This window comes from Trematomus bernacchii, unplaced genomic scaffold (genome assembly GCF_902827165.1).
Source record: "Trematomus bernacchii unplaced genomic scaffold, fTreBer1.1, whole genome shotgun sequence".
Taxonomy (NCBI): Eukaryota; Metazoa; Chordata; class Actinopteri; order Perciformes; family Nototheniidae; genus Trematomus; species Trematomus bernacchii.
In genome coordinates, this window is record NW_022987593.1 from 15,592,090 (window position 1) to 15,664,178 (window position 72,089).

At 40.3% G+C, this 72,089-nt stretch overlaps 3 protein-coding genes and 1 pseudogene across 4 annotated transcripts in view; all 4 read left to right on the forward strand.

Annotated features, from left to right (window-relative positions):
• Positions 1-5,458: 5,458 nt before the first annotated feature.
• Positions 5,459-7,647, forward strand: LOC117481839 (annotated as a pseudogene).
• A 25,617-nt stretch (positions 7,648-33,264) lies between these two features.
• Positions 33,265-34,865, forward strand: LOC117481841 (nuclear factor 7, brain-like). 2 transcript variants are annotated; one of them, XM_034129737.1, is made up of 2 exons: positions 33,300-33,499; positions 33,574-34,863. In XM_034129737.1, the coding sequence occupies exons 1-2, from the start codon at positions 33,410-33,412 to the stop codon at positions 34,789-34,791; spliced, it is 1,308 nt and encodes a 435-aa protein (XP_033985628.1). In that variant the 5' UTR covers positions 33,300-33,409; the 3' UTR covers positions 34,792-34,863. The 2 variants fall into 2 exon arrangements, with proteins under 2 accessions (XP_033985627.1, XP_033985628.1); XM_034129736.1 differs by having other exon boundaries at positions 33,265-34,865.
• A 33,979-nt stretch (positions 34,866-68,844) lies between these two features.
• Positions 68,845-72,089, forward strand: part of LOC117481976 — a 16,046-nt gene continuing 12,801 nt past the window's right edge. Inside the window, exons 1-2 of the mRNA XM_034129922.1 lie at positions 68,845-68,857; positions 71,182-71,263. Coding sequence (XP_033985813.1) covers positions 68,845-68,857; positions 71,182-71,263 — 95 coding nt within the window. The remainder of the gene's footprint in view (positions 68,858-71,181; positions 71,264-72,089) is intronic.
• LOC117481840 (nuclear factor 7, brain-like) overlaps positions 71,197-72,089 on the forward strand; it is a 1,714-nt gene continuing 821 nt past the window's right edge. The window contains exon 1 of the mRNA XM_034129734.1: positions 71,197-72,089. This exon is cut by the window's right edge and continues 821 nt beyond it. Coding sequence (XP_033985625.1) covers positions 71,299-72,089 — 791 coding nt within the window. The 5' untranslated portion in view covers positions 71,197-71,298.

Genomic DNA, 72,089 nt, shown 5'->3' on the forward strand with positions numbered 1-72,089 from the left:
TCATACCGTAGCTTACAGGTGTGGAACATTACAGATAACATTTACTAAAGTACACATTTGAGGTACTTTTCTCTCATGCCGTTCTACGTAAAATAAAAATATTCTTTTTGATACATAGTTACAGTATGCAATTCAGATTTTGGCATATGATGAGCTGGTAAAATATGATGCTCTGTATCATAAATGAGATAAGAACAGTTTATCAGCCGAAATGATTAGTAGATTTAGAGAGAAATGGCCTCAAATTTGGATAATCTTGTAGTCATTTTTAGGAAAAAATGTTAAAAGAATGTCACGGTTCCAGCTTTTTAATTAAACATGTCCTGCTTTTATTAAAAAAATGTTTTATAAATGTTATGTAATCATTTTGGGCTTTGGACAAAACAAACATTGTGAAGGTGTTACTCTGGGTAATTATGATGGTATTTCTTATGTTTTTTTTAATCATTTTTTACAAACCAAACTATTTGTGGTTTAATGGAGAACATTTTTATATCTTGAGTAAATTAAAAAAAATTGATTAGTGTTTAATGCAGGCCTTTAAGTGATTTCTGCAGAGTGGTGATCACACTGGATCTGAAAGTATCATTACATGAGTCCTGCTCCTCCTTTGAAAAACAGAAAAGCTATTTAAGTATCAACTCCAAAACCAACGTTTGTCTGCACTTCCCATCAGTTAGAAGATGTGTGTGCTACCTCTAACATCCCCCCCCCCTCCTGCAGGAAGCTTCAGAGCCAGGCGGCGGCTGTGAGGGCGGAGCTGGTCAAAGTGTTCGGGGACGGGCTGCTCTTCGATGTGGAGATAGAACCTGAAGGTCCCGCCTCCAGCCAGCCGGCGCTCATCGCTCTGGGCGTCCTGCTGGCGCTGAGCATGCTGGGATTGATCGTTGCTGTGGCCTTCATCATCAGGTGAGAGAAGAGAGGTCGTCATTAAAGTATGTCGCTATCATCTTTACCCCGTGGAGAGAGAAATGACACAATGCAGGTTTAATACGAGTCATTTTTTTACGTTAAATGGGTTGATCTCAGAATTCTGACGATTTTCTATCTGCGGCAAATTATTAGATTGTTGAAAATATTCTCAATAAACTTACATTTATTTTATTTATCGCATGATGTCAAAGTTCTGCATACATTTTTCATCCATGCAGAAAATGTAGAAGTGTCACATTTTAAAATGACGACGTGTTTCCTCTCTCAGGTTCAAGAGGAGTCAGAAACACGAGCAGGATTCAGACAAGGAGAGCTTTGACATTGGGCGAAACGCTGAAGGTTACACGTGAGTGCTCCACAAACTCCTCATGGTCTTCCTCACTCTTCCTCACAGCGTCCTTCTGAAGACTTCTAATGAAATCTGTTTGTTACAGGAACAAGTCTCTGAACGGGGCGGAAGCATCTGAACAGGTACGAAGAAGACGCATTCAAAGTGTCACAATATAGATAGATTAATAAGTAGGAGAATTGTATCAACACATAAACTGGACAGGAAAAGTACAACATTTCCCTGTGAAATAAAGTAGAATGTATTGAAAATACTCAAGTTAACTAGCATGAATGTATATTTAAAGGTCACCTATTATGCAATATTCACTTGTTCCTGTCTCTTCAACATGTGTCCCCTCTTCTTCACGTCTCTTCTACATCAACTTGTGTCCCCTCTTCTTCATCAACATGTGTCCCCTCTTCTTCATGTCTCTTCTACATCAACATGTGTCCCCTCTTCTTCATGTCTCTTCTACATCAACATGTGTCCCCTCTTCTTCATGTCTCTTCTACATCAACATGTGTCCCCTCTTCCTCATGTCTCTTCTACATCAACATGTGTCCCCTCTTCTTCATGTCTCTTCTACATCAACATGTATCCCCTCTTCTTCATGTCTCTTCTACATCAACATGTGTCCCCTCTTCTTCATGTCTCTTCTACATCAACTTGTGTCCCCTCTTCTTCATCAACATGTGTCCCCTCTTCTTCATGTCTCTTCTACATCAACATGTGTCCCCTCTTCCTCATGTCTCTTCTACATCAACATGTGTCCCCTCTTCTTCATGTCTCTTCTACATCAACATGTATCCCCTCTTCTTCATGTCTCTTCTACATCAACATGTGTCCCCTCTTCTTCATGTCTCTTCTACATCAACTTGTGTCCCCTCTTCTTCATCAACATGTGTCCCCTCTTCTTCATGTCTCTTCTACATCAACATGTGTCCCCTCTTCCTCATGTCTCTTCTACATCAACATGTGTCCCCTCTTCTTCATGTCTCTTCTACATCAACATGTGTCCCCTCTTCTTCATGTCTCTTCTTCATCAACATGTGTCCCCTCTTCTTCATGTCTCTTCTTCATCAACATGTGTCCCCCTCTTCTTCATGTCTCTTCTACATCAACATGTGTCCCCTCTTCTTCATGTCTCTTCTACATCAACATGTGTCCCCTCTTCTTCATGTCTCTTCTACATCAACATGTGTCCCCTCTTCTTCATGTCTCTTCTACATCAACATGTGTCCCCTCTTCCTCATGTCTCTTCTACATCAACATGTGTCCCCTCTTCTTCATGTCTCTTCTACATCAACATGTGTCCCCTCTTCTTCATGTCTCTTCTTCATCAACATGTGTCCCCTCTTCTTCATGTCTCTTCTTCATCAACATGTGTCCCCTCTTCTTCATGTCTCTTCTACATCAACATGTGTCCCCTCTTCTTCATGTCTCTTCTACATCAACATGTGTCCCCTCTTCTTCATGTCTCTTCTACATCAACATGTGTCCCCTCTTCTTCATGTCTCTTCTACATCAACATGTGTCCCCTCTGTGTAAAGAGACTCTGAAAGTTTCAGGAATAAAGATTCTCTCTCTTTTTGTCCTGATCCATTTTATAAAAACCTGTCTGAAAATGAGCTGATCAGATTGTGGCCACTTTATGATGTCATAACGATGTTTTGGCTTGTGTATCCATTAGCCAATCAGCAACCAAGGTAACCCCCCCCCCCCCCCCCCCACCTTATCACCTGAATCTCCTCCTAGAGCACCATTGAGTTCTTTTGAACCAAATCTCTCTCAGAGGGACGTGGGGAGGGGCTCCTTATTTTCATCTAAAGTAACAGACAGAGAATCAGCACTTTGGAAACAGGGCTGAAACAGAGGGGATTATGGGATGCTGCAATGATCTGTTTGGTGTTTCAGCCAATCAGAGACAGGCTCTATATATGAGACCTATAATATATTGATGAAAAAAAGAGTATAGTAGGGGACCTTTAAAGTATTTGATTAAATGTCCTGTATTTGTTTCATTGACAGACGAGGGAACAGGAGAATGCAGCAGAGGACGGAGACAGTGTGAGGTTTAAAGCAAACGCACAGTGGAAGAACGAGGAGAGAGACGGAGAGGAAAGCAGAACGACTCTCTGATCTGAAAACAGCTGATTCACTCTGAACAGTCTGCAGAGCGACACCGACATCACGACTGATATTTAAATATATTTAAAGCAAGTCACTTTGTGTTAAAGATTAGAAACATTACAAGCCGTCTGCTTCCTAAATATTTAGACTTTTCGAGCAGTTTCAAATACACCTTGGTCCAAAGGCTGCTAATTGACGCTATAATTGATAAATGGATGTTTGAAACAGTGATCTCCATACTGAGCAAGTCCATGAAATGCTGCTGAAAGCTCTGGAAAAAGATAGTTAATTGATCATTTTTAGATCTTACATTTATTATTGTAATGACGGACTAGATTAAATGACAGTCAGATTTTTAAAGTGTCAAAAAGTGGCGCTCTCCAGACTCCAGACACACAAACATCACAGCAGCAGATTTGATTGAAATTGACTCGACGAGAATCAGATGCAGTCGTGTTCAGATTGAGTTTTTATTTTTAAACAAATCCTCTGATCAGCCTGAGCGATACGAAACAAATCATAAATAAGATGGTGCTTTATTCTGAGAAGACGATTTATTCTGAAAGCAGGTAAAATGTTCTCACCTCAATTCAGTTTGAAGTCAAGGGAAAATAATGAAATACTGGACAGAAAGTCTCATCAGGACGTCTGTGTTTCTGTACAGAGACTCTTTATCATCAGCCTGTCGATTCAATTTACTCGATTGTATTTTGTCGTTAAAACCAAACATGTTTATAATTTAACAAATATCTGATGTTCAAATGTCACTCTTTATTTCCAGACAAACATTTGATCTATCTTTGCACTTTATTCACAAAAATGTAAATAATATTTCTGGAGCTCTGTAGTAACACTGGACCATAAAACATCTGTATAATAAAACATATTTTAAATTGTATCATTTCAAATTGTCTGCTTTTTTTATGTTTTGATTCCAGACGTGTTTCTGCTTTTACATATTTTAATGTAACACAAATCTAGATGTAATGTAGGGAAAGTAATCAACTGAACATCAGCCATGAGTTTCTCTTAAAGGTCACCCATCATGCTATTTATTTATTATTTTATACACACACACACACACTTTTGTTAGCCCCGGGTCCTGTATGTAATGTCAATGTGTGTGTGTGTGTGTGTGTGTGTGGGGGGGGGGGGGGGGGTACAGTGGGTGGTCATTGAAAATGTGTTCTGATAAATGTTTTTCACAGAAAATGAGCCAAGGCCATTGAGTGTGAGATAATACAAATAATTGATCATATCATTTTTCTTAAGCTAAATAATGTAAACGGCTCCCACAGACCCGAACACCGTACAAGGGTTAAGTTTAGATTGAACACTGGTCAGATGATCAAACAGAGGAAACAAATGGGTTAAAAACATGTTTGAGTCAGAACTTGAAAGTTCATCTTTCCAATATATCTGCTGGTCATAAAAACAGATGACTGCATTTCTATCAATGATTAACTAGTAAAAGCGATTAGAGGGATTGAAAGTGAATTCTGACATTGTTGAAGAGAGCCTCGACACCAGTACACTGTGGGAGATCTCCAACAACACAGCTAGAGGACTGTAAGAGGCAAACCGAGGGGAAGTACAAGGTGAGCTGCTTCTTGAAGTTTCCTGAGCTGCCATGTGTGTTCAGAGACTTTCAGAGATCCTGTGTCTCTGAGCTGCAACCACAGCTTCTGTTCGAGCTGCCTGCAGACATCTGGGAACAAAGTAAGAACAAAAACTGTCCACTTCAAACTTTGATATATGAGCTTTTTCCTTTTTATCCTACGTTGTTTGTTTTTTTAACGTATTCAATCTTATGTGTTTATCTTCCAACAGATAGGCCTACCTGGACAAAGTCATCGTCCTGAAGTGAATACCAAAGTACATTTCCCTCTGAAAGACATCCTGACTCCATCTGCTGGTGAATAAATGACATAGCAGCCTTTCCTGATGTTGATAATTCACCCTGTGACGGAGGGCAGAGAAAACGAAAGAGGATTTTGACATTGTTGAACAGAGCTGAGACGCCATTACAGGGTGTGAGATCTCTGCTGCGAGACACGTTTGGAGTATATTTGGGGAGAAGTGGAGAGACATTGGAAGTTGGTGAGTCCTGCTATTGAAAATAACTTTAATATCAAATGGCTGAGAAAATCGTTCTTGTTGAAAGTTTCCTGAGCTGCCATGTGTGTTCAGAGACTTTCAGAGATCCCGTGTCTCTGGGCTGCAACCACAGCTTCTGTTCGAGCTGCCTGCAGAAATTCTGGGAACAAAGTAAGAACAAAAACTGTCCCATTTGTAAAAGAGAATCTTCTAAAGATTTGCTCGGAGTGAACTTTGCAATGAAGGAGCTGGCTGACTCCTTTGCTGAGAGACAGAAAGCTGGATCATCTGAGACAGAAAAAGGAGAGAAGAAGGTGGACGTGGTGTGTAGTAAACATCCAGAAGAGCCTAGATTGTTCTGTAAGGATGAAGAGAGAGCTGTGTGTCCTGTCTGTGAGTTTTCTCTCCACCAGAGTCACAAGGTGGTTCCTGTAGAACAAGCAGTCAGTGAGCTGAAGGACCTGCTGAAATCTGACTTAGAGTCTCTGCAGGACAAGAGGGACAAATACAAAGGAGTGGAGGACAACATACAAGGAAGTGATTCAATTGTCCGAGAAGCAGCTGCTGTCCACAGAGAGGCAGATCAGAGCAGAGTTCATCAAGCTCCATCAGTTCCTGAAAGAGGAAGAGGAGTCCAGACTGGCAGCTCTGAGGGAGGAAGAGGAGCTGAAGGGGAAGACTATCAGCAGAGAGATGAAGAGCATTCAGGAGCACATCTCCTCTCTGTCACACAGTATCTCTGCTGTTGAAGAAGAGCTGCAGAAACACAACGGGCCCTTCCTCAGCAGTTACAAAGCCACTCAGAGCAGAGCCAGAGTCCAGAGCTCACTGTCAGACCCACAGCTGCTCTCAGGAGCGCTGACAGATGTGACCAAACACCTGGGCAACCTGTCCTTCAGAGTCTGGGAGAAGATGAAGGACCAGGTCCACTTCAGTCCTGTCATTCTGGACCCAAACACTGCAAGCAGCTGGCTCTATCTGTCTGATGATCTGACCAGTGTGAGACATGGAGACAAAGATCAGCAGCTTCCTGATAATCCAGAGAGATGCACTAAGTATGCTGATGTTCTGGGCTCTGAGGGCTTCAGCTCAGGGAAACACAGCTGGGAGGTGGAGGTGGGAGATCATCCTGTCTGGAGTATAGGTTTGACTAAAGAGTCAGCTGACAGGAAGGGAGAGAGTCCTCCCTCACCAGAATATGGAATCTGGTGTTTAGCACATCGCAGTGGAAAATACACTGATGGTGCTGGTAAGAAAGTCAGAGTGAAGAAGAATCTCCAGAGGATCAGAGTCCAGCTGGCACTATGACAAGGGGAAGGTGTCCTTCTACGACCCTGAAGACATGACTCCCATCTGCACTCACGGAGACACTTTCACTGAGAAACTCTTCCCATTCTTCAGTATTGGAAAAGCTGGTGATGCTAAAACTGCTGATATCAAAATCTGTCAAAGTGAGATTCCTCTGTGATGCTCAGGAGTGTTAGTTCAGACTTTATTCTGACTTCGTCCGTCTAGATCCTTTTGAAATAATCAAGGTAAAAAAACAACAGATGATAATCAGAATTTAATTTGAGTCTGTAAGATTTTAAATGTTAAAAAGATTTGATCATGTTTTATTTACAGAGTTTTACACGTTTTACTCAAAGTCTCGGTGCAACAAAAGTAATTATTTGTTCATTTTTATAGTTTATCATTTTGTTATACTTTATTATAATGGGTTTATAGCTTTAAAGGTGGGGTATTCTTTTTGATATTTGTAGGTCTTTTGATGAATTATGTTTCGATATGGATATATTGTTTTACTCTCCACGGGCAAGTCATTTAATACTTCTATTTCATTCTTTCATTGTTACAATGTTTCTTTGGGACGTTTTCCGTACTGTATACATGGACAATAACATTTATTGTGATTGAAAATGTAAATGTTGTTATCAACCTGAAAGGAATCACAGCTGTAGAATGAAGTTTAGTATTTGTAATGCTGCTTCAGATATCTTATGATTCAATAACCAGCAGTTTGAAGCAGAAATGTGTCTCTGAACTTGATATTGGTTTCTTCAGGTGAATCTGTCATATGTGACAAATTACAAATATAAATGACAAAAGACAATTGTACAACAAACTATAATATAAATAAATAATTCTTAATGATTTAATCTCTTCTTATTTTTTGCATTGCATCCCTTCAAACATCTGTTTTAACCTCAACATGAATTGACAGCCAAACTCATGAAATCTACATTTCCTTTTGTGAAGTCATGTTGTTAACCTGCTGTAAACAAAGAAGCTCCCACCCTGATGAAGGAGAATCAGCAGAAAACATATGAGGGGTGTAAAGCATGGCATACTGGAGCTGTGCCTAGTGTTAATTTCGTCAGCTATTTTTTAATTTAGTTTTAGTCATAGTCCTGTGTTAAATTTCCTTTTTCGTTTTAGCCATATTTAGTCACCTTCATCCTGTTTTTATTTAGTCAAGTTTTAGTCGACTAAAAGTCTGAGCATTTTAGTCTTATTTTAGTCGACTAAAACAGTAACTATTTTAGTCAAGATTTAGTCGACTAAAAGTCTGAGCATTTTAGTCTTATTTTAGTCAAAGAAAACTAATTATTTTAGTCTATTTTTTGTCAATGAAAACTGTTGAGTCTTTTTTAGTCATCAGATTATATAGAACATTTCAGTCAAACTAGTCTAGCCAAAACCAATAATTTGTCATTTTAGTCAAATTTATTTCACAATAAGATTATATCTTGTCCTTATTTGATGAAAAACACAGGTTGAATGATTAAGAATGCAGCTTTGCAGAGAGTATCTGGTCAGGTTTGTGGTGTTTTTACCAGCTGTTTTATGGCCACATGGCTTCCCTTCTGATAAAACAATGCATTCGCTTTTTTTCTCCGGCTCATTGTAGCAAAAATGGGCCCAAATATCACATCGTTTCTTTCTCCCAAGCAGTGGTGGCTTTAGACTTTTTCGTTGTCAGTCTGAGACAGGATCGTAACATTTCCGTCATAATCCATTATTACCCGTCGAGTGCACAACTTATCACTCACTCGCGCTGACGGGGGGGTATTCGGTTAACGCGAGTGCGACCACTGCTCCCAAGCCGTGTTGTTGCCATTTTATTTTCTGTTAAATAAGGTTAGTTAGACCATGAGTTAGACCCGAGTCTTCCTGACAGTTCACAGTGTGCCGCTGCCCGGTGTAATTCAAATGTACCGCCGCGCGCGGCACAGACACACAGCTGCTGCCCAGCCGCAGCACCGGAAATGGAACTGCTGGGAGAAAAACTGACTATCAGAGATGTAACGTTATCTTTGATAATATTTCGTCTTCTCATTTTTCGTCAACGAAAGTAAAGAGAGATTTTGGCATAGTTTTTATTTAGTAAACTACATTTTCGTCTCGTCACTTTTCGTCAACGATATTGCATGATGATTTCGTTACAGTTATTGTTTACTGCCGTCGGTGCCGTCTCGTCATCGTCTCGTTTTCGTCATGGAAAAAAAGGTTGTTGACGAACATATTTCGTCATAGTTTTAGTCAACGAAATTAACACTAGCTGTGCCACGTGTTTGATTTGATGGAGTTGTTTTGATTCTCTCTTAGAAACAGTCAGGAGTCACATTTACCTTTCTCCAACTCCACTGCAGCATTATAACATATAACAAGTAGCTTCAACATTAAAAAGAGTAATGCATTACAATCATTTCCTGCTAAATACATATTTATTCACTTTGATACTCTGTCTTCATTTACTTCAAATCCCAATGATCCAGTTGTTGATCAGCTGTGTTATTTAAAGGTCACCTATCATGCTATTTTTAGGCTATAGCATAGGTCTCAGATATATAAAAAACATGTCTATGAAGTGTTTTGCTCAAAATACCAAACAGATCACCCATTCTAGCCATGCCTCATATCCCTCTATTTCACTTCCTGTTTGAAAAGTGCTGATTTGGGGTATAAAGCTTTAATAAAAAAAAAATTGATTTAAAACAAAAAAAGAGGGGCGGAGCTTATGCGGGACCCGGCAGCTACTGTCTAAACTAAATACTGCGGTGATGAAACGCCATATCATGGATTATCAAGGATTATTTCTGAAACAGTATGGAGCTCAAAGGCTTTCTCTCTTGCCGGTTATACCACAAGGTGAGTTCCTTTTTATTTCCTGCTTCTTCACACACATGCTCTCCAGTACAGGTTAGCTCTGAGTGTTAGAGATGCTAATGTAAACACCGACCATATTACGTCCAAAACAGTCGTGCATTGTTTCTGATAGCAACTTCCTGATAGGGCCGTGGGTGTAAAGCCAGCCTACATTTCCGATATTACGTCGTATCGGACGCAAATCTGGATCAGCTCCGTTTTTAGAGATTTGAGTACGGAGGAAAAGAGAGAGGGTTTTATTTTCTGAGGCTGCGTGAGTTCCCAGACACACCGGGGATACATATTTATGTATAAAAGACATGAAAAAGTGCATTTTGCATGATACAGTAGGTCCCCTTTAAAGTAAGATTTATTGCCGTTTTTTTTCACTTAATCTAGCTAGGTAAACATGGTTTATATAAAAAGTAAACTAGTATTTCCCCTTGAACTTTTTTGTTATAATTCACTTGCCTTAAACATTACAATTTACTTTTATAATTTAGTTTTTAATCAATTAACCTAGCTTGAAGACAGAAACTGTATATTTATATATACTGTGAGGTTCGACAAAGCATAATAGCATTTAATAAATATATTAAATTAAGTGGTAAACCTGTCATGAGCCCCCCCAGAGTGATATCAAATAAAGGTTTGGTACTTACATATCCACGTTCCAGACGTACATCTCCTCTGCAGAAACGTTGAAGCTGGTGAAAACATCTGGAAGCTGAAAACAATTTACTTCAATCTTTCATAAGAGGCCCTGTTCTGTCTGTTTGGGGCGTTCCTCTCCTGTAGTGTAATATAGGTTTTAGTGCATGTGAATGGTCTCAGAGGCTAACATCCCTGTGTTCCTCCAGAGGGAGTTTCTGTCCTGCCTGAAAAGCCTCCATTGGACTCCTTTGTTTACTTCTGTAACATAAGCCGCTTTCACACCAAGTACTTTGCCGTACTTAGTTCCCAGTACTTAGTTCCCAGTACTTAGTCCCGCCGAACTCTTTAGTCTCGTAAACTGTCTTAGTAAATCGCGTTAACACCGGAATAAGTCCCTGAGGGAGGATTAGGCAAATGAAGCCGCTGACGTCACTTCTTCTTCTTCTGCTTTGGGTTTACTGGCAGGCCGTAAACAACTTCACGGCGTATACTGCCACCCGAAGTCCCCGAGTAAATCGCCAGAAGCGCCGACACCTCCTCATCACTCCACCGATCCCACATTTAATTTTGTGTTGCCATAAGTTAGTCTCTCTGTTGGTGCGCTGGGCTAATGCTAATGCTAATAATGCTAATGCGAGCAAATAAAATGCCGGCTTCACAAAACTTTTTGGGAGTTTTACAGGGCGTGGTTTGCAATCCGCCCAGCCAATCAGAAATGGGAACCTTTTTCTCCCATGAAAGTACCTGCTCTCTGTCTGTCTGTCTGTCTGTCTGTCTGTACGCGTACACACACACACACACACACACACACACACACACACACACACACACACACACACACACACACACACACACACACACACACACACACACACACACACACACACACACACACACACACACACACGTGTGTGTACCTGATGAGCGTGGTCCAGCAGGAGCGTCCATCCAGGCAGCGAAGGTAACAGCTGTTCGTTGTTTTCTTGAACTGCTTCACGTCCTCCAGCTCTTCTTCTCTCATGTCGGCTCAGAGCCACGAACAGCTGCATCAGGTTGAACAGCTCCTCCACCGCCTGCAGGGGGCAGCACACACCTTAGTTTAGCATTTACAATATTGGGTATTTTAGATCGCAGTACTATGTACATTTTTTTTTAAGTACATTTTTCTGGTGTCAGTACTTTACTCCACTACTTATTTTTCTGACGACTTTGACTTCTTACATTTTGAACACAAATACCTGAACTTTCTACTTCTTACATTTCCCAAACAGGCTGGTTCCTTTAGTTTGAATGTGTGTTTGGTGGCGTGATCATTATTATTTAGAGTCATTGCGTGCCTATTGATTTGAACACGATCCGTGTATCCATCATTTCCTGGTCTTCTCTAAAGAAGAGGGACCAATGAAAACGTTGTCATGTTGCCGTTGTTCAGCATGGAAACATTCATTAGCTAACAATGACATTATTGTTCTATTAATATAAAGGGAGGTCAGGTACTCTTTAAAACAGCTGGTAGTATATCAGCATGTGAAGGACACTGTTCAGGAACTAGTTGATGCTCTGTATGTGATGACTACTTCCATTCTGGAGAGGATCAGAAATACATGGATCCTGAGATTGAAGCTCAAGCCGGGGACCAGTGATATGTTTTCTCCATGTTATTAACATGTGTCTCCTGCAGGTCTCTGGGTGCAGCTCTGGGCTTCACCGTGAACATCCTGGAGGTGTGGAGCTCTAACGGAGGATCGTCCAGAGCGAGCGCCTCCATCAGGACTCTGATCAGCTTCATCTCTGAGGACGGAGGGAAGGTGGTTCCCTCGGAGGACGTCACGCAGTAAGAGCTGCTGTTTAATGTTAGATATTGACGTTAACATGCAGAGATTTACTTACAAGTTATTACAAAGAAACCAGAATATATGTTAGCGGTGGAAAGTCACCAAGTACATTTACTAAAGGTACTTTTTCTTTCCATTGATTCAAGTGTAAATCTAATACAAATATTTGACTTCATTATGTTATTAATGACAGTTAATGACCTTGTATGGATTTTCCAAACAGTTATGATGAGGTTATAGAATATGATGTTACAATCAAACCATCCAACAGTTGAGCGAAGTACAGCTCTCCTGATAACTTCAATTCATCCATTGACAGAAAATGTATCTGCTATATTTTGATAATCATATCAAATATGTCCAGCTTCTTAAATGTGAAGATTTGCTGCTTTGAGAGTAGAAATAAACAATTCTAAAATTTGAAAATTGAAGTTGAAATACCAATTTACAGTAAACTAAATATAAAGCATGATATTATATACATTAAGTGTACATTAAATGTTTTGGTAAAACAAACATTGTGAAGGTGTTACTTTGGGCTCTGGGTAATTATGACGTTATTTCTCAATGTTTTCTATCTTTCTTTACAAACCAAAAATTCATGGTTAAATGGAGAAAATGGTGATTAAAATACAAAAATAATAAATAATGTTTACATCCTAAGTACATTTTTCTCATTTGATTAGCGTTTAATGCAGGCCTTAAGTAATTTCTGCAGAGTGGTGATCACACTGGATCTGAAAGTATCATTAAATGAGTCCTGTTCCTCCTTTGAAAAACAGAAAAGCTATTTAAGTATCAACTCCAAAACCAACGTTTGTCTGCACTTCCCATGAGTTAGAAGATGTGTGTGTTACCTCTAACATCCCCCCCCCCCCTCCTGCAGGAAGCTTCAGAGCCAGGCGGCGGCTGTGAGGGCGGAGCTGGTCAAAGTGTTCGGGGACGGGCTGCTCTTCGATGTGGAGATAGAACCTGAAGGTCCCGCCTCCAGCCAGCCGGCGCTCATCGCTCTGGGCGTCCTGCTGGCGCTGAGCATGCTGGGATTGATCGTTGCTGTGGCCTTCATCATCAGGTGAGACACGAGATGTCTTCAATAAAGCATGTCGCTATCATCTTTATCGTCTTTAAAGGCCTGCTTGTTCTCCCGTGCTTTCGCAGACCACGTGTAAGACGTATCAGTCTGTGTTTTCTAAGTTGGGGTTTTCTATTTTGTTGTGTTTTAAAATGTTTCTACATCATGTATGAGGGTTTTCAGTCCGTGGCTATAAGTATGGTTTCATTGTTTCGTGCTTTTACATTTGTTTCTTTTTGTCCTATCGGTTTAGTCTAAATGTATTTATGCTGCTTTTTTATATATGTATTGATGTACAGCACTTTGGTCAACTCTGTTGTTTTTAAATATATAAATAAAGTTGGGTTGGATTGGATTACACCCTGGAGAGAGAAATGACACAATGCAGGTTTAATATGAGTCTTTTTTAACGTTAGATGGGGTTGACCTCAGAATTCTGACGGTTTTCTATCTGAGGCAAATTATTAATTTGTTGAGGATATTCTAAATATACTGAACACATATAAACTGAGAGGGCTTAGATAGTTTTCCTGAAGAGCTATCGCATGATGTCAAAGTTCTGCACACATTTTTCATAAATGCATTATGCGTTTTCCTCTAGGAGCTCTTTATGTTCACACTGTTTGACTTTAATGTCCCTGGTGTTTGTCATTTATCACCAGAGAGGGCAACAGATCACACATCCTTTACTCAAGTAGAAGTACAGATACTTGTGTTTAAAAATACTCTGGTAAAAGTAGAAGTACTGACTAAACTTCTTTACTCAAGTAAAAGTAAAGAGGGCTTTGAAATGTACTTCAGTAAAAAGTACCCATAACTAGCAGCTGTTTTAAAGAGTACCTGACCTCCCTTTATATTAATAGAACAATAATGTCATTGTTAGCTAATGAATGTTTCCATGCTGAACAACGGCAACATGACAACGTTTTCATTGGTCCCTCTTCTTTAGAGAAGACCAGGAAATGATGGATACACGGATCGTGTTCAAATCAATAGGCACGCAATGACTCTAAATAATAATGATCACGCCACCAAACACACATTCAAACTAAAGGAACCAGCCTGTTTGGAAAATGTAAGAAGTAGAAAGTACAGGTATTTGTGTTAAACATGTAAGAAGTAGAAAGTACAGGTATTTGTGTTCAACATGTAAGAAGTAGAAAGTACAGGTATTTGTGTTAAACATGTAAGAAGTAGAAAGTACAGGTATTTGTGTTCAACATGTAAGAAGTAGAAAGTACAGGTATTTGGGTTCAAAATGTAAGAAGTAGAAAGTACAGGTATTTGGGTTCAAAATGTAAGAAGTAGAAAGTACAGGTATTTGTGTTAAACATGTAAGAAGTAGAAAGTACAGGTATTTGTGTTCAACATGTAAGAAGTAGAAAGTACAGGTATTTGTGTTCAACATGTAAGAAGTAGAAAGTACAGGTATTTGGGTTCAAAATGTAAGAAGTCAAAGTAAAAATAAGTAGTGGAGTAAAGTACTGATACCAGAAGAATGTACTTAAGTACATTAACGAAGTATTTGTACTCCACTACTTCCCACCTCTGGCAGTTCACTAAATAAATGTTTTACTGTCCCTACAAAAACAATAAAAGAGCTTCCCATTTCAGTGACCAACAATGCTCATTTACAATCAACACGTGTATCCTAATCCTTCTTATTTGAATGTCAACTCTTTGCCTAAAGTCAAACAAAGAGGTAATAACTCAGGCATGTTTAATGTTTAAATATCAGCGTCTCAATGCGTGAATGCTCCCAGGACTCTCCATGAATGAAGGTAGAAGTGTCACATTTTAAAATGACGACGTGTTTCCTCTCTCAGGTTCAAGAGGAGTCAGAAACACGAGCAGGATTCAGACAAGGAGAGTTTTGACATCGGGCGAAATGCTGAAGGTTACACGTGAGTCCTCCACAAACTCCTCATGGTCTTCCTCACTCTTCCTCACAGCGTCCGTCTGAAGACTTCTAATGAAATCTGTTTGTTACAGGAACAAGTCTCTGAACGGGGCGGAAGCGTCTGAACAGGTACGAAGAAGACTCATTCAAAGTGTCACAATATAAATACTGATAGTCAGCTTGTGATATCATATTTCAAAGTCTTTGACATTATCAAACACATCCATATTACCACGATATTGTAGGGTTCACTATTGGTGCTTCCATCAAATATTTACATACTGTAATTTTGATAAATAATCTGGAGACAAATAAAAATGTGATAATTAAATCAAACAGAAAACACTTGTGTCAACTATCACAATATTGATTTATTACCCAGCCCTGAAACAACACTACTACAAGTAAAATAAGTATTTAAGTATCACAGTATTAGTATTTAGCCTGTCAGTAATTTACTATTATTTAATATGTTTCTGGATTAATATTACTGCTTTTTAGATGTTTATGGTGGTGCTAATGTTAACTCCTTCATATGATGATGGGTCGTTTAATCTACACAACGCATCATACTCATTTATTGATATTGAAAATATAAAAGTATCATTTGTTTGTAGCTTCGTCCTAAGACAACTCATATCCTTTCCTCACTTTCCTAAGAAAAACCCCCCTGTTTCAGCTTTGTGATGATGCATTTTCCTGCTGATCCAAGAGGGGTTTTAAAGACTTTATTTAGATTAATAAGTAGGAGAATTGTATCAACACATAAACTGGACAGGAAAAGTACAACATTTCCCTGTGAAATAAAGTAGAATGAATTGAAAATACTCAAGTTAACTAGCATGAATGTATATTTAAAGGTCACCTATTATGCAAAATCCACTTCTTCACGTCTCTTCTACATCAACATGTGTCCCCTCTTCTTCATGTCTCTTCTACATCAACATGTGTCCCCTCTTCTTCAGTCTCTTCTACATCAACATGTGTCCCCTCTTCTTCATGTCTCTTCTTCATCAACATGTGTCCCCTCTTCTCCATGTCTCTTCTACATCAACATGTGTCCCCTCTTCTTCATGTCTCTTCTACATCAACATGTGTCCCCTCTTCTTCATGTCTCTTCTACATCAACATGTGTCCCCTCTTCTCCATGTCTCTTCTACATCAACATGTGTCCCATCTTCTTCATGTCTCTTCTACATCAACATGTGTCCCCTCTTCTTCATGTCTCTTCTACATCAACATGTGTCCCCTCTTCTTCATGTCTCTTCTACATCAACATGTGTCCCCTCTTCTCCATGTCTCTTCTACATCAACATGTGTCCCCTCTTCTTCATGTCTCTTCTACATCAACATGTGTCCCCTCTTCTTCATGTCTCTTCTACATCAACATGTGTCCCCTCTTCTTCATGTCTCTTCTACATCAACATGTGTCCCCTCTTCTTCATGTCTCTTCTACATCAACATGTGTCCCCTCTTCTTCATGTCTCTTCTACATCAACATGTGTCCCCTCTTCCTCATGTCTCTTCTACATCAACATGTGTCCCCTCTTCTTCATGTCTCTTCTACATCAACATGTGTCCCCTCTTCTCCATGTCTCTTCTACATCAACATGTGTCCCCTCTTCTTCATGTCTCTTCTACATCAACATGTGTCCCCTCTTCTTCATGTCTCTTCTACATCAACATGTGTCCCCTCTTCTTCATGTCTCTTCTACATCAACATGTGTCCCCTCTTCTTCATGTCTCTTCTACATCAACATGTGTCCCCTCTTCTTCATGTCTCTTCTACATCAACATGTGTCCCCTCTTCTTCATGTCTCTTCTACATCAACATGTGTCCCCTCTTCTCATGTCTCTTCTACATCAACATGTGTCCCCTCTTCTTCATGTCTCTTCTACATCAACATGTGTCCCCTCTTCTTCATGTCTCTTCTACATCAACATGTGTCCCCTCTTCTCCATGTCTCTTCTACATCAACATGTGTCCCCTCTTCTCATGTCTCTTCTACATCAACATGTGTCCCCTCTTCTTCATGTCTCTTCTACATCAACATGTGTCCCCTCTTCTCCATGTCTCTTCTACATCAACATGTGTCCCCTCTTCTCCATGTCTCTTCTACATCACCATGTGTCCCCTCTGTGTAAAGAGACTCTGAAAGTTTCAGGAACAAAGATTCTCTCTCTTTTTGTCCTGATCCATTTATATAAAAACCTGTCTGAAAATGAGCTGATCAGATTTTGGCCACTTTGTGATGTCATAACGATGTGTTGGCTTGTGTAACCATTAGCCAATCAGCAACCAAGGTAACCCCCCCCCCCCCCACCTTATCACCTGAATCTCCTCCTAGAGCACCATTGAGTTCTTTGTAACCAAATCTCTCTCAGAGGGGCGTGGGGAGGGGCTCCTTATTTTCATCTAAAGCAGGGGTCGGCAACCCCTGGCACGCGTGCCACCAATGGCACGCGGCACCGTAACCAGTGGCACACTAGAAATAAGTGGAATAAGTGTACAAAATATTTATTTTATTTTCGGATCCTGAACGAGACCGCCGCCAGAGCGCGTCTCCCCGTTACCTGCAGAAGGAAGCCATGCACGCAATGCAGCCCCACTCTTTAACTCCAGGCGACTTTCTGCCGCTTTCCTCCGTAATGCAGTGCTGATAGTTTCACCACAGAGGAAAGCACTTCACAAATTGCATTAAGGAGCTGTAAAAATGCCGCAGTTTTTGCGTGGCGATCAATATCGGCCGATACTCACTCTCTGCCGATCGATCGGTGCTCTCTAAAAAGGCCGATCGTGAGACGTAACATACATGACACTTTTCTCTGTGTGCGGCAAAACAAGCTCGCCAAAATGGCTTCACTAGTCTGGCAGTATTTTAAGGTGTCCGAAAAAGACAGTAATATAGCGGTATGCAACGTGTGTGTGAAGCAGAAATCCTGCAGCTCCGCCCGCTGTGACGGACCGGTGAGCGGAGCAGAACACACAAGAGTTAGACCTAACACACTTAGCTATTTTATCTACCTTTGGAACAAGCTAAACTAGTTATAAATATATTTATTCTTCACTGTCACTCATTACTGGATCAGTGAGCTGCATGAGATACTGACAGGCTGTCAGGAGAGAGAGAGGGGGGGGGAGAGGGGGAGAGAGGAAAAGAGAGCGCTTCCGCTCATTTCTCCCGTGTTATTATCCAAAGTTAATGTAAACTTGAATAATGTACTTCATTTGAATGTAACAATTAAGTTGGCTGTTGTTTGTGGAAGCTCCAGTGAATGAGCCCCATTAACTGAGTTAGAAACATCACTTTTCACGAGTGTTTTCGTCGAGCTCTTCAACCCCCCCCCGTTGATAATTCACGATCGTCGGCACGCTGATAACAATTTTTTTTTAGAATGGCACTCCGTATCAAAAAGGTTGCCGACCCCTGATCTAAAGTAACAGACAGAGAATCAGCACTTTGGAAACAGGGCTGAAACAGAGGGGATTATGGGATGCTGCAATGATCTGTTTGGTGTTTCAGCCAATCAGAGACAGGTTCTGTATATATCTGAGACCTATAATATATTGATGAAAAAAAGAGTATAGTAGGGGACCTTTAAAGTATTTGATTAAATGTCCTGTATTTGTTTCATTGACAGGCGAGGGAACAGGAGAATGCAGCAGAGGACGGAGACAGTGTGAGGTTTAAAGCAAACGCACAGTGGAAGAACGAGGAGAGAGACGGAGAGGAAAGCAGAACGACTCTCTGATCTGAAAACAGCTGATTCACTCTGAACAGTCTGCAGAGCGCCAACGACATCACGACTGATATTTAAATATATTTAAAGCAAGTCACTTTGTGTTAAAGATTAGAAACATTACAGGCCGTCTGCTTCCTAAATATTTAGACTTTTCGAGCAGTTTCAAATACACCTTGGTCCAAAGGCTGCTAATTGACGCTATAATTGATAAATGGATGTTTGAAACAGTGATCTCCATACTGAGCAAGTCCATGAAATGCTGCTGAAAGCTCTGGAAAAAGATAGTTAATTGATCATTTTTAGATCTTACATTTATTATTGTAATGACGGACCAGATTAAATGACAGTCAGCTTTTTAAGGTGTCAAAAATGTACCTGAAGTTCGTCCAGTGGCGCTCTCCAGACTCCAGACACACACAAACATCACAGCAGCAGATTTGATTGAAATTGACTCGACGAGAATCAGCTGCAGTCGTGTTCAGATTGAGTTTTCATTTTAAACAAATCCTCTGATCATTCTGAGCGATACGAAACAAATCATAAATAAGATGGTGCTTTATTCTGAGAAGACGATTTATTCTGAAAGCAGGTAAAATGTTCTCACCTCAATTCAGTTTGAAGTCGAGGGAAAATAATGAAATACTGGACAGAAAGTCTCATCAGGACGTCTGTGTTTCTGTACAGAGACTCTTTATCATCAGCCTGTCGATTCAATTTACTCGATTGTATTTTGTCGTTAAAACCAAACATGTTTATAATTTAACAAATATCTGATGTTCAAATGTCACTCTTTATTTCCAGACAAACATTTGATCTATCTTTGCACTTTATTCGCAAAAATGTAAATAATATTTCTGGAGCTCTGTAGTAACACTGGACCATAAAACATCTGTATAATAAAACATATTTTAAATTGTATCATTTCAAATGTTCTGCTTTTTTGCTGTTTTGATTCCAGACGTGTTGCTGCTTTTACATATTTTAATGTAACACAAATCTAGATGTAATGTAGGGAAAGTAATCAACTGAACATCAGCCATGAGTTTCTCTTAAAGGTCACCCATCATGCTATTTTTTTTTTTTTTTTTATTTTGCACACAAACACACACACACACACACACACACACACACACACACACACTTTTGTTAGCCAGTGTACCAGAACATCCTGTATGTAATGTCAATGTGTAGGGGGGGGGGGGGGGGTACAGTGGGTGGTCATTGAAAATGTGTTCTGATGTTCTTCACAGAAAATGAGCCAAGGCCATTGAGTGTGAGTTTGAAAACATAATTGATCATATCATTTTTCTTTAGCTAAATAATGTAAACTGGTCCCACAGACCCGAACACCGTACAAGGGTTAAGTTTAGATTGAACACTGGTCAGATGATCAAACAGAGGAAACAAATGGGTTAAAAACATGTTTGAGTCAGAACTTGAAAGTCTTGCAGATTCTAAAGTTCATCTTTCCAATATATCTGCTGGTCATAAAAACAGATTACTGCATTTCTATCAATGATTAACTAGTGAAAGAGATTAGAGCAGGGCTCTCCAACACGTCGATCGCGAGCTACCGGTAGCTCGCGGGCAGCTTTTCAGTAGCTCGCCGCTCGATTATCGATTATAGTGTAGTAAGGTTGCTTATTCATTTTTCGGCCGCGGCTGGACAATAACGTTTTTTTATTTTAGAATGTTTTCTGTCATACGAATATCAAATGGTCGGTGACGCAGAGATCAAGGAACAGACGTGACAGCAGCACAGCGACACCACACACGGAGCAGTCTGCTTTCTCCACCAGCACCAGTCCAGAACCAACAGCAGAATGACCCGCTCTGAATCAGGCCCTGTCGCTGCGGCTCAGAGACACACGCGGAGGGATTTGTGTTTTTTGAAAAGCACTCGTTATCGTCATGTCAGGTTTATGGTGGATTTAATCAAGTCTTGGATTGCAGAGTATGAATGTCCTCTTGCTATTTTCAGTTGATAAATACTTGTGTAAAGTTTGTGAAGGCAGGAGGAAAGCTTCCGCGATCACCGTCTCCTCTCCGTTCCTCCAAACCCCGCCCCCTCCCTGAAAATAATGAGTGACAGGCTGATAGTGACCCGATAGAAACTTTATTATTCACTTAATCACTGATTGAGATATGATGAAGCTAACTTAATCTCATACATTCATGGATGTGTAACAGTAAGAATGTAAGTGTGCACCCACATGCACTATCTTTGTTTGTATAATGCTGTTCTAAATACTCCTGTTGTCTGCTGTGTTCAGACTTAAGTCATGTGTGTGATGCCACATTCAGGACATTCAGTGTCTTATTTTTTAACAGTAGACCGTAGCTAGAAGCTGCAGCTAGACTGCAGAAGTATTAGTTTTTTGTTTTTGAGGATGGAACCATTTTCACATACAGATAAAGGGAGGCTAGACCTATACAATTGATTTATTATGGTTTATAATTTAATGTCAAGACGAAGAAGAAGAAGAAAAAGATGGCTGAACAACTGTTCAGTGTCAATCCTGTGGAGATCTCCAAAATAATGTTCAGCTTAAGTCTCAGCAAAACTCACAACATTTCTGGAGCCTTGTAGACCCAGAAAACTATAAGAACATTCACCAAGCAGCACTGAACATGTCTGCTTTATTTGGTTCTGTTTTACATACCTTTGTGAAGCAGCTTTTTCTGACATGAATGAAATCTAAATATAGAACAATACTGACTGATGAACATTTAAATGACTCTATTAGAGTGAACCTAAGTGGGTACACTCCAGCATACACCTGTATGGTGGACTCCATGCAGTGCCATTCATCTCACTAACAAAAGAGTGAAATGCTTGTAAGGTGGTGATTAAGGATATTTATGTGAATTCTCAGTGATGTACTTATTATGTGGGCCATAATAATATGTGAGAAATCTTCGTTTTCTTGGACTTTGATGTGAAGTTAAGATTTTTGATAAGCTTTAGGTATTGCAATTTCACACGTGTACAAAAGTATAGCTTAATTCAACTGATGAGGGCTATGTGAATAAATGTAAGCGATGTGATGCAAGTAGCTCTTTGCCACTTTCATTTTTTGAAAGTAGCTCTCAGATGAAGAAAGGTTGGAGACCCCTGGATTAGAGGGATTGAAAGTGAATGCTGACATTGTTGAAGAGAGCCTCGACACCAGTACACTGTGGGAGATTTGTCATTTCAAAATTCACTTTTATTGTCTGCGTGAAAGGCACAGTAGGCTATGAGCGAATACATATCAACATTCAAAAATTACAAAGTCGTACAATATATAGGCTACCATGTGCTACTGTCTAGGATTAAGTATGGTGAGACTTTTCAGCCCACGACCCCCAAAATAACAGTGCCAGAGACTGGCCCCCCCACTTTTGAGCCCTGCCCTACATTTTCGCAGCGGCGGATGCCGCGGAACACTGTACAAATCCCGTTTCAATAATTCCCCTCTACTCTAAAGTTGCATCTAAAACGCGATCTGATCTAGCTGTGTATATTTTGTTATTTTTGATTGTTATATTCAATCTCATTAGCTACATGCATTTTTTAAGCTTGTAAAGGGAAGATGACAGCTCTCACTCGCCACTCTGCTGTTCCACAGCGCCGCTTCCCCTCCCTCTGCTAAGGCGCGTTCACACCGGAGTACTTTGGAGTACTTTTCCCACAATAGTTCATCAGAACTACGATATATTTGCGTTCACACCAAAAAGCCCCAGGAACTAAAGTAGTTCAAATTAGTTCATCTGACCCGCTTTTCAGTCCCTGCTAGAGAGCAGGGACTGTTGTGGGAGAAAATAGTTCATACGTCTGATTGGCTGTGCGGAATGCAAACCACGCCCGTTTGACTCTGAATTTTTTTTTGTAAGCGGCCATTGTATTTGCTCGTTTCGGCCAGCGCACCCGAAGAGATTACTTTGGTGAAAGCAGTTATTATAGCAACACTAAATAAATCATCGGAGCGGTGGAGTGATGAGGATGTGTCGGCGCTTCTGGCGATTTACTCGGAGGACGCGAAGCGCCGCATTCAGAAGCTTCTACTGAATGCAGTTTCCGTGGCTCAGCAAAGTTAGCAGACCTGGCAAAGTCATGTCGGGACGACTACGAAGGTAAAATAAAATACATGCACTGCACTGTTTTAATCTGCACAATACTGGTCTTAGATGTACTTTTATTTGCTCAGTAGATCGAGCTAGCCATGCTAGAACTTGCTATCATATGTCCAAGCTGGCTAACAACATCTAGCTAGCTAGCTATTCTCAGCCGTGCCCGCTATGAACACGTTTTGACTTGTGAATAAGTGTGCAATGTTCTGTAATTTGCTTCACTAACTCATGGCACTAATCGTGTGTTTCAGGCGAGGTGTTTCTCTCAGGATTAGAAACTAGTTTTCCCCTCCGGGATAAAACGATAATATAACGTTAGCAATTAGCATGCCAGCTGGACATAATGCTACCTCTAACAATACATTGTAGTTGCTATAATTTCAAGTCATTTGCAACATTCATTCTACATGTTAATAGTAAAAGCTTAAACAGTTGATTACCTGCATGCCACAAAGACTGATGTTCTAATATTTTTGCACATTTAAGTAGAAATGTAATTGAAATTCTATTTTTTTATTTTTTTATTTATTGATTGTTATAATTGTACTCAGCCATGTTATGTTAGATGTCAATCCACTTACACTGTAACTACTCTGGCCTTGAAAGAAGGTTACACATCTAACTGATGTCCACTAATCCCTATAAAACAAAGTTCAAGCATACGTTAAGCACAAAACAATAAATAAGGGCACTTTGATATTTATTTTTTATTTGATATTATTTGATCCTATCTTATCTTCTACTTTACACCTGCATTTTGTACACTGTCCCTGCCTGCACCATGTTCAATGTTGAACAATGTTGTCTCGTTGTTGCGATTAAACTGATCTTGTATCTTGCATATTTCACCTTAGGAAAGTGGGCACGCGATGACAGCTTCCTTGACACCATCATGGCGATGGACTGCCGTGCCATGGTCAGCAAGGAGAATGAGAAGGAGATGCACGATGAACGGCTGCTGCATTCACACAAGGCCCAGGAATCCTAACTCCATAAATCCTACATTAGATAGTATTAATGTGATTTAATGAACGTACCATTGCTGTTCTTTGGGAGTGATAACGGTCATCATCCTCAGCTGTCCTACGGCGAAACATGTCCATAGCGTGTGCTTTTCGTCGTCCAATCCTTTTGTTAAGGCTTCTTAACCGCCTTCGCCTCCAACTCAGCATTTCTATTGCATTTGAATGGTCGATCTGTATTTGTATTTGTGACTGAGTTATTGGCTTAAATAACTCAGTTACGAAGCTGTATAACACGAGCACCAAAACGTCAACTCCATACCGTGTCTGAGGTCGGAAGGTAAACAGAAGCATACAGCGGAAGCGGAAGGTTTTTTTTCTTCTTCTTCTCTCGGTTTTTTGGCGAATTGCAACTTTAAGGTGCATACCGCCACCTACTGTACTCGCCGTGAAGTTGTTTGCGGCCTGCCAGTAAACCCAAAGCAGAAGAGGAAGAAGTGACGTCAGCGGCTCATTTGCCTAATCCACCCCCAGGAACTCATTTTGGTGTGAACGCGATCTGCTTTAGTTCATCAGAACTAAAGAGCTCTCATGAACTAAAGTTCTCATGAACTATTGTGGGAAAAGTACTTGGTGTGAACGCGCCTATAGATAACACGGCAGGGTCCGTTACAGTTTGTTTGTATCTGATTTCAAATAAACAAAGTCTTGGCTTTCAGAATATCAAACTTGTTTCGGCAAATTCAGATGATAAATACAACTTTGAAAGCTTGTAACGGCATAATTACAAGCGGAGAACGGAGTAACGTAACGTCACAGCAGGCATAACAACAGCCGGTGTTTCTCGTGAGTGTTTTCCCCGGGAAACAAACACAATACACACACAAACGCAAAAATACACAAACACACACACGTATACACACACACTCGCGGGCTTCCCCCAGACCAGTAATCCAAACGAAAATATCTTCCCTCCGTTACTACTTTGATCATTTGCTCCGCTTCCAGAGAAGAGGAAACTTTAAAGGCCTTTTTCTCAAAATGATGACTCTGTGACAGTCATTATATAATGTGACATATTTTGCTTAATATTTGGAAAAACAATCCTGATATCATTAGAAAGCTAGGAATCTCCTCTTTCCAACAGTGTATACAACTCAAAATGTGTCTTCGGGTCAGCGACTGATTTCGATGGAGCAGGTTTGCATTAGGTAAAATAAAGCAGGCAGACATAACAGGAAGAATATGTACATTTTAACCCAATCAAATAGGACATTGTCACACCATTCAAATGTATCCATGTAAATTACAACCAATAAAAAAGCTTAGATTTGTTTATTTGTTACGTTGTTTAGTTTATTTGTTACGTTGTTCTGTGTGTGTCAGCCGTTAACCAGATAGAAAGAATATATACACTTGCAAACAAGTCAGAAGAACCAACGCAGAAGAAAACTAAATAGGCCTACAGTCAATCTAAACTTACATTTAACAACTGGAAGGTCACATCCCTGACATCCACGTCTCCGGAGCTTGGACCTTCATCAATCATAGAAGAACCAGCGAAGCCAGATAAACCCAAAAGCAGCAGCTCTGCAGCCGCAGAGACTGTCAAAACCGCCGCCACCCCCACCGCCGTCGTTGAACCGAAAGAGGCTGGTTCCGACTGCATGGAGGTTTGTTGTCGGGACATTGAGGCGGGTAAAGCTGTACAGCTAACTATCGAAAAAAAGGAGACCGCTAGATTATTTGGGCAAAGAGAAAGGTAATTCAACGCAGAATGGTACAAAAACAGAGAGTGGTTAATTCTTTGCAAAACCGGGCCTTCTGTGAAATATGCAGATTTGCTGCTGTCAAACGGCTTGTAACTTTCTCAAAATGTGGAGATGATAGCTTTGTTAATACCGGAGTTAATAACTGGAAAAAGTGCCCAAGCCTCCATGAACAGTTGTCTCTGACTGTACGATGGGTATCAGCTGATTATGTTGTCCATGAAGACTTCATAGGAATGTATGACTGTCCTAAGACTGACGCAGAATCAATAACCCACTGATAAACTGCAATGTTAACAACCTCATGATAACCTCATATGTTTTTAACTTAGGATCATAGGCTACCTGTGTTTAGTCTAGAAAAAGGTAAATGTGTGCATTTTATTATAAAGTTGTGTATATTTACAGACTGTTGCAAAAACTAAGAAGCTTATAAACATCAGGTTTAAAACTAAAAGAGCTTTACAAAAAAGTAACACAATTAAAGATGTTTGGAGTTTTATTTGAGTTATTAATTTACATTTTTTGTCAAAGAGATGCTGATTTGAAACTGTTGTTACATACAGTCAGTGGCGTTTTTATATGTACAAAAGTGGTGGGGCACAAAAAACGTAGATGTCTATATATAAGCTTCTGCTGTGACGTGCAGTGAGGTTCATGGCTGGTGAGGCACTGGCACTGACTCTTCAGGTTTACAAATATTATATTTTGACCTAAACCAAAATATAATATTATTTTCAAAAGCTTTTTTTGTCTGATGCTTCGATTAATTTTTAACAGTTTTTAACAGCTCAACAAAAGGATACCCAAAAAATGTAATTTTATCATTTAAATATTGAATTGTTCTCTCTTAGTAAGATCCCATTTTCAATACAATTGCGGTCTTACCTTGACTTGAAGATGAAGTCCATTTGCCTATCCTTCTGGACAAAAATCTCCATTACTTTTTTGTAAAAGTCCTCCTTATCTTCTTGTAGTTTCAAAAGTCTATCATAAATCTAATCGATAGATTTATAATTCAAAAATTATAAAAGTAGGGTAGACATGTGGATATTATCCGGCTGAACAAAACGTGCATTTATCTAACAGGTATGTTTCCCACAGATCTTATTTCGAGCTATTTTCTAAAATCCTATGGAGAAACCTCATTGCTTTTTTGTCGAGGGAAGCCAAGCGCAGCTTACTTCCTGGTTTTAGGACGCGTCACTGCAGCTCTCTCGTCTCCTCTTCACACACCACACTTTTCGCAGCACACGTACTTACAGCCAATCAGCTCTGAATTATGTGAGATGACGTATGGTGGGGATGGCAGCTCAGTGCCCCTATGGTCATTCTTTTTTTGCCACACACATTAAATAGGAAAATACTCTGAGCATGCGCAGTGTAGTTTTTACAGTCACCATTCACTTAGACAGTGAGAGGGAGGGGCATGATCGGGTTTTGTCCCACATGGCTCAAAACGGCTCAATAGGCACACACTGTAGACACTAATTAGAAGAACACAGACTAAAACAGCAATGTACAGACGAATCAGATGATTAAACATGATCTTAAAATATATTTTATATATTGTTTTATTTATTTTTTGCATTTTTTGTAATCATTATTTGTAATACTTTCTGCTGACACTAGGTGGGGCTGTTTCCTGTTTCTGCCGGAGAGAGGGGAGTTTGTCCCAAAGCTTGCCGCTGTCTCCCTCCATCTGACAGGAGGGAGCCTCATGTGTCACTCCACGGAGTTCACTCCGTCACGGAGGGGGAGTGTGTAGGGCGTGGTTTGGGATTGGGCCATACACACGCACTTTTTTGGCCCCCCCACTTCTAAAATGAATCCGGCGCGCCTGCTGGCGACCCGACGGGGTAGTGATCTCCAGTGTGCTGGGCAGTGTGGCGGCGGAGGGAGCCGAGGGCACCACCGAGGCAAGCGATGACCGCAGCATCACCGTGGTGCAGATAGGGCAGAACGGGGAGTACCTTGGCACGGCCCGCCCCCCCCCGCACAGACTGAGGGGACTTGTTACACTGAGCCCATCATCGGGGAAGCTGCCGGACCGAGAGTTTGATCCTGCCTGCGGCGGCAGAAGGCGGTCTGCTCGGCCTGCCCTTGGCTCTGGGGTCCCTCCTTAAACAAATAAATAAAAACCTTTTAAATAAAACATTAATCTTAACAGATAAGATTTGATCATTTATTTTAAACTTCAGGCCGCATGGCCACAAACCCCATCTACAAACAGGCTCTGTCCTAATTACCTAATAAATGTTTTAAATAAATAAACATTCAAATGTGAAAGACTCCTTCAATGAATATTTAAAACTTACACAAAATCAGATTCTTGTAAAGATTAGAGTACATGCATTGTTCCATCTGTCAAGCTAAGATATACATATATCTTAGCTCTTAGCTTGACATGCTCATCCAGTTAGCATGTATGCTAATAGGACATGCTCGCTCAGTTAGCATACACATATACATTATTTATGTATTCCATTCCTTTAACTTGAATATTTAAAATACAAATTAGCAAAATAAACACAATTATACTGCTCTAAACAGCCAAATCGACAAACAACCGAGAACCTAAATAGTATGTAATTATAAATCCACAAGACGTTAATTACCTGTACTCGGTGCGCCATATTGTCTGTTGTCTGTTCTCTGTAAACCTCCATGTGTGATTAAATATCCTTGCGTCTGCGTCTCACGTGTTGGGCGAGCTCTCTTCTGACCATAATTGGAAGTACAACTTCCTACAGGTTCAACCTCCACCGGCTGCGGCTGCAGCTGGACCCTTCTTGAAATAGTGGGTATTTCTCAATCGCGAGTAAAGCTGCTGCAGAGCCACTATTTCAAGCATACTACGTCATCGAGTGCCGCCGAAGGACTGTTCTAATCTCCAGCATACTTGGAAATCTACCGAGCCCGGCGTACTCCGTTTGGAGAAATATCGAGGCTGCACATGAGTAGACTCCGCGGTCTTAAAATCCCCACAATGCTTTGCGCACGGACCAATTTCCCAAATCTGTGGCAGAAAATGTAAGGCGGGGCTTGGAAACGACTCGCTGGTATCTCGAGCTGAGCGCTCATTGGTGGTTTTTACCCCGTGCTGGTGATGAAACTCTCCATTGGCTCGGCAAAAGTTTGTTGTTCTGTGTCAGTTTTACGTCGCCACTTCCATTCACATTTTTCATCATTGTTCCACAATGTTTATCATCATTAAATTAATATCTATATATTTTATACAATACTTGCACTGCTTACCGTTGTCATACTTTATATATCTTAGCATATTCATAGACACTGTTAATACTGTTCTGCTCATAGGCTACTGTGTATATCTAGTGTATTCATACCCCTCACTGTTTTTTCATCATTCAATTCATTCTATATTTTATTCTGTAGATTGTGTACATTACTTTTCACTTTACTGCTTTATGCACTCCTGGTTAGAAGCTAAACTGCATTTCGTTGTCTCAGTACCTGTAATCTGTGCAATAACAATAAAGTTGAATCTAATCTTGAGCAGGAACAAATGTATTTACTTAGTACATATCTGACAATAACGATAAAACACATTTGTGCATTCTTTAGAAGAGAGAAACTTGCTCTGTCATACTGGGTCAGGCTACAAGGAAGTGGAGAGGAAAATATCACAAACAGAATACTACAGGATTGCTGGGAATATACAAAGTTCCAGGGGCGTGGGTTTGGCTGGACAAGTAAGGAGAGAACGAGGGCATGTGGAGTGGAGACTATAAAGTTTGCCAAAGCAAGCCCATTTAGCAATGTTCCCCCATGGCTTTCCCCAGAAGCTAATATAGATGTGAGTATCATAGAAAGGAAAAAAGAGTGGCAAATAAATGAAGTGGGAATTAAAACGAGTATGTACCTGAACGAAAAGTATTACAATTACCTCAAAATGTATACAGATGGATCTAAGAAGCAAGAATGCGTGGGGATAGGCGCAGGGTTCGAGTTATAAACTGAGCTCTATGGGGGTCTTTGAAACACACACACACACACACACACACACACACACACACACACACACACACACACACACACACACACACACACACGTTACTATTTACAAAAAATGTGCGAATGTATTTGGGAACCTATCCATGTGAACATATTTTGGGGGTGGACCTCAAATCCTCTAGGGGGGTCCGGGGGCACGCCCCCCCTGTAAGATATTTTTTTAATTTTGGAGTTAAATGCATCAATCTGGTGCATTTTGAGGGGAAAATAAAGAGACTAGATCTATGGAAATACCCATATGAAACAGATGCCACATCATGTAGACAGACAGTCACCCTGTGTGAGGCAAACCCACATTTGCGCAGCGTTGCGTTCACAATAGCCTACATTAAAAAAAAAAAATCGCCAGGCCATCGGGAAACCTCCCGGTCCTCCCGATGGCCAGTCCGGGCCTGCCAGCAGCCCTCTACTTGCTACAAACTTAATTATGAAAAGGTTCTGCTACGCACACACACATCATCTCTGCTCGCGCAGCACGCTCACAGGCATAGATTGTGCAATAATGTATTGTTCACCTTGGAGGTGCAGTGCATGCATATTGTCATTCAAGAGATGCGTAGTTCTTTTGGAAAACGTGTTTTTCTTTTAGCCCATTTACCTCGTTAACGTAAATAATACTCATTACATTGACACATGCATTATTTGTGATTAAAATAATGGTTGTGGGTAATGTATTAGCGACCCCCACAGATGTATGATTTCACTGCGTCCGTGGGAGCTCAGACCACTCCTTATGGGAGCTCAGCTCCCATTGGCTCCCACATAACTCGAACCCTGGATAGGCGTGTATATCCCAGAATTTAAAATATCAATCTCAAAACGAGTGTCGCATAACTTATTGCAGCAATTATTGGGCTACAATGGGTTGAAGAGGTCAGATAGGGTGGTGATATGCACAGACTCACTATCTGCTTTGGAAAGCACACAGTCGACAATAACTGTTAGAGAAGATTTATTTATTGAACTTAACCACTGCTTACTGAGACTTCAGAGGAGGGGAATAGATGTGCAGTTATGCTGGGTGCCTGCACATGAGGGGGTTCAAGGGAATGAGCATGCTGATAAGTTAGCAAAAGATGCGTTACAGAAGGAAATAGCAATACCAGTTTCACTTGGAAAAGGAGAAGGAAAAGCAATAATTAAGAAGAAGGGTATGGAAATATGGCAGAAAAGGTGGGAGGAAGATCAGAAAGGGAGGAGATACCACAAGTTACAGAAATCAGTCATAACAAAGATCTATACAGAAAGGAACAGACGGGAGGAGATCACCATCACTAGACTCAGACTGGATCATACAGGATTAAACGGCACAATGTTTATAATGGGAAAAAGCGAAGTTGAAGAATGCAGGGGGTGTGGAGTGAAAGAAAAATGTGGAACACATCATATTACACTGCAACATGTACAAAACAGAGAGGGAAAAACTAAGAGACAGGTTCAGAGAGGCAGGAAGGGAGTGGAGCCTGATGGGGATACTGGGAACAGAAGGTGAGGGGGTAAGAGCTACCAGGAAGGCCATTCTTAAAGGAAACCTATCATGCTATATTTAAATGATATATTGTAGGGCCATACCTATATAAAGGTATATTTATACGTTTCTGTTTTCAAAATACCAAACAGATCATGCATTTTAGCCATGCCTCATTTCGCTCTATGTGCTGTTTGCTATCTACGGGTCTGATTCTGCTGACCACGCCCCCCTGCAGGAGAGGGGAGACGTGCTCTGATCAGCTGCTGGGCTGTCAGAAGAGGGGGAGAAAAAGAGATCTCCGTCCTCGTGTTTTATTATATAGAGTCGTTATTCATTTGTTTTAAAGCTCAATAAATAACAAAGAAGACCTTTGACCGGCACTTTTCTAATTTTGTCCGGAAGATTTAAACTTTAACGGACATCTTGACCGGCGAAACAAACTGAAACTGAAACTCTGCCGTACGGTCCCCTCGTTCCTTGGAAGAGGCGGAGAGGTGGGTGTTTGTCATCTGCTGGTGGACTAACCGGAGAGAATTATGGCGCGTTTCCACTACAGCGCGGAGCACGGTTTAAGAGGGCTGTGACGTCAGCGGCCCGTTTTTGGTTGCGTTTCCATTTGGCCTAGTACCGGCCGGCGGGTCCTAATTCACAGTTTTTCTGGCCTCATAAAATCGTGGGTCTAGGGCCAGAGACAACGAGGCTGAGTCGGGCTGAGTATGCTAAACTAGAGAGAGAATCGCTGGCAAGGGGGCTACAACTACAACAAGATGGACATATTTGACCGTGATTTAATTGTAATACACGTTTCAAAATGATGCCGAAGTAACAACATACTGATACCGGTTAGTAAAAACCATGAATTAATGCTTTGTCAAGTCTGCAGACAGACGGCAGGCGAAAAACCTTTTAAAATGCGTGTTTTCTAAATGGAGATTGGCTAAGCTAACGCAGTATATGCTCCGACCGTCCACACTCACAACAACGGCCTATACAGACATAAATAAAGCAGCGACTGTATTCACCATGACATAGACAGTCTGTGGTTTGTACTTGTTTAACTTTTGTCTAGTTTCTGAACATATATGAGGAGCTGTGAGCTCTGAGTGCTAACAGCTAACGGCTGTGTTGTTTTTCTGGGGTTTTCATTGAAGATGACGTCACGGCTCCGCCTACACTGCGTTACTATAGATACTACCCCAGTTCCTAAACTGTAATGGAAATGCGCCATGAAGTGAGCCAGTCCTAACGAGGCCTAGCCATACCGAGCGAGGCCGAGCGAGGCCGTGTAGTGGAAATGCGCCATTACAGTGCTTGCCTCGACGGGGAGGGATTGCATTGAATTAAAGCAGCGGGAGCAAACGCTTGCCTCGGGGAGGGAGAAAGAAAGCCACAGCGGAGAATAAACAGAAGGGTAACCATGGTAACCAAGTCTTCTTCGCTGCTTTTGTGGCAGACTACAGCGCCACTTACAGGCCTGGCATATGTACTACAGCGTCTCCTCCTGATTGGTGGAGTTGGCCCAATAGCCGTAGCGCCACCGTCCTGACGTCAGGACAGTGTTCAAATCTGGATCAGTTTTTATCAGATCCGTTGCAGCCCCTTTTTTAGAGATTTGGGTATGGAGGAAAATAGAGAGGGTTGTGTTTTCTGACACTTGGTGAGTTCCCTGGAACACCGGGGACACATATTCATGTATAAAAGACGTACAAAAGTGCATTTTGCATGATAGGTCCCCTTTAAGTATTTGAGTGAAACTGGATTGATTGGAAGAATTTAAAACAACGTAAATACATCGTATAATTCCACAAGTGGTGATAGGATGATATGGTGATACACACTCTTGTACAGTAGGTGGCGGTATGCACCTTAAAGTTGTTTGCAATCCGCCAAAAACCGAGAGAAGAAGAAGAAGAAACCGACGCCGAGCTGTCCGACAGGCGAGCTTTTTGAGACCTCCCTCGGCTGCAATCGGCTATTCTCGTCTACTTTTGAGGCGAGCCGCAGCTCGTCTCAAACAAGCCTACGGCCTTTGACATTGTTGAACAGAGCTGAGACGCCCATTACAGGGTGTGAGAGCTCTGCTGCGAGACACGTTTGGAGTATATTTGGGGAGAAGTGGAGAGACATTGGAAGTTGGTGAGTCCTGCTATTGAAAATAACTTTAATATCAAATGGCTGAGAAAACCGTTCTTGTTGAAAGTTTCCTGAGCTGCCATGTGTGTTCAGAGACTTTCAGAGATCCCGTGTCTCTGGGCTGCAACCACAGCTTCTGTTCGAGCTGCCTGCAGACATTCTGGGAACAAAGTAAGAACAAAAAATGTCCCATTTGTAAAAGAAAATCTTCAAAAGAATTTCCCAGAGTGAACTTTGCAATGAAGGAGCTGGCTGACTCCTTTGTTGAGAGACAGAAAGCTGGATCATCTGAGACAGAAAAAGGAGAGAAGAAGGTGGAGGTGGTGTGTAGTAAACATAAAGAAGAGCCTAGATTGTTCTGTATGGATGAAGAGAGAGTTGTGTGTCCTGTCTGTGAGTTTTCTCTCCACCAGAGTCACAAGGTGGTTCCTGTAGAACAAGCAGTCAGTGAGCTAAAGGACCTGCTGAAATCTGACTTAGAGTCTCTGCAGGACAAGAGGGACAAATACAAAGGAGTGGAGAAAACATACAAGGAAGTGATTCAAGTGTCCGAGAAGCAGCTGCTGTCCACAGAGAGGCAGATCAGAGCAGAGTTCATCAAGCTCCATCAGTTCCTGAAAGAGGAAGAGGAGTCCAGACTGGCAACTCTGAGGGAGGAAGAGGAGCTGAAGGGGAAGACTATCAGCAGAGAGATGAAGAGCATTCAGGAGCACATCTCCTCTCTGTCACACAGTATCTCTGCTGTTGAAGAAGAGCTGCAGAAACACAACGGGCCCTTCCTCAGCAGTTACAAAGCCACTCAGAGCAGAGCCAGAGTCCAGAGCTCACTGTCAGACCCACAGCTGCTCTCAGGAGCGCTGACAGATGTGGCCAAACACCTGGGCAACCTGTCCTTCAGAGTCTGGGAGAAGATGAAGGACCAGGTCCACTTCAGTCCTGTCATTCTGGACCCAAACACTGCACACCGCCTGCTCTATCTGTCTGATGATCTGACCAGTGTGAGAAATGGAGACAAAGATCAGCAGCTTCCTGATAATCCAGAGAGATTCACTAAGTATGTTAATGTTCTGGGCTCTGAGGGCTTCAGCTCAGGGAAACACAGCTGGGAGGTGGAGGTGGGAGATCATCCTGTCTGGAATATAGGTTTGACTAAAGAGTCAGTTGACAGAAAGGGAGAGAGACCTGGCTCACCAAAATATGGAATCTGGTGTTTAGCACATCGCAGTGGAAAATACACTACTGATGGTAAGAAAGTCAGAGTGAAGAAGAATCTCCAGAGGATCAGAGTCCAGCTGGACTATGACAAGGGGGAGGTGTCCTTCTACGACCCTGAAGACATGACTCGCATCTGCACTCACAGAGACACTTTCACTGAGAAACTCTTCCCATATTTAAGTATTGGAGAAGCTGGTGATGCTAAAACTGCTGACATCAAAATCTGTCAAAGGGAGATTCCTCTGTGATGTTCAGGAGTGTTAGTTCAGACTTTATTCTGACTTCGTCTGTCTGGATCCTTTTGAAATAATCAAGGTAAAAGATCAACAGATGATAATCAGAATTTAATTTGAGTCTGTAAGATTTTAAATGTTAAAAATATTTGATCATGTTTTATTTACAGAGTTTTACACGTTTTACTCAAAGTCTCAGTGCAACAAAACTAATTATTTGTTCATTTTTATAGTTTATCATTTTGTTATACTTTATTATAATGTGTTTATAGCTTTAAAGGTGGGGTATGTAATTCACTTCTTTTTGATATTTGTAGGTCTTTTGATGAATTATGTTTAGATATGGATATATTGTTTTACTCTCCACGGGCAAGTCATTTAATACTTCTATTTCATTATTTCATTGTTGCAATGTTTCTTTGGGACGTTTTCCGTACTGTATACATGGACGATAACATTTATTGTGATTGAAAATGTAAATGTTGTTATCAACCTAAAAGGAATCACAGCTGTAGAATGAAGTTTAGTATTTGTAATGCTGCTTCAGATATCTTATGATTCAATAACCAGCAGTTTGAAGCAGAAATGTGTCTCTGAACTTGATATTGGTTTCTTCAGGTGAATCTGTCATATGTGACAAATTACAAATAGAAATGACAAAAGACAATTGTACAACAAACTATAATATAAATAAATAATTCTTAATGATTTAATCTCTTCTTATTTTTTGCATTGCATCCCTTCAAACATCTGTTTTAACCGTAACATGAATTGACAGCCAAACTCATGAAATCTATATTTCCTTTTGTGAAGTCATGTTGTTAACCTGCTGTAAACAAAGAAGCTCCCACCCTGATGAAGGAGAATCAGCAGAAAACATGTGAGGGGTAAAGCATGGCATACTGGAGCTGTGCCACATGTTTGATTTGATGGAGTTGTTTTGATTCTCTCTTAGAAACAGTCAGGAGTCACATTTACCTTTCTCCAACTCCACTGCAGCATTATAACATATAACAAGTAGCTTCAACATTAAAAAGAGTAATGCATTACAATCATTTCCTGCTAAATACATATTTATTCACTTTGATACTCTGTCTTCATTTACTTCAAATCCCGGTAATCCAGTTGTTGATCAGCTGTGTTATTTAAAGGTCACCTATCATGCTATTTTTAGGCTATAGCATAGGTCTCAGATATATAAAAAACATGTCTATGAAGTGTTTTGCTCAAAATACCAAACAGATCACCCATTCTAGCCATGCCTCATATCCCTCTATTTCACTTCCTGTTTCAAAAGTGCTGATTCCGGGTATAAAGCTTTAAAAAAAAAAAATTGATTTAAAAAAAAAAAAAGAGGGGCGGAGCTTATGCGGGACCCGGCAGCTACCGTCTAAACTAAATACTGCCGTGATGAAACGCCATATCATGGATTATCAAGGATTATTTCTGAAACAGTATGGAGCTCAAAGGCTTTCTCTCTTGCCGGTTATACCACAAGGTGAGTTCCTTTTTATTTCCTGCTTCTTCACACACATGCTCTCGAGTACAGGTTAGCTCTGAGTGTTAGCGATGCTAATGTAAACACCAACCATATTACATCCAAAACAGTCGGGAATTGTTTCTGATAGCAACTTCCTGATAGGGCCGTGGGTGTAAAGCCAGCCTACATTTCCGATATTACGTCGTATCGGACGCAAATCTGGATCAGCCCCGTTTTTAGAGATTTGGGTACGGAGGAAAAGAGAGAGGGTTTTATTTTCTGACCTGCGTGAGTTCCCTGACACACCGGGGACACATATTTATGTATAAAAGACATGAAAAAGTGCATTTTGCATGATACAGTAGGTCAGGGGTAGGCAAGTAAGTTTGGCCGTGGGCCAATTTTTTGCTGAGCCACAAGATGGCGGGCCAGAACATAATCAAAGCCTAATTCAAGGAATTGATTTTGGTAAGAGGGCGCAGCGCCCCTGTTCCCCGGTTCAGAAAAAACTCTGATATCGCTGATAACCCTCCCCATCAACACTCTGATGCGCAGTCAGATCCGCTGTTTGGTTCACTGATGATATAGGCGCCCAATCCAGAGCCTCTGGATAGACCCGCCCAAAGGGAGGCTCGTCGTCTCTAGCCCCATTTCAGTCCCATGTTAAAAGTCAGGGCTATTATCTGTATTTTAACAGACTTATCTTTTAAATTGAGGTGTATTTATTGTTCTCTTCAAAGTAAAAACATTTCTGAAATTTTAGGGAGGATGGTCCTCCCTTTCCTCAATGGACGAGCCTCCACTGAGTGAGTTATTAACTAGGTAGCAGTGTTATTTAACATACTTTTATTCTGATAAGTATTGTCAAGTTCTCTGGGTTTTTCGCATTTATTTGAGTGTTTGCCCAAATTTGAGAGGCTTGAGGGGCAACAGAGGACGCATGGACAACTGGAATCCTTTTTCCTTTTCTTTATTTCAACTTTTCAAGGACACATTAGGATTCTTTCAGGTTGAAAACCTTTAAAAAATACAAAATAAATAAATGACAGCATGTTTTGCTTTGCAATTTATTTAATATATTATAACCTAAATTAATCAGTAACCAAGTATTTTACTCAAACTCAATGTATTTAATAGTTAAAGGGGACCTATCATGCAAAATGCACTTTTGTACGTCTTTTATACATGAATATGTGTCCCCGGTGTTCCAGGGAACTCACCAAGTGTCAGAAAACACAACCCTCTCTATTTTCCTCCATACCCAAATCTCTAAAAAAGGGGCTGCAACGGATCTGATAAAAACTGATCCAGATTTGAACACTGTCCTGACGTCAGGACGGTGGCGCTACGGCTATTGGGCCAACTCTCCACCTATCAGGGGAATGTGGGGTTGGGCCACGGCCGGCCATTGCCGCTCGAAAGCGCTGGAGACGCTGTATTGAATTGTATTGTCAGCTTCTACTGACGGAGGATCGTCCAGAGCGAGCGCCTCCGTCAGGACTCTGATCAGCTTCATCTCTGAGGACGGAGGGAAGGTGGTTCCCTCGGAGGACGTCACGCAGTAAGAGCTGCTGTTTAATGTGTGATATTGACGTTAACATGCAACAACATTCAGTCTAAAATATATCGTCAGTTTAAAGCTGTTTTATTGTGAAAAAAACCCGGAAGTTCTCAGGAAATCAATGCCAAGCTTTTATTCTGAAAATCCTTTATCCGGTTAGCATGTGACTAAATATTACGTTTTCTGAATGTAAAGTGAAAATGACTTGGAGTGTTACACACCAAATCGTATGGACTTTAACACTACATCGATAGACGTTAAGATATTATTACTGCTGAATATTAAATGAAGGAACAGTTGATCATGGAGTGTTTACACATTACGTGAGTAGCTATGACGTCAGAGGGAGCTACCGTAAATGAGAACTGTGTCGTAAAAGTGTTTCTAGGACTTCTAAACTAACGATTACAGCTGTTTATAAGGTATTAAATAGAAAGTCATGACAGAGATAAGGAGGAGAGAATGCTTAAGGAAATAGGCAGAGAATACCAATGTCGCAATCATCTGTGCTCTCGCGATATCGAACCCACAAGATGAGAAGGGCGGTCCCACTATCTTCACAGCGGGGGACAACGAGACGTGGATAAAAAGACAGGACGGAAGATAACTCAGCCCCTTTTCCTTCGCTGCAGCCCACCCTGAAGACATCACCGGCTTTGTCTCTCCATTACCCATGCTTGTTCTTCAACCACGTTACTTAATTAAACTACCCATTTGAACCTCTTCAGAGACTCCATTAGTCTCGTTATTTAAAGCTCCTCTCCTGGGCGCGAGAACATCGAATACTCTAATAATTGGCAACCACGCGCAGGACCTCGTGAAACCGGGAGAACTAACCAAGCCAGCCGTTTAACGGATCCCGCGGCCCTCCGTCACACAACGACAAGAGCTCACACACAGTGGTAAGAAGAACCGGTTAAATCAAATCTTCACTAGCTTATGCAGGAAACTTTAGGTTTGTGTGTTTGATGGCGGCCAGCGGATCCGGAGAATAACTGTGCATAATGTTAAATATCTAAATTTAAACCAAACCACGTGGCGTTGTTTTATACCAAGCAAGGGTAAGTCTCTATTCCTTTCTTTGTTCATTAACCAACTGCATGATTATAATGTGTGTGTTTTCCAAGCCGGATATATTAATGTGCTTTTAAGCCGGTATTTATATAATCTTTTAAAATAAATAAATAAATAAAAATAAAAAATGTAATTAAATTAAAATTTAAAAAAAAAAAATCCCAGATATTGAAGTTAAGTTCGGATGACATAGGATATTTGTTATCAGGAGCGAAGGTACTATTCAGTAGATTAGTGATTCATCTTTGATACATTTAAGGACTATATCCAACTACTTATTATATTGTGTTTGACGAGAAATAGATGGACTCTCCTCGTTTTGTATATTCTCAAGACAGATGGTATCTTCTTGACAGAGAAATAGATGGTATCTTTTCTCGTTGTTATTAGCAAGTTAAAGATGGACTCTTCTTGTTAAAGAGAGTTGATGGCATCGTCTCGTTTTTAGTCTCAAGATCAGATGGAATCGTCTTGTTTCATTGTCCCAAATAAGTGAGATGGTCTCTTGTTTAATTGGTGATAAGAGTCTGTGGAAGTCTGAAGTATACTTTCTAATCATTGCGTGTGCATTACGGAGGGAAATGCGGCAGTCGTGCGTTAGATAGACGATATTCTTCTAATAGTGTTTGACTGGCTTCCCATTTGGTCGCACAATAGCGTGAGAGTTGCCCAGACGACCATAGGCTAAATAGTTTTGATGGTCTCTAACTATTTTGTATTAACTTGTTTAAATTGTATAGCATATTGAGAGCGTCGTGCTGTTATACTGCTCTGAAGTTTAGCCTGGAATGAGGTCTCCTTGTTGAGATCAACACCTCCAGGATTTCAACGCATCAGAGACAGCCATTCTTCTTGCAAAAAACTCTTTGTTCTGCAGGTCAGCATTTGAAATCAGTTGCCATCTTGTTTTGACCTCATGTTGACAAACAATGACATGGCAGTCGCCATTCTGTGAAATGCAAATTCAGAGGACCAGTTGTTGTCTTTTTGAAATCCATTCAGTTTCACTCACATGAGGCTAATTCAATATTCATGACCTCCATAGTGTGTAGAAAAAATCATTCTTCTTGAGTCAAAGTTGGAATTAGATATTCCATTTTGCTGAATCAGGTTATCTATACCGTTGGAGTTTGGTTTTTGAAGAAAAAGATTATTGTATTTTCTAAAAAGCTCAAATCTGATTTTTGAAATATTAGTCCTTGCAAAGGAGTTTTACCTGCTTATGCTTATACTGTGCAATGTGGTGTGGCTGGGATATGCTTTGTTGATTAATCCTAAAAATTGTGTGTGCTGATGGCTGTTTTTATGCTTTGTCCATTAATCCTAAACATTGTGATTGCAAGTGTATTCGCTGGTTTACAGATGAAGCGTCTTATTTTGGACAGTTTAAAATGCGAGGGTCGTGATCGGTTCGTGCACGTTCCGTGATGGCCGGCCGGCCCCCAGTCTGACTTGATACCGCCCCCGTGATAAATACATTTAATTATTGTGAAGCCAGCTGCAATGGATCATTGATCCACCAGGGGGTGCAGTGGGGTCATGTGAAATCAACTTCTTTGTTGTTAAGATCCATATGTCACGGATAGGATCATAGTCTGTGCTAAATAAGACATGTAATCATTTAAATAATGTTGTTTAGTCGGAAAAAACGAACGAGCCGGCTCTCCCGATTTTTAATCCTAATTTAATCATCATCATTGATGTTTATGTTCGCCGAATTGACATGAAATCACTGACAAATATGAATATTCTGTATTCAACTTCATTGAAACGATCAGGATGGGTGTTATTTTTCCCCACAATGACCAAGTCGCTGCAAATGATCCCATGTATTACATGTACATGGCCACATTCTCAACAAAGTGACGTAACGAAACATTCTGTATTCCTTGCTTACTTTTTATTTAATGCTTTATAACAGCTGGAATAGTTCGTTTAGAACAGGCACCTCACTCGCAATCTGCTCCTCCGCAACGCCTACCACCTACCTCCGGCTGAAATTATGAATGTACAGTAAGGCATAGTAATCATAGATAACACGCAGGGTCCGTTACAGTTTGTTTTCATCTGATTTCAAATATTTCAAATGTCTGAAGTTAATAAATACATTCTCAGTGTTCAAGTCAATAATAGTCATATAAGAAAAGTACTGATCTAATAACAGAGATTTTATAAGGACTTTTCAATGTTCGACATCGCTCATGTGAAATACAGTAAACTGGATGTTGTGGTGCCGAGAGGCGGGGTATCAAAAGTACAAGCTAAACTTTTATTTAGCATCTGAACACACTTGTAAACAACGTGATGCCCGGGAAGCGAAGACCCGGCGGAAACAGCTGGTCTGGTTCACTAAAATGTCCGTGTACAGTATATCTGGTACTAATGTATAGCGGATCTTTGTTAAGATCCATATGTCACGGATAGGATCATAGTCTGTGCTAAATAAGACATGTAATCATTTACAAAACATCACCATGTTGTTATGCGCATGTGCGAGATGTTATGCATGTGCGCATGTGCGAGATGGTCCGCCATGTTGCACAACTCAATTAAAAAAAGTGTGTTGGTGTATGATCACATTTGTATATGAAAATGTCAGAAGTTAATAAATACATTCTCAATGTTTAAGTCAATCACTGAAGATGCTTACGATATCATAAAATCTAAGTGTTAATGATTGTCAGTAGAGATGGGATGGCAGAAGGTGCTATATATATATATATAATTCCAAAGCTGGTAAAGACCTTTCAAATTTAGCAATAATAGTCATATAAGAAAAGTACTGATTTGTTCTTGAATCAACTTTTTTATGGAAAATGTTTTATGTAATTTTATTTCATTTTAAATAAAATGAAAGACATTCACAGTTAATGTAATTAGATATACATTATTAATGCCATACATTTTTAAATGTAATTAGATATACATTATTAATGCCATACATTTTTGCATAAATATTTATTCAGTATGATAGCTGTCTAACAGAAGTTAAATCCATTTCTCACTTATTCTGACAATGTACTTAACCCCAAATAAAAGAACCCAATAAAAATAGTTGTTAAATAATAGTGAAGTCACGTTGTAATAACAATAACTCATCTCTCTCGGTTTTTTTTGTTTTCTTTGTGTGCTTTGCCAAAAGCCACTGTGTCAAGTGTCCTAGTTGGGTTGCCGTAACGAACAGCAGCCGGCTCTCGATTTTTAATCCTAATTTAATCGTTTATGTTCGCCGAATTGACATGAAATCACTGACAAATATGAATATACTGTATTCAACTTCATTAAAATGTTATTAACGTGCCTAAACTCAGTAATTCACTAAAAATTACTGATCTTGATCCCTGGGTGTTATTTTTCCCCATAATGACCAAGTCGCTGCAAATTATCCCGCTTATTACATGGCCACAAAGTAACGACATGACTCCCAATATTAATTAAAATGCTTTTATGGATTTAGAAAATATTTTTATTGATTTAAAAAATAGTTGTATGTATTGATTTAAATTTACATGCATCCGCTAAGAAAAATAGTCCGTTGTTACCGTTTTTTAAACAGTCAGAATGAAACGGCAGCTCTCAGCTGTGTGTTCACACTCCTAATGGCCCATCCCAGCTCTCTCCCCCCCTGATCTTTCTTTTCCAATAGTTAAGTTAACTGTAGGTTACTCTGAGTGACAAGCTTACAGTTAGTGAAGTAACACTTTTTTTTTGTGAGTCACGACCTCGCTGTTTCATTCTAACATAACGCTCCAAATATGACTGTTTCCACTCGGACTTCAATACAGCAACACCATTGTTTGGTTTCCATGGTAGCGTGTCTCTTTAGTAGCGTGCACTCCTTTCCTGTAAATTACAGGTCCAGCCAGGCAAAACAGTAATATGAAATATGAACGTTAGTTTTTAACTGAAATGATCAAATAAAGTCAAAATGTCACAGTGTTTACAAACATTGACCATACCGTTCACCAGCCCCCACCCCACTATGTTGAGTATAGCCTACTCTTTGTTTAAAACGAATTGGCCATCGGAATGTGTGTGTTCCAACCCCCCCCCTGTGATATCTCTTCTCCAGCAGTCTGTAGTTTGTGTTCGCAGATCATCACCCTTAGCTATTTCAATTACCTCTCAAACAACCTAAACTAGTTATAAATGTTTATTTTAAATAAAGTATGTTTCTTCACATGTTAGGTCTATATTGAAGGTTCATTGAAAGTAAAGCTTACTTTGGTTCTTGTGCTCTAGTTCTTCAAGGAATCTTACTGAGAACGTTATGTTTCCTCTGACTGCTTATGCCAAAAGCAACGACAAATTATCTGTTTTAAATACCTTTTTAGACCGTAAACTTTAGAATGAAATGTAATACCGGTTAGTTTTTTGTGTTCATACTGACAGAAGAAGAAATAAATTAAGTATGAATGAGAATAAGACTTATGTAATGTATTGACATTTGATCAGTAGCCTATAAATGTATTACTAACTTTATCCACTGTGGTACCGAAGCTTGGATCACCGCCAAAGACATGGCCGAGGGCAGCTGGCAGCTTTCAATATTTTTCATGTGCGATTCTAACGCTTTCAGAAAGTGAAACATACAGCATCATTTGAGAAAAATAAATCAAAATAAGCGTTATAAATTAACCCTGACTACTTGTGTTTAGGACTCACTGTATTTTGCTACTCTCTAGGTCTGTGGGCCAAATCCAGATATGGGGGGGGGGGGGGGGGTTCTGTTAGAAGGTGCGACGGGGGAGGGGGGAGAGAGTTAGATGCTCGTGAATTGTCAACGGGGGGGGGGCCTCTCTGCACGGAGGAGCCGCGGAGAAGTGAATCACAGTGATCTCATAAACATATGACCAATGTGCGAGGGTGATGACATCAGAGCATCGTCCTATGGGCTTAGCCCCGGACAGGTACAACAGGTATTCACTCAGAGGGGGGTAGTTAACCATTTACATGTCAAAAAGCAACAAACAGTGGGCGGGTGGGGGAAGTATACTGAGAAGTATATAATGAGAACTGCTACCAATGGTGGCCTATTTAGTTTATTAAGAAATACATATTTGTAGCTTTTTTTTAATCTGCAGTAGGAAATGCAGAGAGTAGCGACAGGGCTGGTCCAACCTGATCTGTAAAGTGATCTAACTAAGTGCTATTCATTTTCTTGACGGGGAAGTGCAGTGTAAATGGGGGGCTTATATGCATTTGAAAAGCAATATAAATCACACAGTTCGTATACAATAGGCATTAAAAGTACCATCGATAACCATTGCCCTTCTCCTATTCAAACCAAAAGAGAAAATGCAGATATTACACTCTGAAAAGAAAGGGTAGACATATCTGTACTCTTAGTGCCAAGTAGCTAAATAAATTTTCCAAATCAAACCAAATCAAACCAAGATATCTTGGGTATTCACTCAGAGGGGGGTCGGTGAACCGGGCAGAGTTTTTCGCCGGTCAACGTGTGTGAAAGTTTAAAGTTTATCATCTAAATTTGCCGAAACAAGTTTAATATTCTGAAAGCCAAGACTTTGTTTATTTGAAATCAGATGAAAACAAACTGTAACGGACCCATGTTATTCATATTCCGAGTCATAAAGACTTTATTTAAAATAAACATTTATAACTAGTTTAGGTTGTTTGAGAGGTACAGCTACCATTCTTTAATTAGATGTTTGATAAGTGCATGCAGATCACATAAAACACGTACACAGATACATTATTTTGTATTTTTATTAAATTCGACAATGTCAATTTCACTTTCCACTATGTCCACCGTTGTTTTTCACAACCAATGGCAGAACTTTATTGAGGCCTGTAATTAGTCGTTGCGACTCTGAGCGTTAGGGAAACCCATCATCTTGATAAAACATGAACTTTTCTTGTTATCATTTTTATTGTGTTAACAATTAAGTTAACAGGTATTCACTCAGAGGGGGGTCGGCTTCATAGTTGTATTTATCATCTAAATTTGCCGAAACAAGTTTAATATTCTGAAAGCCAAGACTTTGTTTATTTGAAATCAGATGAAAACAAACTGTAACGGACCCATATTATTCATATTCCGAGTCATAAAGACTTTATTTAAAATAAACATTTATAACTAGTTTAGGTTGTTTGAGAGGTAATTGAAATAGCTAAGGGTGATGATCTGACTTGAAGTGTGTGTTTTTTTGCTCCTCCCCATTCTTTAATTAGATGTTTGATAAGTGCATGCAGATCACATATAGTAAAACACGTACACAGATACATTATTTTGTATTTTTATTAAATTTGACAATCTCAATTTCACTTTCCACTATGTCCACCGTTGTTTTTCACAACCAATGGCAGAACTTTATTGAGGCCTGTAATTAGTCAACTACAGGTCTCTTGAAGTCTTTTTCTTCCAAAAAGCTTGTGACAAGATGTTATTGCTCTTGGGGCATTAAAAACAAGATTTTAACTTTAGTTTTTTATATAATATCTGCATTGTCTCTTGTGAAAAACTAAGTCTTAGTTTGGCCATAGTTATTTAATATATAGCGCCATCTCCTGGTTAAACCCTGAAATTGGAGAATAGTGGGAGGGCCTAACATTCCTGAATACTGGGTTGCATTCGAATAGTCCATTTAGCTTAGGAACCTTCCTAACGGAGTGAAATGACCCGGAAGTCCCTCAGTGGCAGCCATGATAAGTGCCGTTCGAATTCTCTAAATTAAAAGGAAAGGAGGTTTCAAACTTCCTTTATAACCTCCTTTAGCTTAGGAACCACTGGACCTCCCTAACCGAAAGGAGAGGAGAAAATGCTGCCCCACAATGCCTTGCGGCCGCAGCATTTGCTGTCACACAACAGTCGGCCGTTCACGGAAACAACCGATTATGAACGAGAAATGATATCATGAAAGTTACGGTGCTTATTAAGCATTTTAAAACGTATGTGGTAAGTTGCCAAAGTGCTTTGTTTTGAACGTTCATCAGTATTATAATCAAAAAGAGAAATATGAACGTTAGTTTTTACTGAAATGATCAAATAAAGTCAACATTTCACAGTCTTTACTGAGCTGTGTGGGGTTTGTTCAACTTTTAAAAGATGTTTGAATGGTGATATACACAGTGATAGATGTTAAGGACTAACCGTTATAATAAATACATTTGTATTGATTTTAAGATCTTTTCATACAATCATACGTATTGGGATCATTTGTATTAATGTGGACCGGAGGGAGAGGGTGACGAGCATAAGTTTCACTTTCCTTTTTTATTTCAATTCCAACTTTGGTCATGAAGAATATGTTTCTCTGTTGTCCCCGTTCATAAAGCATAAAACAACAGCATCAGAGCACGGTGCAGAGTCTCTAGATGAGTTTACAGTAGTCCCTCGTTCTTATTAAACATCCATGTTGTAGTCCGCTGTATAGAAAACTGTAGTTTCCATAGTTTCCCCACAGCAGCAGGCGCACATTTATGACCTCTGCTGGCGCATCATAAACACGTCGGATAGTGAAAGTGCAGTCGGATTCTCTAAAGTGCCGCAGTCTCTTCTCCTAAATCCTTTTGAATTCTCCTATCCACTATCCCTTAACCCCATGACGTTTCACTCCGAGGTCAAGGAATAGACGATAGGGTTAGAACTTAGGAGCTGTTTTTTTGGAGTATTCGAACGCAACCCTGGTCTTTGGCAGGTCTTAGGCAGGTAACTGGCTGGCAGTAGGCAGGAAGCTGTATGCTGGGGTCCAAAATAAGAGGCTCCATCTGTAAGTTTGACTGTTTAATCATAAAGTAAATTTCTTTCCCATATCAAAGGTAGTTATTAAGAAAATAAGCTTCTTGTTAAAAAGAAGTCCGTTTTTAGAAGAGCTAAAAAAGGGTGGAAAAAAGCTGAAAAATTACAACAGCGCACTCTGCTGGTTGTACAGAATTGTTGCACAAGAAATAGGGGTAAAAGGACAAACGTATAAATACAACACCAATTGATTATAATTATGCTAAGGTTTACTTTCAAGTGTTATAGATAAACACGTACTTCATCACATAGATAGAATCACAGGTGGTTCCTGATATTAAGATAAGAAACCTTACATAATAGTCTTTCAACCTAGACTGTAGAATATCTAAACACCACACAATTGAAGTAAAAACATAGTTTATGACATTAGCATAATTTTATGCACTTTAGAATACACTATACACAGTAAAGCTAGATTTTTACGAGATTTCTATTTGCATATTTCAAAGCCAAGCCACTGTACAATTTAAATTGTTTTACTTTATTAAAAATTAAAAAAAATAATAATAATAATAATAATAATAATTAAAAAAAAATGTGCATATTTTTTATTTACTTTATTAATCTTTTTTTTTTTAATTATTAAAAAAAAAGAAAAAAAAAAAAGAATCCCAGGTATTGAAGTTAAGTTCGGATGACATAGGATATTTTCTATCAGGAGCGAAGGTACTATTCAGAAGATTAGTGATTCATCTTTGATACATTTAATAACTATATCCAACTACTTAAGCAATATGTCGCCAAAATACACTAAGTTAGGAGCACCCGCAGAACCAGGGTCAACTGCAGACATCAAGGCAAAGGTACATGTCAGATCAGATGCCACAACACATGCATCAGACAGACAAAATATCTGGAAACAGATACAGGAATTGTTTGATCAATGGCAGACGAGAGGATTGATTCCAGCAGATGATCAACCTGGCCCAACAAAAGCCCATAGAAAAGCTGTAGTTGCTTATGAGAATGAGAGATACTTAGACCAGCAAGAAGCATGGATCCACACCAGACACCCCTTTTGGTATGGACCTGAAAAAAGCGCTATGAACAAAGCTGAAAAAAGAAAAACGACAGTTACAAGTCTGCTGCTCCATCTGAAATATGCCAGCCAGGGATTGACAAACAGCATACATGTGTTAGAAGCGGCAGATCGGCCAGTGAAGGAAGACACAGCAGGAATAACAGAAGAGGCTCCAGTTATCCAAACTCAAGAGCAGAATCCAAGTCTAACTGAAGTGTCTTTTTCCAACATATCAGAGAACAACCCTTTTCACCAAGCCCCTCTAGGAGAAGTATTGGAGTTGGATGGACTCCCCACAGCTACACGTGTCAAAGACTTGGAGTATGAAGTAAGGATGCTATCTGGTGAAGTTAACCAGCTGAAGGAGGAACTCAAAAGAAGAGAGGAAGACGGATCTCAAGACGCTACAACAGTAGCTATAGCTGGAAGACTCAAGAACTGCACAATCCACATGTTACCGGTGATAGCAGCTGGAGAAGGAGGATTTCAATACCAACCATGGACTCACAGGGACATGGAAACATTAGTGTCCAAGCTACCTCCACTCACCAAAGGAGGTCAGAAGTGGGTGAATGATCTGGAGAAGTACACTGTCCAAGACGACCTGTGCTTGGGAGACATGAGGGCACTGCTAGGACGGATAGAAGGAAGACTAAAGGCAAGAGCAGTAGATTTCGAGGCCAAATGCGCCAACTCTCCAGATGACATTTCATTCAACAAAATCAGGTCGAGCTATTGGGCTGCTATTCGTCACATCTACCCGACAGCATACAGTTTACATGCCCTCACCAGCCTGAAAAAAGGAACGGAGGAAGACATGCATGCCTTCTTGAAGAGATGTGAAGGAGTGTGGGAGGACAGCACTGGAGAACGACATGACGCTTCTCCGGCTGTCGTGATGTTGTGGAAGAATGCGGTCATTAAAGCCCTTCCCCAATCTGTGCAGGCATGCCTGGAAGACAAGGTGGGATTAGACATTAAACCCATTGAAGAATGGAGACAACATCTCATTCACCACGACATGACATACCAGGCAACACAGAGGGAAAATGACGAAGTGATGAAAGCACTAAAACTAAGACTTTTGAAGATGCAAGTAGCTGAGAAAGAGGCCGAAGCTAATAAAAACAAGAAATCGACAAAGCAGATGGCCATACTAGCAGAGAAGGCAGGGCGAACACCTCCAACAGTTCAAACTCAGGAAGAACCAGAGAATCAAATGCAGAACCAACAAAGCGGAGGAGGAAGTTTCAGAGGAAGACGTTTCCAGAATGGTGGCTGCTACACATGTGGTCAGACGTCACATTGGTCCAATGAATGTCCCACACAACTCCATCAACAGCAAACACCTGCATATCTGCCTACCCAAGTACAGCCGCAAACACAGGTATACCCTCCCATACAACGAAGGGGCAGAGGAGGAGGACGTTTTCAATCAACAGCAAGAGGTTCCCAAAGTGAAGGATGCTTCAAATGTGGTCAGCTGACACATTGGTCCAGAGAGTGTCCGCAGAACATTGCACCAAACAACGGCCCTCCACACAGTTACCCCAGGGGAGGTTTCCATGACTATAACAGAGGCAGGGGGTCTCAGGGATGGCAAAGAGGAATAGTATTTCCAAACATGAATGTGTTGAATGTTATTTAACAATAGTAAGTAGCATATTGCATTTAAATATAAAGCATCCACAGATTAGTATAAGAAGATTAAAACATAGTAGAACATTTAGCAGACTATTTTTGTAATTATGAGAAGGAAAGAGATTACGAGTGATGTTGTTCCCCCACACAGAAAACTATTGTGCCCACACAGCTACAGAGGTCAAGAAAATGGGTTTACGCCCAAAATATGAAGATGAAAGCCTAGTCCTCGTCCAAGACCAGGGTCCTTACCAAGTCCTCCTGTTTAAATCGACTGCAGTTCAAGGGGCAGTTCAGGCTACACCTGATGTGCAGCTGTTGAGACCTGAAAACAGAAACTCGATTCTGCTGTGGTGAAGTCTGGCTACAAAGGGAGGTGTTTCAATAAGATCGCTTGTCTCAAACCAGTGAAGAAGTCAACAAGAACCCAGCAGAACTAGAGAGTGACTGTTAGCGGGAGAACAGTGACAGTGTGACAGAAACTAGCACAACATTTACCAGCCAGTACATAGATAGACCCCGTCAGAAGACCGGGGCTGTGTTTAAAGGGGAACTTCATTTATTAAGTTGAGGTATATATGGAGTCAGATTACATTCTCTCATAAACACATTTTTATAATAGGTCTGAAGTTTCTGATTTAAGGCATGAGCTGCCAACTAAATAACATAACACTGAGCTTGGATGAAGAAGTTGTAGGGTTTTTTACAACAGTTTCAAGAATCAGTCTTCATTTATTTATGTTCAAGTGAATTTGCTGATTTATAAAGTAGTGCATAAAGCAATATCTATTTTTAAGTGAGGGACATCAGCCCTTCATGTTCTTCTGCGTGCAACCCTCTGTGAGAGTAGTTCGTATTTCCCACTAGTTTAAAGACATATTATTTTGTCATGATTTGTTTGTTTAACAGTGTCAGCCAATCTCTAATACTAGAGCTATTAAGACGTATTAGCAACACCAGTGTGGTTTCTTCGCAGCAACACTGATACATAGTACCATGACAAAAGCCATTATTTAACTAACAAGAAGTAAACTATATTTTTGTGCTGATGGCAGATTTTTAGTCAATGTGCATTTATACCATTGGAAGACGATACATCACACAACATCTTTGTACGCCTTGTGGGTACACAGAGGATTTATGTGTTTGCTACGACGTTATGGGTTTTCCATGTCCTATTCATAATAGAGTAATCATTGCGATATTAATTGAGCATTTTATGCTCAAAGGAGGGAAGGTCATGATTAGTCAGATAATGGATTTCGGTAACGTTGTAGTTGATAAATAATAACATGTTGTCAACAATAGGTCGCATAACAACAAAAGGTATACCAAAGCTTGGGCCTGGAGTGGAGTGGTCCAGTTTTAGATATTAGACAAATAGAAGTGGATGAATATGTCAGAGCTCTGAGTAATATTTTCCAAGTTTTTGTCTACACAGGCTAGGAAAGACTACACAGATACCAGACGAGACATCAGAAGAGACTCCTGTTCGGCCAGGTGATTGGGTGAGGGTGAAAGTTCCCAAAACACAGTGGGCTGATCCCCGGTGGTCGGAACCGTGACAAGTTGTAAAGAACTTCACACGTAAAGGTAAAGAAAAAGGAGCAAATTGACACCACCTCACACATTGTCACCCTTCACTGGCAACTTCCAGAAAAGTTATTGGAAGCTAGGACTGATTTGGCAGAGCTGGAACAAAACAATAAATAGAAATACGATTAAGATAGCAACAGCTCAAAAGACGAATTGTCTTTAGATTTTTATAGATTGTACACTAAAGTGAAAACCTATTTTGTTTTTCACCTGAAAAAGAGTCCAACGTTTGGTTTCTATTTTCGTATACGTTATTTTTGTACTCATTTACATTTTATAACTGACACAACCATGGATAAAATGTCAAGAACAAAGCCAAAGCAATTATGGGGTCCCCTAGGGATAAGAGTCAGAATAGCATTGTTGATTGTGCTCATTACACTTGGCACCTTTCTGGTTGGATGGGGAGTACGATATCATGAAAGACATGGATCCATTAGTTCACTCGTAGAAAATGCCCACATCACTAACAAAACACCAGCTGTCTTTCAGAGACTTTCACTTATACCCAGAGCCAAAAGATCAGTTGAGCAACAAGAGGAGGAGTTAGAAATACTCGTTCCCAAAGATGAGGAGGTTACAATCAAGATGATTCACCCCCCCTATATGCAGTTCTTGTATCAAATGATGAGATGGGTTTAAGTGATCGAGATATGTAAGTGATGGGGTTTTACAAATTAGGGGAATCTCCAAATACACTGGATCCATGTTTTAGTCTGTACCAGAAACACCCCCGTTAAGACTATGGACAACCGACTGGTGACCTGAGCACAATTATTGAAAAGTTATTACAGTAGAAACAGGGTACTAACCCACGAGGAAAACTGTATGTACAAACTCTATGAACAAAATTCCCCAACAGATTGTGGCGACTGTGCACAGATGTATCAGTCACAAAAGTGACTATTGCTAAGTAATAGTGAGAAGTAAAATATTGGAGAATATATGGGGACGTCCTTTTATAGTGTGTGAAACATGTGGTGCTTGAAACATGTAAGTATTTTAATTTATAGAAGAAAATGGTTTCCTGAAGGAGTTATTTGGAGTAGATGTGTTACAGTGGGAGAAAAAACAATGTTTAGAGATATAGTACATTTATTAGTAGACATTAATTGTGTTTAGATGGCATTTAACATTTAAAACAGATAGTATGATTAGAAGATAGAGTGGAGAAGGTTGGATTTACTTTACCTCAGTGTGTTAGAATTTCTATAGGTAATGCGTCCCGAGACCTGGACTCTCTCTCTCTGCCTGTCAGACTGCTACGACCCCTATCAGACAAAAGACCTCACTACAGGAGACTCGTCCTCCTTCTCCATCGAACAGACAGAGAACCAGAGCTGAACCAACAACAACAAGACTCCATCCAGAACCATCTCCACCTGAGGCATCCAGAACCAGAACAGCATGCTGACATAAAGAGGCATACTCTCATCAGTCCCTCCAGACAGGACATGAAGTTCCAAGCTGAGCCACGAGATTTGGCACAAGAGCAGAGTGTGGGACATGAAAGCAGAATACGCCCTCCATACAACAGCGAAGAGACTGTAAAGAAGGAGATGAAATGCAAAGCAGTTGGGCCACTGAAAAGAGTACCAGCGAAAGGATTTAAGAGCTGATGGACTGAGGAGAAGACAGAGCCTGAGGAGAAGATGGAACCAGAGGAGTTGGCATGGTCTAACAGAATGTGAGGGGGTCGTGGCTTGAGACAACAAGAGGAGGAGAAAAGGAAAACGGGAGTGAGTGAGTTTATACATAAACACACTTATTCACAAACTTGAATTGACTTGATAAATACGTAAAGACAAAAAGATTTATTAGCCATGAATTAATAAATTGGTAAATTAAAATAGTAATAAAGAGGAAACTGTTAAAGTAAAATGAGGAAATAATCCTAAAACACACTGAGGGTACTGTGAGATAAAGGGGTAGACATGATGGAAATATTCACCACACTACACTATAAGCAGTGAGTGTTTTGGGACTTAGGAGTACAGAGTAGAACATTTTTTTTCAATCTTTCCATCATAGAAACGAATTATTCCCTAAGAGATTTTATTCATGGGTGAATTTGGTAGAGATCTAATGTGTTACAATATTGATCTACTAAAGGGATAGTTTTAGTGACCACTCTATAAGAGCAGACAAATCTGTATTTGTTGGACAATGTTAAAGGGAGAGCTAATACCAAGCCAAATATAGTATCCCAATCTAAAGTATTGTTTTCGCCATTGTAGCATAGTTATTACCATAGGAGAACTGTTAAGGTGGAAATAACATTTGTTTGTCCAAGATGTAGAGTTTTAAAGGACACTGGGCAAAGAGCGATTGCAAATTTAATTTTGGAAAAAGCAATATAATTGGGAGTAATACATGCAGGGCCTTGGATCACTCATTGCAATGATGCATATTTTTGACAACCCATATCGTTTAGAGAGAAGGGGTCACTCAACCCACCCAGAAGTTGTTTTAAATCTTACTTGTAGCTTCACAGGGAGCGCACGGCACCAAATTATGAGTTTAAAAGACAAGCGCCACCACCTCCTGATGGTCATCCATTTAATCAGGGATGACCTGAAATTTAGAGATGTTATTTAAAGTAGAAACATATCCGCCATAAGTGAAAATTCCTAAATTGAACTACAAACCATGGATGAAATAACTACTGTTTTTAAAATCCTTGCTAGAGGAGGGAATAACTGTTACATGCTCGGACACCAAGGTTCCACACACTGTTAAAGGGGTTAGCATAGTTCTTTAAGTAGACTAGAATTGAAGATAAATTAGTATAATGAGTTATTGATATTCCACCGGTTTTCACACCATTTAAGGAACTTTATCACTGCATTAGAACAGACCACCCAAAGGTACTGAAGTAGGAACCATAAGTGATGAAATTCTCCAATTGTTGTAACTGACCAAAATCTTCTCCCAGAAATGACTGTCTGAAATGCCGTATCCCAGAGTAGATGTTTGATGGTATCATGGAACTAAAACCTTGTACGCAGTCTTGCCACAGGATTGGACTGGGACCTGTGCACTTGTACAGCCAGTGATGTTTTATATGCAGTACCAATGACAGTGGGGCAGTTAATCAACATGGCGAAACACCCCAAAACCAGTAGGGCTAAGAGACCAGTCAAAGGAGGGAGTTTAGGCTCCACAGTGTACAAGGATAGCATAGGGGTGGCCAGGGGAGTGCTAGATGTTGTAGTTGCATTCCATGTACCCGCACCCTAACGTACCGATTGATCACCACGGCCTTTTCTAGAGAACATATTACTTTCATACTTTAAAAAGTATGAAAGGGGGGAGGGTACATTTCTCATAAGGGAACAGTTTCAATTGCTAGCAGAACAAGACGACCCAACCCATATACAGATATTGATGAAAATGATGACAGTGTGTAAATGATGTTAAATGATATGGATGATAAATGATGAGATTGTTCATAGAATGTCCAAATCATGTGATATTTCAAATGATGAAATCATTAGAATGAAGAACCAGCTACAAAGTGGTATTACTTTGCACTATTCCAAAAAGGTTTCTAACTTTTATGTTTTATACTGTTATTAGTGATGCGATTTTTAAATAGTATGTTTTTATACTTTGTAAAACAAGTGCCTTAACACTGAATGTGGTATGGGAACGGTTTCTGTGAAAGGAGGGAGTAAGAAATGTTCTAATACCACAAGTTGCTGCTATTTTAAAAAGTGATATTGAATGTTAAAACTAAAAGTTATGCACAAGGGAAAACTTTTACACCAGAAGACCAACCAATGTATTGTTTGTATTTTTGATGACGGTTATTTGAACCATTCCATTTTGATAGTATGTTTTTGATATGAGTTATGTACTATGCAAAGTTCAGATGAAGAACTCATTGATTTCAGTATTGTGTTCACACCTTAAAAGGTGTGAAAGGAGGGATTGTTAGAAATTAAAATCAATGTTTTATGGCATGATTTAGTCTAAAACATACCGTCAGTTTAAAAGCAGTCAGATGAAGAACTCATTACTTTTAGTATTGTGTTCACACCTTAAAAGGTGTGAAAGGAGGGATTGTTAGAAATTAAAATCAATGTTAAACAGCATAATTCAGTCTAAAATATATCGTCAGTTTAAAGCTGTTTTATTGTGAAAAAAAAACGGAAGTTCTCAGGAAATCAATGCCAAGCTTTTATTCTGAAAATCCTTTATCCGGTTAGCATGTGACTAAATATTACGTTTTCTGAATGTAAAGTGAAAATGACTTGGAGTGTTACACACCAAATCGTACGGACTTTAACACTACATCGATAGACGTTAAGATATTATTACTGCTGAATATTAAATGAAGGAACAGTTGATCATGGAGTGTTTACACATTACGTGAGTAGCTATGACGTCAGAGGGAGCTACCGTAAATGAGAACTGTGTCGTAAAAGTGTTTCTAGGACTTCTAAACTAACGATTACAGCTGTTTATAAGGTATTAAATAGAAAGTCATGACAGAGATAAGGAGGAGAGAATGCTTAAGGAAATAGGCAGAGAATACCAATGTCGAAATCATCTGTGCTCTCGCGATATCGAACCCACAAGATGAGAAGGGCGGTCCCACTATCTTCACAGCGGGGGACAACGAGACGTGGATAAAAAGACAGGACGGAAGATAACTCAGCCCCTTTTCCTTCGCTGCAGCCCACCCTGAAGACATCACCGGCTTTGTCTCTCCATTACCCATGCTTGTTCTTCAACCACGTTACTTAATTAAACTACCCATTTGAACCTCTTCAGAGACTCCATTAGTCTCGTTATTTAAAGCTCCTCTCCTGGGCGCGAGAACATCAAATACTCTAATAACATTTACTAAAGGTACTTTTTCTTTCCATTGATTCAAGTGTAAATCTAATCAACTTCATCTGAGAGGAAAATATTTGACTTCATTATGTTATTAATAATAATAATAATAATAATAAATTCTATTTATATAGCGCTTTTCTAAACCCAAAGACGCTTTACATTTGGGGAAGGGTAGACAGACAAGGACAGGCAACAAAACAACAACAAAACAAAAACAAAACAGAGAAAAAAAAAAAAAAAAAAAAAAAAACAGAAAGCAGTCAGGAGGAAGTGGGGGGTGGGGGGTGGGCTTATGGGTATACAGATTTGAAGAGATGGGTTTTGAGGCGGGACTGGAACAGGGTGAGGGACTCGGACTCACGGAGGTCTTGGGGGAGGGAGTTCCAGAGCTTCGGGGCTGCCACAGAGAATGCTCTGTCCCCAAAGCTCCGGAGTTTGGCCTTGGGGATGGAAAGCAAACCGGCTGAGGTGGATCTGAGGGACCGGGGTGGTTGGTAGAGGATGAGGAGGTCAGTGAGGTAGGGGGGGGCCAGGTGGTGGAGGGCTTTGTAGGTGAGTACCAGGAGTTTGTGTTGGATGCGGTGTGAAACGGGGAGCCAGTGAAGTTCTTTGAGGACCGGGGTGATATGATGCCATGATTTGGTGTGGGTGAGGAGTCTGGCGGCTGCGTTCTGGACACGCTGAAGTCTATTGAGGGATGTAGTGCTGATGCCGTAGAGGAGTGCGTTGCAATAGTCCAGGCGGGAGGAGATGAAGGCGTGAATGAGTCGCTCAGCTGCAGGGCGGGTGAGAGAGGGACGGAGTTTGGCGATATTGCGGAGGTGGAAAAATGAGGTTTTAACAACTTGGCGGATGTGGGGCTCGAGGGAGAGGGTGGGGTCAAATATCACGCCAAGGTTGCGTGCCTGGGTGGAGGGGGAAACAGGGGTGCCATCAATGGTGAGTGTCAGGTTGGGGGTTTTGCTGAGGGTGGATTTGGAGCCGATGAGGAGGAGTTCAGTTTTATTGCTGTTGAGTTTGAGGAAGTTGTGTGCCATCCAGGATTTTATAGCAGTCAGACAGGATTCGATGTGGGTGAGGGGGGGGTTGTGGGGGGATTTGGTGCTGAGGTAAATCTGTGTGTCATCAGCGTAGCAGTGAAAGTCCAGGTTGTAGTGGTGTAGAATCTGACCAAGGGGGAGGATGTAGATGATGAAGAGGAGGGGGCCGAGTACTGAACCTTGGGGAACACCTTGGGTGACTGAAGCTGTGGCAGAGGAGTGGTTGTTGAGGGAGATGAAGTGGGATCTGTCGGAGAGGTAGGACTGGAGCCACCTGAGTGCAGTACCTTCGATACCGATGTCCTGGAGTCGGGTGAGCAGGATGTTGTGGCTCACGGTGTCGAAGGCTGCACTCAGGTCGAGGAGGATGAGGATGTTGAGTGAACCGGTGTCAGCAGAGGTGAGGAGGTCGTTGAGGACTTTGGTGAGTGCCGTTTCTGTGCTGTGATGGGGACGAAAACCAGACTGAAGGGGTTCAAAAAGGTGATTTGTTTGGAGATGGCGGTGGAGTTGTTTGGAGATGATACGTTCTATTGTTTTTGAGAGAAAGGGGAGGTTGGAGATGGGGCGGTAATTACTGAGGGAGGAGGGATCCAGACCGGGTTTCTTGAGGATGGGAGTGACAGCAGCAGTTTTGAAGGCAGAGGGAACGGTTCCTTGGGACAGGGAGGAGTTGAAAAGGTTGACAAGGTAAGGGCAGAGGACGGGGAGGCAGGACTTCAGTAGAGGGGTGGGTAAGGGGTCAAGCGAGCAGGTTGTGGGTTTGGAGGAGCTGATCAGTTTGAGTATTTCAGGGGGGGTAACCAGAGTGAACTGGGAGAGGCGGCCGTGGGGAGGGGGGCTCGGGAGGTCCAGGGAGATGGAGGGAGAAGTTGTGGCGGTGGGTGTTGGGGGAGATGTTTGTGTGTGAGAAGCAGTGGATAGGGAGAGATTAATGGCAGTGATTTTGTCAGAGAAAAACTGGAGGAATGAACTGCATAAGGTGGTACCAATTTACAGTAAACTAAATATAAAGCATGATATTATATACATTAAGTGTACATTAAATGTTTTGGTAAAACAAACATTGTGAAGGTGTTACTTTGGGCTCTGGGTAATTATGACGTTATTTCTCAATGTTTTCTGTCTTTCTTTACAAACCAAAAATTCATGGTTAAATGGAGAAAATGGTGATTAAAATACAAAAATAATAAATAATGTTTACATCTTAAACATACATTTACATTTTCTAATTTGATTAGTGTTTAATGCAGGCCTTTAAGTGATTTCTGCAGAGTGGTGATCACACTGGATCTGAAAGTATCATTACATGAGTCCTGCTCCTCCTTTGAAAAACAGAAAAGCTATTTAAGTATCAACTCCAAAACCAACGTTTGTCTGCACTTTCCATCAGTTAGAAGATGTGTGTGCTTCCTCTAACACCTTCTTTTTGTCCTATCAGTTTTGTCTAAATGTATTTATTCTGCTTTTTTATATATGTATTGATGTACAGCACTTTGGTCAACTCTGTTGTTTTTAAATATATAAATAAAGTTGGATTGGATTGGATTACACCCTGGAGAGAGAAATGACACAATGCAGGTTTAATATGAGTCTTTTTACGTTAGATGGGGTTGACCTCAGAATTCTGACGGTTTTCTATCTGCGGCAAATTATTAATTTGTTGAGGATATTCTAAATATACTGTTCACATATAAACTGATAGGGCTTAGATAGTTTTCCTGAAGAGCTATCGCATAATGTCAAAGTTCTGCACACATTTTTCATAAATGCATTATGCGTTTTCCTCTAGGAGCTCTTTATGTTCACACTGTTTGACTTTAATGTCCCTGGGGTTTGTCATTCATCAGCAGAGAGGGCAAGAGTACACACATCCTTTACTCAAGTAGAAGTACAGATACTCGTGTTTAAAAATACTCTGGTGAAAGTAGAAGTACTGATTAAACTTCTTTACTCAAGTCAAAGTAAAGAGGGCTTTGAAATGTACTTCAGTAAAAAGTATCCATAACTAGCAGCTGTTTTAAAGAGTACCTGACCTCCCTTTATATTAATAGAACAATAATGTCATTGTTAGCTAATGAATGTTTCCATGCTGAACAACGGCAACATGACAACGTTTTCATTGGTCCCTCTTCTTTAGAGAAGACCAGGAAATGATGGATACACGGATCGTGTTCAAATCAATAGGCACGCAATGACTCTAAATAATAATGATCACGCCACCAAACACACATTCAAACTAAAGGAACCAGCCTGTTTGGAAAATGTGAGAAGTAGAAAGTACAGGTATTTGTGTTCAACATGTAAGAAGTAGAAAGTACAGGTATTTGTGTTCAACATGTAAGAAGTAGAAAGTACAGGTATTTGTGTTCAACATGTAAGAAGTAGAAAGTACAGGTATTTGTGTTCAAAATGTAAGAAGTAGAAAGTACAGGTATTTGTGTTCAACATGTAAGAAGTAGAAAGTACAGGTATTAGTGTTCAACATGTAAGAAGTAGAAAGTACAGGTATTTGTGTTCAAAATGTAAGAAGTAGAAAGTACAGGTATTTGGGTTCAAAATGTAAGAAGTCAAAGTAAAAATAAGTAGTGGAGTAATGTACTGATACCAGAACAATGTACTTAAGTACAGTAACGAAGTATTTGTACTCCACTACTTCCCACCTCTGGCAGTTCAATAAATAAATGTTTTACTGTCCCTACAAAAACAATAAAAGAGATCCCATTTCAGTGACCAACAATGCTCATTTACAATCAACACGTGTATCCTAATCCTTCTTATTTGAATGTCAACTATTTGCCTAAAGTTAAACAAAGAGGTAATAACTCAGGCATGTTTAATGTTTAAATATCAGCGTCTCAATGCGTGAATCCTCCCAGGACTCTGGATGAATGAAGGTAGAAGTGTCACATTTTAAAATGACGACGTGTTTCCTCTCTCAGGTTCAAGAGGAGTCAGAAACACGAGCAGGATTCAGACAAGGACAGGTTTGACATCGGGCGAAACGCTGAAGGTTACACGTGAGTCCTCCACAAACTCCTCATGGTCTTCCTCACTCTTCCTCACAGCGTCCGTCTGAAGACTTCTAATGAAATCTGTTTGTTACAGGAACAAGTCTCTGAACGGGGCGGAAGCGTCTGAACAGGTACGAAGAAGACACATTCAAAGTGTCACAATATAAATACTGATAGTCAGCTTGTGATATCATATTTCAAAGTCTTTGACATTATCAAACACATCCATATTACCACGATATCGTAGGGTTCACTATTGGTGCTTCCATCAAATATTTACATACTGTAATTTTGATAAATAATCTGAAGATAAGGACTCGGAAAGACAAATAAAAATGTGATAATTAAATCAAACAGAAAACACTTGTGTGATATATTACTCACAATATTGATGTATTACCCAGCCCTGAAACAACACTACTACAAGTAAAATAAGTATTTAAGTATCACAGTATTAGTATTTAGCCTGTCAGTGTTTTACTATTATTTAATTTGTTTCTGGATTAATATTACTGCTTTTTAGATGTTTATGGTGGTGCTAATGTTAACTCCTTCATATGATGTTGAGTCGTTTAATCTACACAACGCATCATTCCCATTTATTGATATTGAAAATATAAAAGTATCATTTGTTTGTAGCTTCGTCCTAAGACAACTCATATCCTTTCCTCACTTTCCTAAGCCCTGTTTCAGCTTTGTGATGATGCATTTTCCTGCTGATCCAAGAGGGTTTTAAAGACTTTATTTAGATTAATAAGTAGGAGAATTGTATCAACACATAAACTGGACAGGAAAAGTACAACATGTCCCTTAGAAATAAAGTAGAATGAATTGAAAATACTCAAGTTAACTAGCATGAATGTATATTTAAAGGTCACCTATAATGCAACATCCACTTCTTCACGTCTCTTCTTCATCAACATGTGTCCCCTCTTCTTCATGTCTCTTCTACATCAACATGTGTCCCCTCTTCTTCATGTCTCTTCTACATCAACATGTGTCCCCTCTTCTTCATGTCTCTTCTACATCAACATGTGTCCCCTCTTCTTCATGTCTCTTCTACATCAACATGTGTCCCCTCTTCTTCATGTCTCTTCTACATCAACATGTGTCCCCTCTTCTTCATGTCTCTTCTACATCAACATGTGTCCCCTCTTCTTCATGTCTCTTCTACATCAACATGTGTCCCCTCTGTGTAAACTCTGAAAGTTTCAGTAACAAAGATTCTCTCTCTTTTTCTCCTGATCCATTTTTATAAAAACCTGTCTGAAAATGAGCTGATCAGATTTTGGCCCCTTTGTGATGTCATAACGATGTTTTGGCTTGTGTAACCATTAGCCAATCACCAACCAAGGTACACTTCAGAGACAGGTTTTGTATATATCTGAGAACTATAATATATTGATGAAAAAAAGAGTATAATAGGGGACCTTTAAAGTATTTGATTAAATGTCCTGTATTTGTTTCATTGACAGACGAGGGAACAGGAGAATGCAGCAGAGGACGGAGACAGTGTGAGGTTTAAAGCAAACGCTAAGTGGAAGAACGAGGAGAGAGACGGAGAGGAAAGCAGAACGACTCTCTGATCTGAAAACAGCTGATTCACTCTGAACAGTCTGCAGAGCACCAACGACATCACGACTGATATTTAAAATATATTTAAAGCAAGTCACTTTGTGTTAAAGATTAGAAACATTACAAGCCGTCTGCTTCCTAAATATTTAGACTTTTCGAGCAGTTTCAAATACACCTTGGTCCAAAGGCTGCTAATTGACGCTATAATTGATAAATGGATGTTTGAAACAGTGATCTCCATACTGAACAAGTCCATGAAATGCTGCTGAAAGCTCTGGAAAAAGATAGTTAATTGATCATTTTTATATCTTACATTTATTATTGTAATGACGGACCAGATTAAATGACAGTCAGATTTTTAAAGTGTCAAAAAGTGGCGCTCTCCAGACTCCAGACACACACAAACATCACAGCAGCAGATTTGATTGAAATTGACTCGACGAGAATCAGCTGCAGTCGTGTTCAGATTGAGTTTTTATTTTTAAACAAATCCTCTGATCAGCCTGAGCGATACGAAACAAATCATAAATAAGATGGTGCTTTATTCTGAGAAGACGATTTATTCTGAAAGCAGGTAAAATGTTCTCACCTCAATTCAGTTTGAAGTCGAGGGAAAATAATGAAATACTGGACAGAAAGTCTCATCAGGACGTCTGTGTTTCTGTACAGAGACTCTTTATCATCAGCCTGTCGATTCAATTTACTCGATTGTATTTTGTCGTAAACTACTGTAACCAAACATCTTTATAATTTAACAAATATCTGATGTTCAAATGTCACTTTTTATTTCCAGACAAACATTTGATCTATCTTTGCACTTTATTCGCAAAAATGTAAATAATATTTCTGGAGCTCTGTAGTAACACTGGACCATAAAACATCTGTATAATAAAACATATTTTAAATTGTATCATTTCAAATGTTCTGCTTTTTTGCTGTTTTGATTCCAGACGTGTTTCTGCTTTTACATATTTTAATGTAACACACATCTAGATGTAATGTAGGGAAAGTAATCAACTGAACATCAGCCATGAGTTTCTCTTAAAGGTCACCCATCATGCTATTTATTTATTTTTTATTTAACACACACACACACACACTTTTGTTAGCCCCGGGTTAGAACATCCTGTATGTAATATAAATGTGTAGGGGGGGGGGGGGGGGGGGGTGTACAGTGGGTGGTCATTGAAAATGTGTTCTGATAAATGTTCTTCACAGAAAATGAGCCAAGGCCATTGAGTGTGAGTTTGAAAAAATAATTGATCATATCATTTTTCTTAAGCTAAATAATGTAAACGGGTCCCACAGACCCGAACACCGTACAAGGGTTAAGTTTAGATTGAACACTGGTCAGATGATCAAACAGAGGAAACAAGTGGGTTAAAAACATGTTTGAGTCAGAACTTGAAAGTCTTCCAGATTCTAAAGTTCATCTTTCCAATATATCTGCTGGTCATAAAAACAGATGACTGCATTTCTATCAATGATTAACTAGTAAAAGAGATTAGAGGGATTGAAAGCGAATGCTGACATTGTTGAAGAGAGCCTCGACACCAGTACACTGTGGGAGATCTCCAACAACACAGCTAGAGGACTGTAAGAGGCAAACCGAGGGGAAGTACAAGGTGAGCTGCTTCTTGAAGTTTCCTGAGCTGCCATGTGTGTTCAGAGACTTTCAGAGATCCTGTGTCTCTGAGCTGCAACCACAGCTTCTGTTCGAGCTGCCTGCAGACATTCTGGAAACAAAGTAAGAGCAAAAACTGTCCACTTCAAACTTTGATATATGAGCTTTTTCCTTTTTATCCTACGTTGTTGTTTTTTTAAACGTATTAAAGGAGAGGTGTCATGCTTTTCCGGTTATTACCCGTCCCCTTGTGTGTTATGAAGGTTTTTATGCATGTAAACGGTGTGCAGAGTCAAAACCCTCAAAGTACACCCTATAGCGAGTAAAACTCTAACACAGAAAATACCTCCCCAAAACGCCTCATTGGAGATACGTCATTGTACATTTGATTCTTCCGGGACGGCATGATGTCAAGCCGTACCCTGAACGAAATGGACCAATCCGTGGAGCCGTTACGTTACGTCCGCGGAGCCGTTACGTTAAGCCCCCGCTGATTGGTCCAAATTGACCAATCCACGGACTTCCTCACACACACATCTGTGTGCAGGGAGCAGGGAGCTCAGCTGATTTCTCCTCCCTGGCTGCAGGCTGATAACAGACAGTTGGGATCGTGGCGAAATTCTCTCTGCAGACCCATTCTCTCTGCAGACCCATTCTCTCTGCAGACCCATTCTCACAGCGTTTATCAACCTTTTTCTTACTCAATATCAAGCCACACTTATTGTTTTTACTTCGGATGTGAGTTTGTGTGTGCTCAGGATGAGTTTGGCTGTGTTTCGCTATGTATCCTAAACAAGGAAACAACACCTCCACGGAGCTCAGCGCGATTCACAACGTCCCGACCAATCAGAGCACACTGTGCTCACAGGGAGGGTGGGGGCTGGAGCTATTGGAGCTACAACGAGCCGTTAAAGGCAGAGAGTGAAATTCAGTGAATACACGTAGTTTACAGAGATGCTGTATGAGAAACCAATGTGAGTTTGGAAAAATGAACAGTATAAATCTATTTTAGTAGACCTCAATAATGGAATTATGATCAGTGGAAATGGCCATGACACCTCTCCTTTAAATCTTATGTGTTTATCTTCCAACAGATAGGCCTACCTGGACAAAGTCATCATCCTGAACTGAATACCAAAGTACATTTCCCTCTGAAAGACATCCTGACTCCATCTGGTGGTGAATAGATGACATAGCAGCATTTCCTGATGTTGATAATTCACCCTGGCTGCGTTTCACTTCTCTTATTTTTCATTTCCTCGCTCCTCGGTCTCGGTCTCACCGGAAGTTGATTTGACATGATCGCTTTTTTCGTTGTACATTTTCATTTATTGTCATTTCCATTCAGTCAGTCATTAAGTGCTATTTAACATGTTAATTTGCTACATATCCACACAAACAAACAAAGTGTGCAATCAAATGAATGTTAATCTAACTGGGTTTTGATAGATAACATATCTCTTTTTCTTCTCTGAATTATTTTTATTTCTATTGTGCACTCTAATCAATATTAATCCAACTATTGTTCGTTTATACATTTTAAGAATGGCGTTTATCTTTTTTGAGAATGAGTTCTTATTTTATTTAATGTATTTGGGTCTACAACAGATGATACAAATGTTTGTGTCAGTAAATGTGTACTAACAGAGGCGGGGGTGTTTGTGAAAACAACGGGGACAGAGCTGGCTGCTGTCAGACGATCAGCTGTGCAGCGTCATCACAAACGGACGTCGCTTCACGTGACGCTCCGGAGGAAAGGACGTCCCATTGCTCTTAAGTGAGGGACGCAAGGAATCCATTTAACCGAAGTGAAACGACAGCCTCCGACTGCGTTTCACTTCGGTTAAATGGATTCCTTGCGTCCCTCACTTGCGTCGTTTCCCTGCGTTTAGTCCCTCCCACCAGGGAAGCATGGAGAGACGCAAGGAAACCACGAGAAGCAGGGAAATGAGTATTAAGAGCAATGGGACGTCCTTTCCTTCGGAGCGTCACGTGAAGCGACGTCTGTTTGTGATGACGCTGCACAGCTGATCGTCTGACAGCAGCTCTGTCCCCGTTATTTTCACAAACACCCCCGCCTCTGCACATTTACTGACACAAACATTTGTATCATCTGTTGTAGACCCAAATACATTAAATAAAATAAGAACTCATTCTCAAAAAAGATAAACGCCATTCTTAAAATGTATAAACGAACATTAGTTTGATTAATATTGATTAGAGTGCACAATAGAAATAAAATAATTCAGAGAAGAAAAAGAGATATGTTATCTATCAAAACCCAGTTAGATTAACATTCATTGGATTGCACACTTTGTCTGTTTGTGTGGATATGTAGCAAATTAACATGTTAAATAGCACTTAATGACTGACTGAATGGAAATGACAATAAATGAAAATGTAAAACGAAAAAAGCGATCATGAAAATGTTTCCAATAAATGAATAAAATAATTTTTGACCACTTTGTTGTTCAGATATATCACATATTTGTAACTGAATGATGCATTAATTGAAACAAAACACAGTATAAACTAAGGAGTGAGTCCCGTGAGTTTCATGTGTTTTCTTCACTCCGCTGGGAAACTGCTCTCATGTCAAGAAGCATCAGATCAGTGCATGCGCTGCATCGTCCAATCAGTGAGCGATACACAGTAAGGGGGCGGGGCGAGTGTCTGAGGATTTCATCGAAGGATGGTCTGGTGGTTCCTCGATTATAGCTCCTCCATTATCGCTCCTCGCTCCTCGCTCCTCCGGCAAAAATAAGGCCATTGGGACGCTACTCAAGATGGCGCAGACAAATCAACTTCCGGTGAGACCGAGACCGAGGGTGTTTCTCAATCGCGAGTACGCTTGCTTGGTAGCACATGTCTGCCGAGCATCTTGCTTCAGAAGCGAGGCAAGAATACTTCCTGGCATTCGGAAAACGAAGAGTGGAACACGCTAGCAAGTGTGCAGGTGTGCGTCATATGAGAGGCCCCGCCTTACATCTTTCGCCACAGATTTGGGGAAATTGGTTTTGTGCGCAAAGCATTGTGGGGATTTTAAGACCGCGGAGTCTACTCATGTGCAGCCCAAGCGGCAAACTCTGGGGAAGAGCCGGGACGCCAATACGGAAGTGCCACAAACTGCAGTTCATATATTGGCCGATAGGCGATGACTGCAGAAAGGAGCAATTTCCATAGACCCCCATGTTAAAATGCCCAATTTCACAGCAGAAAAAAAACCGTTTCTAGCCCTGGCTGCAATACATTTTATTATGTATATAGTTAGATTCCACCTTCATGATTATGAATCTGTGAGTGAATTGTTTTCTAACATGACCCTTTTATTTATATTAGGTCTTAAAGTTTTTGCATAAATTAGGGCGTGGTCACATTGAGTGACAGCTCTGTCAAGTGACTGCTGCTGTTAGCTTCTTGTCTCTCTGCTAGCTGCTCCGTCTCCGTGAAGCTACAGGGACTCTGCCTGCTGAGTTCATCCAGGGAACACAACTTGACCCCGGCCGTGTTTGTTTGTTCTTCATGCTTATATATCGGACTATTGTGACTCGCTCTGCGGTTAAAACAGACGGTGCATGAATGCCGTTTTGCGGTAAGTGAAATTCGAGTACTTATGTGTTTATGATTTTAATCAGCTACGTAATGAATGTTAAGGCTTGGATTAGCGTGTAAGTGAGTGGTAGCTACATCGGTGCTAACCATGCTAATCGTAGCCTCCAAGTTAACTTAAAACCATAGACCGTATATATAAAGGTTAAAACGAAATAGACAAGTGTTAAGCGTTAAGTGGGATAATACTGGAGAACAAAAGGCTTCTGTTTGAAGTTGATAAAATAAGGTCATCCTTGTAACTTAGAGAGATATTTTATTATGTAGGTAGGAACTGTATGCATCCTGAGGTTAATTTAAATTGGCTATGCTCGAGTATGTAGACAAGCTAACGTCGAAGTAGTGTATGTGAAATCAACCTCACAATAAGATGTGTGTATATTACAATTATTAATGTCATATTTCAAGATGATTACTTAGATATTACAATATGGTTGGTTGAGCTGGAGTTCATTATTGAGCTTACACGTTAACATCACAGTCATCTGAAGAACGAACCCAAACCTTGTTGTTTTTATTAATTGCATTACCAAATTGGTATCAAATAAACATTGGTAACACAACTTCCAAAGTTACAGTAAAATAAAAAGGACCCTGACTCGGACAATACACAATCCAACATGTTCAACAGAAGATAATAAGTTATATTGTTTGTACACATGGTACTTTACATATCTGTTTGTTTAAAGTGTGCAGGTGATGACAGGCTGGACCAGAGAGTGAGAGACAGAACTGGACTCCTCACAGCAGTGAACTTCAGCACAGGTACAAATACTCTTTTTTCATACAGTACAAAGAATCAAGAAAGATATTGGTTTAAATAAATGAAGTATTGACTTTAATACACTGATATACATTCCATTAAACAATACTAAATACTAGATCACCGACACATCAGTGAAGTTGAGGGTTTTTTCCATGCAAAGGGTTACATGTAGATGTTAACAAGCAATATGACTGTCAGCTTTCTAATTTAAGGTATTGAAGGCAAAGATATTTAACGCATAGTGACAACTGCTATTTATCTCTCAATATTGTCTGTAAAAACATGGTAAAAGTTATGATTTCAGTGAGAGAACAGAGCAAGCTTCTACAGTTGCACTAAGTTTTGATAACAGTTAAATATTATTTTGATAATAAAATATATTTCAATGTTGATGAATTTCATACTGTTCATTCATAATCTGATTGTCTTTGTAGCTCACTGTTGAAATAAAATAAAACATTACAATTACAAAATAATTATATCTACAGCCCCTAAACACAAGCACACCTCTTTCATAAATAACACACTTGTTCTGCAATAATATGTTTTATGTTTCCTGTAATTTTTGTTAGGAAAGGACATGCCTGAAAGACACGACTCAACATTTTCTCCTTCTCTGAGGGTCAAGAAGAACATCCAAGAGGAAAATTAAAAGCTGATGTTATGAGATTTTAAGACCAGTACAGGACATTCACTAAGAAACTACTTTTATTGTGAAGTCAGCTGATCGAATGCACCTATTTCCACATCTACACTCCATCAGCTGATTAATTCTATTTGCCTCACTTTATGAGCTTCACAACACCTGTACCTTGTACCGCAGAGTTTGCAACATCACAAATAAATGGGGCCAATCTTCAGTCAGATGTGAATGTGTAATCTAACATTTTCAGTAAGAATAATGGACAAAAGGAGTGCAAATACAAATTCAATTTATTGAAATCTGAACCAAAAGTTAATCAAACATGTTTTAAATAAAAAAGCACATATGGACAGAAGGTGTAAACCTATTAAATGTATAAGTAAACACATTTAGTCAAATAAAGTGACAGACAAGGCCTGTGCAGTTGGTATCAGCTATGCATGGGCTCCTCCATCAGGCCTGGTCCTCCTCGCAGAGGAAAGACCCTCAGTCCTCTCCAAACCAACAGACTGGACGTCCATCACACGGAGGTTTCTCCCTGAAGTCTCTGCAGCTCTCTGGACACCACGCTGTCTCAATACGTCCACACTGAATATGAGTGGGGGAAAATGAAAATAATAAATGCTTTAGACAATAAGAAATATAAAGTTGACTGTTGAGTTGCTCAGTTTTTTTAGATTGTCAATACTATTACTGTATAACTAATATCCCAGGTTAAGAGGCACCTTCAAATAAAGATTGGTCTTTAAATACATTTTGTCTTTTGAATTGTTTGTCTAAAGTCAAGGATCTAGAACTGGTACTTATAGTTGTAATGATACCGTCTGGTTATAATGCTGTTTGGAGGAGGCCTCACAGGTAAGAGCACTAACTAGCTACCATCACATGTACTGTACCTTAGCTTGACTTAAATGTATTAAACGTATAATTAAGTGATAGCAAAATATAAATAACTAATGTCATTCAAACATATTAATTTGCTTGATTCCAGTGTTGCATTTAGCACATTGCATACAAACGTTAAGGGATTTTAAGATTCTGAAGTATTATGCTAAAAACTCAATAACTTAGATTATTATTTATAGTTTTGCTGAATAGTTTCATGTCCGCTTACCTTAGAAACGTAAAATGTGACGGCAGTGTGCAGATGGGGAGCATGTTAGCTTAGCTTCTTAGCTTGAGCTAGCTCTGTTACTTCCCAGCTGGAGGCAGCAGGTCCCGCCTCGGCTCCGCCTCTTTGCCCTTATAGAGTGGTGAAGTCCCTCCCCTTCCGGTTGAGCCCCATGGGACCTTATTTCGGAAAAGTTATGCATTGAAGTCAATGGAGAGAGAAAGATTATCTTTCGATCCCGTTTGAATTGTGCCACGAATTACACATATGATGTTTGTCAATTTAAAAGATAATTTTGCAAGTCAAAAAAAAAAAAATGTGTCGTAAAACTGTGAAGTAACACATTTGTTTGTGTGAAACGCTCAATGAACTACATCTCTGGTCAACAACACACGTCACCAAGATGGCCGTCACTACTGTCTTGTCAACACAACGATTGACTATCCTCACTATCACCACAATGAAACACGTCCTGAAGAATGTCATGCAAAGCTGCCTGCCTGCCTTCCTTTGATTCTCTCTGAACTGCCTGGTCGTTTTAATGTTTAATGTCAACCATTTGTGCAGATAGCATGAAGTAGAGAAGATTGCCGATGCTAACGTTAGCGTTAGCATTTCTCCCCCGGGCTTAAATGGTGTATTATAGAATGATCACACCGGTGACAGTACTATTCAAAGGGTTCACGAAATATGACTACTACTCTTACTGTTTAACATTTTGGGTTACTTAATGTTACTTCATGTTAAGGCTAATAAAAATGACAAGGCTGTAATGCTAACTAACGTGCTAGCTACTAGCTAGCTTGATCCACACACTCTTCTTTCATCAGACGGGAAGCGAAAGAACGAGCAAGACCCATTGCTGGTATAATAACAACCTGGTACTAAGCACACAGGCATCTTGTGAAAGTTATCTTATCTTAGCCAGCGCCATATAGATAGATTCTATCTATATGGCGCTGATCGTATATATACGGTATTATACGTATATCGTAGTGTCTCAATTGTGACATCACTTACGCAACTCTGGGATTTGTAGTCTTTCTAGTTGCGTATTTTTCATAGTCTTATATTTCAACAGTTTTACGACAAACTGTGACTTTTTTGACATAGAAATGATTTTTTAAGATTGACAAACATCATATGTGTAATTCATGGCACAATTCAAACGGGATCGAAAGATAAGTTTTCTCTCCCCATTGACTTCAATGCATAATTTTTCCGAAATAAGGTCCCATTACCCGGAAGTAAGTGGGCGTGACTTCGCCACTCTATTTGGAGCAGGCGGGAGTTAGACTCAGACGTCACTGTCGAGCCGTTAGTGGCCGACTCCGCCTACTAAGGGCTTCTCGGCAACTCTGCAGAATCCTATGGGTGACGTCACGGACCCTACGTCCATTTATATATAGTGGGTGTTTCTCAATCGCGAGTAAAGCTGCTTCAGAGCCACTATTTCAAGCATACTACGTCATTGAGTGCCGCCGAAGTACTGTTCCAATCTCCAGTATACTTGGAAATCTACCGAGCCCGGCGTACTCCGTTTGGAGAAATATCGAGTCTGCACATGAGTAGACTTCGCGGTCTTAAAATCCCCACAATGCTTTGCGCACGGACCAATTTCCCCAAATCTGTGGCGGAAGATGTAAGGCTGCACACTTGCTAGCGTGTTCCACACTTCGTTTTCCGAATGCCAGGAAGTATTCTTGACTCGCTTCTGAAGCAAGATGCTCGGCAGACATGTGCTACCAAGCAAGCGTACTCGCGATTGAGAAACACCCACAGTCTATGGTGCAGCCTCGATATTTCTCTAAACGGAGTACGCCAGGCTCGGTAGATTTCCAAGTATGCTGGAGATTGGAACAGTACTTCGGCGGCACTCGATGACGTAGTATGCTTGAAATAGTGGCTCTGCAGCAGCTTTACTCGCGATTGAGAAACACCCTGAGGAGCGAGGAAATGAAAAATAAGAGAAGTGAAACGCAGCCCCTGTGACGGAGGGCAGAGGAAAAGAGGATTTTGACATTGTTGAACAGAGCTGAGACGCCATTACAGGGTGTGAGATCTCTGCTGCGAGACACGTTTGGAGTATATTTGGGGAGAAGTGGAGAGACATTGGAAGTTGGTGAGTCCTGCTATTGAAAATAACTTTAATATCAAATGGCTGAGAAAACCATTCTTGTTAAAAGTTACCTGAGCTGCCATGTGTGTTCAGAGACTTTCAGAGATCCCGTGTCTCTGGGCTGCAACCACAGCTTCTGTTCGAGCTGCCTGCAGAAATTCTGGGAACAAAGTAAGAACAAAAACTGTCCCATTTGTAAAAGAAAATCTTCTAAAGAATTTCCCGGAGTGAACTTTGCAATGAAGGAGCTGGCTGACTCCTTTGCTGAGAGACAGAAAGCTGGATCATCTGAGACAGAAAAAGGAGAGAAGAAGGTGGAGGTGGTGTGTAGTAAACATCCAGAAGAGCCTAGATTGTTCTGTATGGATGAAGAGAGAGCTCTGTGTCCTGTCTGTGACTTTTCTCTCCACCAGAGTCACAAGGTGGTTCCTGTAGAACAAGCAGTCAGTGAGCTGAAGGACCTGCTGAAATCTGACTTAGAGTCTCTGCAGGACAAGAGGGACAAATACAAAGGAGTGGAGGAAACATACAATAAAGTGATTCAAGTGTCCGAGAAGCAGCTGCTGTCCACAGAGAGGCAGATCAGAGCAGAGTTCATCAAGCTCCATCAGTTCCTGAAAGAGGAAGAGGAGTCCAGACTGGCAGCTCTGAGGGAGGAAGAGGAGCTGAAGGGGAAGACTATCAGCAGAGAGATGAAGAGCATTCAGGAGCACATCTCCTCTCTGTCACACAGTATCTCTGCTGTTGAAGAAGAGCTGCAGAAACACAACGGGCCCTTCCTCAGCAGTTACAAAGCCACTCAGAGCAGAGCCAGAGTCCAGAGCTCACT

Bases quoted from the DNA above. Each gene is read 5' to 3' on its own strand.
- LOC117481841 (XM_034129736.1), top strand. From the start codon at position 33,367: ATGGCTGAGAAAACCGTTCTTGTTGAAAGTTTCCTGAGCTGCCATGTG.